At 41.5% G+C, this 61,704-nt stretch overlaps 1 protein-coding gene across 1 annotated transcript; it reads left to right on the forward strand.

Moving 5' to 3' along the window:
• The first annotated feature begins 18,383 nt into the window (after positions 1-18,383).
• Positions 18,384-53,283, forward strand: Sbspon (somatomedin B and thrombospondin type 1 domain containing). Its single transcript, XM_026397317.2, has 5 exons — positions 18,384-18,597; positions 32,798-32,992; positions 46,515-46,605; positions 49,326-49,502; positions 51,632-53,283. Exons 1-5 carry the CDS (start codon positions 18,384-18,386, stop codon positions 51,747-51,749), a joined length of 795 nt encoding a protein of 264 aa, XP_026253102.1. The 3' UTR covers positions 51,750-53,283.
• Positions 53,284-61,704: the final 8,421 nt, after the last annotated feature.

The following is a 61,704-nucleotide window of genomic DNA, read 5'->3' on the forward strand; positions in this document are numbered from 1 at the left end:
CTTCACAGATAGCTTTAAGAGAAACAAGTTCTATCATCAACATCCCTGTATATACAGATGCTCTGGAGTGACTCATCCTACCTCAAAAACATCAAAGTTGAAAAGACCTTTAATACACCTAATACCAAATATAACAGCTTAGTTTAGCCTACCTTAAATTTGCTCAGAACGCTGACATTAGCCTACAGTTGGGGAAATCACCTAACACAAGGCCTACTTTATAATAAAGTGTTTGAACATCTCATGTCAATTATTAAATACCTGAATCCAAAAAACACTGGTAACGCAGTTCCTGTAGAGTACCAGTGGTTTCTCCTGATGATCACGTGGCTGACTGGGAACTGTGGCCAGAATTTTGAGAGAGGAAGGTGTAGAATTCCCACCAGCCTGGAAAAATCTCAAAATTCAAAATTCAGAGCATGGTTTCCATCAGACGCATATCATTTTTGCACCACCAGGAAAGTTGAAAAATTCTAAGTTGAGCTATCGAAAGTCAGGGTCTGTTTCTATTTCTTAAAATATCACACTCAGCAACGTACCTGTAGGCCCAAAGACCCTCATTCCCACTGCTCCTTTAAAAACTGTCCCTCTTCCATTTTACAAAAGAAAAATAAAACCCATCTCACATCTCTCTACATTGCATGGCCCTGGGTCTGACAAGTACCTGGGTGCCTAAGGAAAGGTCAATTTGACAGATTGTATCAGAGTCAGTGTTGAGAAAGTGATTCTGGTGATCAGGTACATATTTTTGTATTTGTTTTCAATAAAATTGAAGGGTGACCTTTTTGAGTTCTAGGCCAAACATTAAAAATAATTTTTTTAACTTATTTTTTAGTTTTTCATTAAAAATAATTTTGATCACAGAATACTCTAATGAAGGTTAAGAGGCTGAAGGATTTTGCTGTTAAAAAAAAAAAAAAAAAAAAAACATGTTGGGGATATAGCTCAGTCAGAAGGGTGTTTGCCTTGAATGCACCAGGCCCTGGGTTCAATCCTCAGCACCACAAAAACAAACAAACAAAAAACCCAAAATACCCTCCATTCTTATGTAGTTATTTATGGGAACAGAAGTTCTCAGTTCTTACATTTTAAAAGGAATAAAATTCATACTAACCTGCAGGATGTGGTTGGCATATACCTACAATCCCAGCTACTTGGAAGGCTCAGGCAGGAGGATCACAAGTCCAGTCTATCCTGGTTAACTTAAAATCAAAATAAAATTAAAAGAGTTGTTGATGTAGCTCAGTGGTCGAGCACTTGTCTAGCACGTGCAAGGACCTAAGTTCAATCAATAAAAATTATACTAACTCTATTTCATTAGAGCAATAAATATATGTATTCATGGATACACGAATGATTTTTTTGTAAAATTCCAGCTAGCATCAAGAAAGATTTTTTCAGGACACCTTGCACACATACAAACACATAGAATTCCCTCTGGCCTCTCACTACTGGGATCCCTTCTTGAAGTTTCTACAAATTAGGAAAAGCCCTTCCTGCCTCACCTCCTTTCCTGGGAGTGTGCAGGCTGACAGTGCACTGCCTTAATTAAGGAGAGAACCTATTATGGCTCTCCTTAGGCTATTTGCACTGTTCAGCTGAATTAATTAAAGGAAGAAGACTATGGTTTTGGCAGAAAGATATATAAGTGGTTTGTTGAACAGTCAGAAGGGTGTTTGCCTTGATTGATTACAAAACAGATCAATTTAGTATCCCATTATTGCCTTTTTAAAAGTACTCTGTCAAATCCCCCATCCCACAGCTCTTATTAGAAGCTTTTAAAATGCCAAGTGCAATCTAATGCAAAATGAAGTCTTGTTTCCAATTTGGTAATAGGCCTGTATTAGTCCATTGGAAGTTCCTCTCTCCCACTAAATAACTAAATAGGTTTTTAAGAAAAGCACCTTTCACTGTTGCTTCCATCCTCAGATGAGGCAGCAGTTTCTCTAATGCATCAAAATATCTGTTTCAAAGAATTTTTATTAAAAAAAACAAAACTTTGCTCCCCTCACACTTAAATAGTTTTGACATCTAATTTCTATCACTAAGGTAATTTGATAGAAAGGATGCAATTTCTATTGTATTATAAATATCAACAGTTAAAAACAATACCATTATCTCTCTCTTTTGAACACATCCACTGAACTACAAATAGTGTATTTAATTTATAACCATGATCACCAACGAGTGGGTTGACAAACTACCAATAGGAATGAATTCGCAGAACTTAGAAAAGCTCTTCTCCATGGTGGAGCAGTTTGGAATGTTCCTTTCCTTCCCAGACTGGTGTTTCCATTTCACTTCTCCCATAAAAATGTTTTCTAGTTATCTTGTTATGCTTGAAAGTTTTTACTGACTACCTTATCATAATTTTGAACAATAAAAATATACATGTAAATGATTTGATTTCCTAGGTGTCTAAAATGGTGTTTAAAAAATTTATTCTGGAATGAGTTAAATATTATTAGGGTTGGGTTAATGAAAACAGCACATATATTTTAAATTTTTTCGATAAACAATTATTAGACATAAAATATTTTAAGATATTCTGACAATGCATTTATTTTAGGGATCCTCCAACTTCTCCCCCAGACCCTCAGTGGTGCTGAGGGCAGTATGGGTAAGGCCAGGGGAGGAACTGTTTCCTTTTGGGAAGGAGCTGAGCAGGAGAGAGCCCTAGACATGGGCCAAACAGTGGCACCTCAGCTTTTTCCCAGCTGGCTACTCTCTTCGGAAGGTCACTAGTTCTTTTAGTCTTACCCATTGTTGTAAACTAGAGTGAAGGCCACAGTTGCCCTGTTTCCTTTGCAGGGTTGTAGAAAGGTTCACCTGAGACAGTGTGAAAATGAGGGACTGAGGTTATAGCTCAGTGGTCGTGTGCTTGCCTAGCATGTTCAGTCAGATAAATAAAAATGCTTTGTATGCATGAAAAACAAAAGACAACTGCTGATTGCTATTATTGGTAAAATAAGGAAATACTTTTTTTCTGAAATGTGACCTCTGAGGCTCAGAATTTCAATTGTAGTTTTGCTATAATGCTAGTTTAATCTGACCTGTTTGGTATCATCTTTAGGCTTATCTGTACTAGAAGAATTAAAATGAATGTATTTTTATAGAAAAAAACACATAAATATTCTTAGGGATCTTTGAAGCAATCTTAAAAATAAAATTAAAAAGAGCTGGGTGCTGTGGTACAGCACCTTGGGAGGCTGAGGCAGGAGGATCCTGAGTTCAAAGCCAGCCTCAGCAAAAGGAGGAGCTAAGCAACTCAGTGTGACACTGTCTCTAAATAAAATGCAAAATAGGGCTGGGGATGTGGCTCAGTGGTCAAGTGCCCCTGAGTTCAATCCCTGGCACACATCCCCCACCCCCAGCAAAATTAAAAAGATTCTAAATTATATCCAGGTCAGTTCCCAGCTTGGGACTGAGCCCTGGCACATAATGCAGCCAGTCAATTCCAAAGGAGCTTGTGAATCACAGTCACAGCCCCCTGCACACACAACCACCAACCACCACGCAGCTCCTGGTTTGGGGAGATTTTCATTCTAGGCTTTTGACAAAAACAGAGAGAAGGTGGGGTGGGGGTGAATTTTACCTCTAAAGAGTAAACAAATATAAAGACATAGCAAGGAAGGGAAGAGAGAAAAAGAAAACAGAAAAATGCAGCATGCTTGAAGCCTCCTCATCTTGATTCCATCAGTTAAATCCCCTGAGAACCAACAAAGCGAGCTGGGCTTGTTTAGTCGGGGAGGAGGTGGATGGAGGTGTGGCGCTCTCCCCTGACAGAGCCAGCGTCTCAGCCCCGCTTTGAAGTTGACCTGAACGATCCTTTCATCAAGTTTTCAATATCGCGGTGGCTATAATTTAAACTTGAAACAGGAACAAAGTGTTTTTACTATTGAGTAAATCCTCTGTTGGAGGAACTTCTCCGCGTGCAGATGGTGGCCCTCTGTTTTTCCCTTCTTGGTGGCAAGATTAGCCCCCACATTTCACACACAGGGCTTGGAGACCCATCTCTGCAGAACAGGTCAACAAAACACACCAGGGCAGACTGCCGGGTCTAGACAATGAGAGCACGAATCCAAGAGATTGCTCCCTGACTCCCTCCCTCTTCTAATTTTATTTCTTTTCTTCTTTTTTTTTTTTTTCTTTTTTCTGTCTATATTTCTTTTCTTTTTTTTTCTTACAAAAATGAGTTTTTAATGCTTTATTTTCTTCCAATACTAACGCAATAGTGTTTGCAAATATCATATTCATTATAAATTATTTTTTTAAAACAGATAAGCAGGAGGCTGGGGATGTGGCTCAAGCGGTAGCACGCTTGCCTGCGTGCGGCCCGGGTTCGAGCCTCAGCACCACATAAAAAAAAAAAAAACAGATAAGCAAAGACTAAAAAAGTGAAAATAAAAACACATGAGTCACTTCGTCCAAAGTTAATCTCAATTAACATTCTGGGAATCCAACATTTCTATCTATAGACCTTTCTCTCTCTCTCTCTCTCTCTCTCTCTGTGTGTGTGTGTGTGTGTGTGTGTGTGCCTAGCATGTGTGAGGCACTGGGTTCGATTCTCAGCACCACATATAAATAAATAAAGGTCCATCAACAACTAAAAAAATATTTTAAAACAACAAAACAAAACAAAAACCCCCTTAAGTTGGCCCCCATCTCTTTATATAAGAATCCTTAACACAGCTCACATGTAGAAAAAGGTGAGGGTGGGAACAGAATAAAAAATAGAATGGAAAACATTAAAAGCAAAACTGAGGAGCCTGGGGTGGTGGCATGTGCCTGTAACCCCAGCAGCTTGAGAGAGTGAGGCAGGAGGATCACAGGTTCAAGGCCAGCCTGGGTGATTTAGTGAGACCCTGTCTCAACATAAAATAAAAAAGGTCTGGGAATGTAGATCAGTGGTAGAGCGCACCTGGGTTCAATCCCCAGTGTTAAAAAACAAGAACTAAATGTTGGGGGAGGGAGGTTGGATTCTTTTGGATTGTGCTAGACAGGTCATGTCTCTGGTCTCAGCTTCTTCACCATAAAAGTACATGGTGGAAGGCTGAGGACGTGGCTCAGTGATAGAATACCTGCTGGCATGAGTGAGGCTTTAGGTTCAATCCAAGCACCACAAGGAGGGCGGGGGGGGGGAATGGATATAGTGGATAAAATGAGTTCTAACTCTCTCAACTTTAAAATTCTGAAATGTCTTGGTTCTGTAAAATTTTGGGGACAGAAATCCATTTCAAGGCAGAGCCTAAGATTTAGTTGGAGCAATGTGAGTATCGTGGTTTAGATACAAAGTATCCCTAAAAGCTCCTGTTACTGCAGGTATTCAGAAGTGGAATTATTAAATGATGATAGCCATAGTTTAAATGGACTGAGTGGTAACTGTACACAGGTTGGGTATGGCTTGAGGAGATGGGTCACTGGGACCTGCCTTAGAAGGGATGCTAATAATACAGCCCATTCCCCTTCCTCTCTCCCCCTCTGATTCCTGACCCTGCCATGAGCTAAGAAGTTTTCTTCTGCTGGGTCCTTTCCCCGTGATGTGCTGTCTCACATTGAGCCCAGGGCAATGGAGTTAATCATCTATGGACTAAGACCTCTGAAACTGTGAGCCTAAAAAACATTTTTCCTTCCCCAAGTTGTTCTTGTCAGGATTTTGACCACAGTGACAAAAAAAAAAAAAAAAAAAAAAAAAAAGCTGAATAAAATAATGGGTCATGAATATTGTATTCAATGTTTTGTAACTATGACAAAATATCTGAGATATTTAACTTATAAAGAGAAAAGGATTGTTTGGGCTCATGGTTTCAGAGGTTCCAGTTCATAATCAGGTGGATGCACTACTTTTAGGACTCCAGTGCCAAATGGCAATGGCAGGAAGTGTGGTGGCTTAAACTGCTCATTTCATGGCTAAGAAGCCAGAGAGGAAGAGGTCAGGGTTCCCTTCAAGGATACACCCCATGACTCTAGCACCTCCATAAGGATCTACCTCCTGAAGATCCCAGCACCTTCCAGTGGCACCACCCTGGGGACCAATCCTTTAACACATGGGCCTCTGGGGGGACATTCAAAATCCAAACTAGAGCCAATAAACTTACCTCCTATTAACTGATAAGAAGTTAAAAGTGAGAAATCAGTGGTTATAGAAGACTCTGTGCAAAATCCTAACCAAATCTTGGCATTTTAGACATCAATAAAATGAAACAAAACAAAAATAAAAAGGTGAAAAAAAAGAAAGAAAACCCCTGACATTGTCCTTCTGATTTTGATAACACAATCCAATAAATGGCTTAAGTAACAATTGAGACTCTGATGCCTTTTTTTTAACCAAAGAATAATTCTAAAGCCTCCTTACGGGTGCGTCCAGGTTTTGCTCCGTGAGTATGTGGCAAATGCTGAAATATTTCAGCCTCAAAGAAACTTGGAGAATCGGTGCAAGTGGAAATGATGTGAAACTAACTACCAAGAGAAAATTAAAAGTTTCTCTGGATGACTGGCCCCATGGCAGCTCATAATAGTCATCTGTAGGGTAGATGAAATAGTGTGTCAACAATTCACTGGTTGGATGATTATAATGACTCTTGTAAGTTGATGAAGGGGCTTGAATTGCAGTTTTTTTAAAAGCAAGTTCAGAAATACTTCATTCATTTCCACTGAGCAATGTGCATGTCCCAGAGGTCAAAGGCAGCATCCATCACTTTAACATTCCGGGGTCTTTAACAAATTCAAACTCATCTACAGCAATAGACCGAACCCAATGGTTGGGCACAAGACTGCTCAAAGATCCTTTCATCTGATATCATATGCCCCCACCTATCTCCTGGTTCACCCACAATGTGCTAAAAAGCCCCTCGCTTCTGCAGGGTGGCCTTTCTCTTATAATTGAACCTATTAAGAAATTGAACCTTCTCCAAGAAGGATATCACTGATTACATGGACAGGGGCTGGTGATTTTTGATTTCTGATACTTAATTAATCCCTCCATCTTCTCTGTTGCTGTATCATATTATTAAAATGACCATTATAAGACCTACAGAAATGCTTGTATCTGTCTATCTGGATAGCAGACAGCAAAACTCACTTAAGTTTGGATCTCCAACATCTACCACGATGCCCAGCACATAATTGGTACTCGATAAATACCTAGAGAAAAAATTGTAGTGATCATTGTGGGGTAGGGATAACATAGGGCAGAGGGTGTGGAGGAATAGTTACCATCTCATTAGGATTTTTTTCCCAGATTTATTTTAAAACAGATAAAATATACACACTGATGAACATACAGAAGAACAAAATACTATTTGAATATTAGTGATTGGAATGGGGAAAATGCTGTGTAGGAAATAGTTATCTTTCATGACGGTGTTTGAGAAAAAGAAAATCAGATGGTTGGAATAGAGGGGGACTAGGAAGGACCTTCTGATGGAGAATCATATCTTCTGAGTGGTCTCAGAGGTTCTCACATCCCTCTGCAGGTCCAGTTGAATTTCAAAGCACATGGCTTTCTTTTTCCTAAACATGCCTATTATGCATTCCCATCATCTATGGGATAATCTACTAGCTGAAAGGGAGGTGGAGGGGAGGATACAAGGGGAGGATACAAGAATTAGAATATAAGATTGCCTTGGGGTGTCTCAGCAAGTTGGAAGAAGGAAGAAAGGTGTTGTTAGGTATTGAATTGTGTTTTCCCCCAAATTCATGTGTTAAAGTGGTAACCCTCAGTATCTCATAATGTGACCATATTTGGAAATAATGCCATCACAGATGTAAGTAGTTAAAAAAAAAGTTTAAAATGAGGTCATTTGGGAGTGCCATAATCCAATATGACTGTTGTCCTCATAAAAAGGGAAATTTTGGATGCAGAGATGGGCACCCAAGAAAAATACCATGTGAACATGAGGGTGGCCATCTACAAGCCAAGGAGAGAGGCTTGGAACAGAGTCTTCCTTCCTTCCCAGAAAGAACCAGCCCAACAAGATCTTGATCTCAGACTCCCAACCTTCAGAACCATGAGACAATAAATTTCTGTTTAAACCACCCACAGCAACTCTAGCAAACTAATATGGAAATGAAGGAGGATGTGTGTAAAAGAATGATTTCCTTGCCCAACGTGGTGGATCAGGCCTATAATTCCCAGCAGGAAGGAGGCTGAGGCAGGAGGATTGCCAGTTGGAGGACAGACTCAGCAAATGAGTAAGACCCTGTCTCAAAATAAAACAAATAAAAAGTATTAAGGATGTGGATCAGTGGTGGAGCACCCTAAGATCAATTTCAAGTACTGAAAAGAAAATTTTCCTGAGGTCGAATTAATTGTACACTGTGAAATAATAGAAATAATCAAAGAGGTCTGAGGAAAAATGTGGACAATTGACTTCGTTCCTTGAGCCAGCCAGCAGATGGCGATGTTGATCGGAATAGCTTGCCCTTTTCAATTTGCAGGTATTCGCAGATGAGTAGCTGAGCCGCCCCGGTGTGGTGATTGCTGAGCAGGGAGACTACTAATAAGCTGTGGCCCAGCGTGTCCTGAGATTTGGAAGGCTACAAAAGCAGGAAATATTTGTGGGGGCTAAAATCTAGGCACGTGTGCATGTGTACAGCCTGGTATGTAGATATGGAATCTTTTGCCACCTCTGTCTAAAACCCTGTAGGAGTTTGTCGCAAAGCCATTCTATTTCCATACCATCTTACAGAAAGTTATTTCTTTGTGGCAACAATTTTCCCTTTAAAAGACTTACTACAAGGGGCATACATTTTTTTTTAAGTACATTTTTAAGCCAATAGTATGTATGAAGTCTGCATTATAGCTATTTAAATCTTTGAAGTATGTTCCTGTTAACTTGGGATAGTAACATCTTAATACAAAAAAATTCAAACTGCAGGGCAAGGTGGCCCATGCCTGCAATCCCAGCAACTTGTGAGGCTCTGACAGGAGGATCACAAGTTTGAGGCCAGCCGCAGCAGTTTAGTGAGGTCCTAAGCAACTAAGTGAGAACTTGTCTCAAAATAAAAAATAAACAAGGGGATATAACTCAGTGTAAAGTGCCCCTAAGTTCAATCCTCACTATCACTCCCCCCAAAAAAAATTCAACATAAAAAAGAATCTAAACAGTGACCAAGAACTAATAAATGTTTATTTTTTATTTGTTCTACATGACAGTAAAATGTATTTTAACATTACACATACATGGAATATAACTTCCCATTCTTGTGGTTGTACATGATGTGGAGTTACACTGGTCAAGATTCATATGAATAAGTGTTTATAAAGCACTTTCACATATATTATTTGATCCTCACAAAGTCCCTGAGATGTTTGCAAGGTAGACTTTGCTGCCCCTGTTTTACAGATAAGGAAAACTGAGGCTTGTAGAGTTTAAGTAAATGCCCAACTCCCACAGTTAGGAAGTAGCAAAATCAAAATTGGAACCCAATTCTTCCAACCTCCAATTCAATATTTTCTAGCATTAATTAAATATTTGAGAATTCAAGAAACCATTAATATCTGGGCGTGATGGTGCACACCTATAATTCCAGCAGCTTGGGAGGCTGAAGCAGAAGGACTGCAAGTTCAAAGCCAGCCTTACCAATTTAGTGAAGCCCTAAGCAACTCAGTGAGACCCTGTCTCTCTATAAAATATAAAAAGGGCTGGGGATGTGTCTCAGTGGTTAAGTGCCCCTGGGTTTAGTCCCTGGTACCAAAAAAAAAAAAAGAATAGAAATAATACCCATGGTTAAAGACTTTGGTCTTTTTATAATTTATGATCTATTTGTCAAGACATTTATAATTTTTAAAATTTTATGAAATTTTAGTAGCTGAGAGTGATGATGCACTTCTATAATCCTAGCAACTCAGGAGGCTGAGGCAGGAGAACTGCAAGTTTGAGGTCAGCCTCAACAATTTAGCAAGACTCTGTCTCAAAACAAAAAATAAATAAATAAATAAAAATGTTGGGGATATAGTGCAAGTGGTAAGGAGCCCCTGGGTTTAATCCTGAGTAGCTCAAAAAATTATTTTAAAACAATCTATGAAATTTTAATATAAAATCAGTTGTTAATTATATTATTAGTTTTCTGAGTAGGAAAAATTGTAGGAGTCTTGAAATTGTACAAAACTGGTTTGAGTGTCTCTAGTTTGGAAGTTATTTATTATTGTCATTCTTCTATTTCCTCAACCATGAAAAACAAATAACAACACCTATTTTTATAAGCCTCAACAAAATAAAATACATTAAAGTTATTTAATATTGTTCCTGGTACCAAATACGCCTTAATAAAGAGTAGCTCCATTATTCCCAATAAATAAGAGTACTTGAAGGCTTAGCGTGCAAAAAGCATATTTTCTTTCAAGCAAATGTCTAGGAGCAAGGTCAAAGTCATATGCAGCCATGGCCAGCATTCACACCCACACAGGGCTGCCGGCTGGTCAGGGAGTGCGCTCAGTTCCCACTTACCAAATGGAGTAGGAACATTCCTCTGCCTTGAAGGAGCATATTTCTCTCTGGCTTGTCCTGCGGCACCCTCTTGGGGCTTTGTGCCCTTCGATGACACACCGAGAGAGTTTGCATGTAGGAAGAAAGAACAATTTGCTATAAAGACCCCTGCTGTGAATCAGAGGCTATTTTACCGTAAAAGGAGCAAAATTACATGACTTCTTTAATGTCATCCAGATGATTTTCTCCTTTTTTTTTTTTTTTTCAGCTTTGCTTTTAATTCCAAAGAATTTCCTAGCTGCACAGGATTAATCTTGGCACTATCCAGAGCCTCTCCATCATAAACAATGTTTGTTGGGCATGAGTCTTCTGGCTGTGCCTTCTAAATGTCAGAATTCCATTTTATGCAAACCCCTTACATATCAATGAATGTAAACGAGTTTACAAAGTGTTTCGTGGGTATTAGTTCACAGAATTTTAGAGCTAGATGGACTGGTTTTCTGTAAAGGCCCAGGTTAAGATGTTTTAGACATTGTGGGTCCTTTAGTTTCTCTCTGCTATAACTAATCAGCTCTGTTCTTGTAGCATAAAAGCAGGCGTAGACGATTCAGGCATGTGGTCTGGTTTGAATGTGCCTTCTCAAGGTTTATTTTGTTGGAAACTTAACACAGGACAACAGTGTTGAGAGGTGGAACCTTCGGGAGGTGACGGGGTCCTGGGGGCTGAGGTTATCCTGGGAATGGCTTTGTTGTGAAGTGAGCTCTCTGTGGCTGTCTTGCTCTGGCTGCACTACAATGCCATTAAGACCCTCGCCAGAAGCCCAGCAGAAGCTGACATGCTCTAGGACTTCCCAGAACTGTGAGCAAAGGAAGCATCTATTCTTTATAAATTACCCAATCTGGCCAGGCACGGTGGTGCCTGCTTGTAATCTCAGCAGATGGGGAGGCTGAAGCAGGAGAATCTCGAGTTCAAAGCCAGCCTCAGAGACTTAGAGAGTCCCTAAGCAACTCAGCAAGACCCTGTCTCTAAATAAAATATTTTAAAAAAAAAAGGGCTGGGGATATGGTTCAGTGGTTAAGCACTCCTGGATTTAATCCTCAGTACCAAAAAAAGAAAAAAAAATTACCCAGTCTATATTTCAACCATAGCAACAGAAAACTAAGACCACATGAATGTGTTCAATAAAACTTTATTGATGTACTGTTTCACATGATACCAAAACAAAAAAATAATTCTTCTTTTTGATCTTTCCCCACCATGTAAAAACAAATAAATAAATAAAGCAGTCAAAAAGTGTTCTTAAATCACAGTTCTTACAAAAAATGTATTTACAAAATCAGTTCTGGATTTGCCTTATAGAGCTGAGATTCTAAGCACACAGAAATTCAATGCTTTGTTCAAGTCAAACAGGTATTGGGTTATGGAGAATAAATGAATGTTAATATGCTGTCCTGCTCAGGGACTGTGTGGGAAGAGAGTAGGTACCCATCACAGGCGGGCCAGCTAGACATAAAAGCTAGGCAAGTAATATTAAGAAATAAACACAAAAGAAGATATATATATTCAAAAGCAGAGGCTTGACCGGTGGAAAAGATCTGATAGGTCTTATCCTAACCAAAACAAAAAGCCCATAAATGCTTTATTTATAGTGGGACACACTGAAGAGATTAGTAAGGAATTCTTCAGGAAAACAGAATAAGAGTGGGGAAAACAAGTTGTCCATCTCCAGGTGGCTGCATTTGAAACTAGGGCTGTGAGCTACGGCAGGGTACTAGCATGATCTGGGCTTTCTTGAACCAGGAATCTCACCTGGGAGTTCCCAGAAAAGAAGCCTCCTGCCTTATAATGGCTCAAACAAATCCATAGTTCATATATAGCTTCTAGAACTCCTGGTCCCTAAATCAGATTTTTTTTCCATTTTACCATGCCATTGCTTCAATAATTGTGTGGTTTATACATACCCTTTATGATTTGTATGAGTGCAATGCAACAGTCCATATGTTAAAAGACTTGGTCCCCAGGATGGTGCTGTAGGGGGAGTGGAGCACTGGGAGCATGCCCTTGAAGAGGATTGTGTGAACCTCCCCCAATTTCTTCCTCTCCTTTGTTTCTCTGTTTCTTGGCTCAGGAGGTTGGTGATTTGCTCCACCACCTGCTCCTGCCAATACATGCTGACCTTGCCAGAGACCCAATGCAGAGGATCACTTGATCTTAGACTGGAACCTCCAGAACCTTGAGTCAAAACAAACTCTTTCTCTTTGTAAGTTGATGGCTTAGCTATTTTTATGGTAATGTGAAGCTGACTAATACAACATCCATGCAGGGGTCTATGCTGAATTTGTAGTTGATCTGTGAACATAAATATGTCTCCAAATTAACTCTGATCTCAACATGGAGAGACTTGGACTTCTTCCCTGTTACTTGCCACCTTCTGTTACAGTCAAAGAAAGAATGTGAGACTATTTATGGCTTATACTGTTGTTACTTAAATGTCATAATTTTTGAGCTAGAAGGGTTCCTGGAAATTTTCTTGATTCATATCAAATCAAATTTTATGGTTGAAATCGGGGCCCAGAAAACCTAAATGGACTGCCTAAGATCACTCATTGGCAGGATCAAAGCCAGGTCTTTGGATTCCCAGTACAGAGCTCTTCCAATTACATCATATAGCCTGACACAATAGTTTATGAAAAAATTACTACTCACAATTAAAGCATGCCTTTTGTGTTAAAGTCAGGGCACCAATAGAGTCATTACCATTAATTACCAGCTCATTCTTGTGTATTGGGAATTATACGAGACATTGCATTAATTATATACCTCAGCCTTTTCCTTATTTCATTTTGCAGATCGGAAAACTGAGGCCTAAAGGATTTACAATACTTTATTTTGGTTTACATAGCTAGTAAGTGACAGCGCCATAGTTTAAATTTACTGTTCTTGTTAAAACCCCACTCTTTTCCGTTTCCTTCTTACCTCTATCAAGTCCTTTGTTTTAAGCCACAGAAATGGCAACTGAAACTTACAGTTTATTGGGGTAGAGGATTGAGAAGGGGTAAGTGTGACTTCAAGTATCATTTCCATCAAAGTCCTATGATTCCCTGATCTATCTTCCCTGGTTTGGTGCTATGATCTCAGGCGGGTTTCACCTGGGCCATATCATCATTTGCCTCTGGTAAGAGCAAAGGTGAAACCAAATCACCTACTGGACAAACATTCCAATGCCTGGAGTTTCTGATTGGATTGGTCTCTGAACGGTCCATAGACTGAGGATAAAATTAACTCAAAGCCTATTAGTGGAGCGTGGGGTGCTGTCTAATAAGGAAGGGTAAATATTGTTCCTTCAGAAAGGAAAATCTGAGGGCCATTAGACAAAGAAGAAGGGAAGCATGCCTATAATCCCAGCTACCTGGGGGGAACTAAGGCAATAGGATCACAAATTGTAGATCAGCCCAGCAATGTAGCAAGACTCTGTTTCAGAATGAAATTGAAAAGGGCTGGAGACATATAGCTCAGTGGTACAGTTCCCCTAAATTCAATGCCAAGTACAAAATAAAAAAGGAACTAATGGACCTTTTATAGGCAAACAAGGAGTTTACTTTACCACTTCTGTATCCACTCTGCATTTATTTAATTGATAGAATCAAAGATGTAGAACTGGCAGCATAAACCTTGGCAGCAATGTCCCTGGTTGCTTGTTATAAGGTGGTACAGGAAGAACTGTGTATGCCAACTTTAAGCAAGCATCTTTGGATCCTTGTCTGCACATTTGGGCATTACTAAATGACTAGATGCCAGTCTATCAAAGCAGGACCCTCACAAAAGTTACTGGAAATTGTCCCAGTAACTGACTCTACATTTTCCAAGGAGACCGTAAGAGGACTAACAGGGCTCATGGGTACCTCAATACCGACTTTTATAACCCCAATTAAAAAAAATCTTCCTTGTTTGCCTGGCTCCAGACATCCTTCCCTTTTCCTTTAATAAGAACACTCCTTACAATATGTCGCAGTGTCTGTTGACAGTCTAGTTCCTCCATTAGATGTTAGTCTCCTGAGGGGCGGACCAGCTTTAGCCATCTTTGACCCTCAGCCTAGAGCAATATCTCGACCTCAGGAGAGAATGACTGCAACCAAGTGACCAGTGCCAGCTCTGACATGAGGGCTGTGCTTGAGCCCCAATTGTCCCATTTGTCAACCTCAAGAGATTCCCTACAGCCTTCACCGTATCGAGGAAGACTTGAATAGTGCCCTATCCATCTTAAATGGACAAGAAGGTAAAACTTACATCTTAAATGTATCCAAACTTTTCGTGAAATTATTTGCCTCTTGATTTCCACATCTACTTATTTACAGTATTAAGCACAGTGCCTAATTTTACTTTTCACTGCCATCTTCCTCCACTACCCCCTCCTACAAGCTTTCATTTATGGGAAGAACCTCTTTGTGTTTGGAAAGAATAATTTCAGTTCTAGACCCATTTTGTCACTAATTAGCAACATGTCTAATCTGTCTGTCATCTACAAAACAGGGGTGCTAATATTTTCCTCACAGTTATGCAGGAAGGAGTGAGATCATGTAGGTGGAGGTCCTTTAAAATTACTGTGTTCTGGAATGTGATGCCCAGGTAGGTCTCCATTTCCCTCTATAGTTCTACCGGTTTTGGACAGCTTCCAAATACAACACTTCAGAAGAAAGGATTTCTTTTAAGGTGCATCTGATTACTTCCTATGTTCATCCACATGATTGATGGGATGATTTCTGTTCTCCAAACATCTACACAGCATGGAAAACAAAGCAACTCATTGTTACATTTGACTACATCCAGTTTCAAAGTAAGGATATGAACCCCTTCACTTTAAATGCCAGTGTCCTTTGACTCTGCCCGGTCCTGCAGGAACTTCGGTGTTTGCTAGGGCCTGCCAGTGGAGGCTTATCTTGATGTTTTCAAGACAGCACAAGATTTAGCTTGAGAGTTTGAGTTTGTTTCAATGTTACTTCCCTTTTATGTTTGTTTTAAAGTAATAACCATCCATTTGTCTCCTTCTCCTTCTCCTTTTCCTTCTCCTTCTTTAGCTTTGTGCTTTCCCTGGTGTTACACACCATTAAAATTGCATCTAGCTGGGCACAGTGGCACACACCTGTAATCCCAGTGGCTCAGGAGGCTGAGGCAGGAGGATCGAGAGTTCAAAGCCTGTCTCAGCAACTGATTGAGGCCCTAAGCAACTCAGTGAGACCCTGTCTCTAAATAAAATACAAAATAGGGCTCGGGATATGTTCAATCCCTGGCACCGCCCCCCCCCCCAAAAAAAACTACATCTGTCTTTTACAAGACATCAGGCTCAAATTATGGAGTTGGGTGAATATTAGAACACTAATTGATATTTAGCAACCACTCTGTGCTTAATTTACACTTGTCACCCAATTTCTATAGGCATCTCACAGCAATCAATTAAAATCTATGTTTGAGGGCTGGGGATGTGGCTCAAGCGGTAGTGCGCTCGCCTGGCATGCGTGCGGTCCGGGTTCGATCCTCAGCACCACATACCAACAAAGATGTTGTGTCCGCCGAGAACTAAAAAATAAATATTAAAAATTCTCTCTCTCTCTCCTCTCTCACTCTCTCTTAAAAAAAAAAAAAAAATCTATGTTTGAGATGAGGACACTGCGGCAGTTGTCCGAGATCATAACACCAGAACTGGTCCCAAGTCCTGTCTAACTTCAAACCCAAACTTTAAAAATATATATATATTTGGGGGGGGGGGGGCTGGGATTGTGGCTCAGTGGTAGAGCACTTGCCTAGTGCAGGCGAGACCCGGGTTTGATCCTCAGCACCGCATAAAAATAAAAATAAAGGCATTGTGTTGTGTCCATCTACACCTAAAAAATAAATATTTTTTAAAAATTTATTTTTTTTTAGTTGTAGTTGGACACAATACCTTTATTTCACTTATTTATTTTTATGTGGTGCTGAGGATCCAACCCAGGGTCTTGAACGTGCGAGGAGAGTGCTCGCTCTACTACTGAACCACAACCCCAGCCCCTCAAAGCCCAAAATTTTATTTTCAATTTTTGGTTTTGGTTTTGTCGGAGGATGAAAGGAACAGAGGTAAAAAAAAAAAAGATGGTACTTGATCAGGCATTTGGTATTATATGTTTAATTCTCTTAACCTAGACCTCATCATTCTTTCCTGTTATCTCTTCAGTGCAGATTTTAATTCCTGAAAATGAACTTGTCAGCAGATCATTTTCCTTTACATCTTTCTGGAACAATTCCAGATTCTTAAGATATTACAGATTAAGTATCTGCCTAAAGGCATTCCAGAAAGCAGACAGCCCAGAGAAGGCGTGGGGGATAAATTACATGAGTGAGTTCGTACAACACTGCTAATAAAACCTACTGCATGGGTAAAAGGCAAAGGGTATAATTTGCTGACAAGGTAGTTTAGTTCTGGCTACCAAGAATTAAAAACACAAAAAAGAAGAGGAGGAGGAGGAAGAGGAGGAGGAGGAGGAAGAAGAAATTATTTCTTTAAACTGCAAAAGGGAAAGAAGCCTACTCAAAGCGGAAATAAAAAAGTTTCCAATGCTGAGAATTTATTTGTATAAACTCACAAAGAAAGAATCTCTTTTTGACTTTAAAGTATGTTTTCCTTGGACAATAAAATAAGATTACATTCTACATTGGTCAAACTTTAAATGTGATTAGAGTTTATAAAATACAAATCCTTGTAATCCCAGGAGGCTGAGGAAGGAGGATCAAAAAAAAGTTCCATGCCAGGCTGGCATTGTGGACAAAAAATAAATACAAATAATAAAAAACTATACAAGTCTTACAATGTAGTAAACTTTTCCATTTCACACACACACACACACACACACACACACACATACATATGTATACACACACACATGTATGTTTTTCATTTTTCCTTTCGTTACTTTTCTCTCTGATGAGTAAATTCCCTATGAGAGGTCCCTGTATGGAAAAGGAATAAAACTAGTCTCTGGATTCTTCTGAATTTGATTTCCTAGGTTGACAGATGCAGAAAACGTCTTTCAAAAAAGCCCGTATTAAGTCAAATGATTTAAGAACATAAAAGAAAATGTGACTTCTAGGATAAATTTTGGTGAACAAAAAGAGTAAAGTGCAGAATTCATGATATACTTGCATATTTAAAAATTAGGCAAGCATTTTATTCAAGTGCAAGTTATTTCTAAAATATACAACAGGGTTTCTTTGGGGGGAAATCTGCTTTCACAGAAAGCAGAGCACTGTTTACATTTTATCTATCCTTTCCTTCACACTCATTAACTGCCTCTTAAGTGAAGCAAAGTGGTGTGGGGGCTCAGAGGGTCGGCGAACTGATACTTGGAAAAAAATACCACTACAGGCTTTTCTGGGCGAGGTCAGGGCTAGAACGCAGGGTGCTGATGATGCCTGGTTTAATGCACATCAAGAGCTATTTGTCTCCTTGCTTTAGAGGGAAAATACCCTAATGCTAAAGTGTCCCTAGACGTAAGCAAGCAGAGTTTGGAGGCAGGAAAAGTGGCCTCCTGGCCGGGCTCCGGGATGGCCCTCCTCCCTGCTCCTGGCCCCCGGGGCACCTGTCCCCCCGCCCCACCCCTGCTCCCCACTGCGGGCGGTCCCCGGACGGGGTGGCAGTATGAAGCGAGTGTTGTCCCTTACTGCGGGGCGCATCCGGGGAAGGCAGCGACGCCCTCCCCACCTGCGCAGGGGCGGCCGCAGTCACCCGCCCAGAGCCCGATGGGCGCGCCGCCAGGACTGGGGAGGGGCCGCGCGGAAGGGTGGAGGGCGGAGGCCGGGCGCGGGGCAGGGCCCGGCTGTGCCTCACGGGCCGCTGGGGCAGCTCGGGGGCCGCAGCTCTCCCTGGAGCAGAGAGCATTTGCCCTGAGGGTCCGACACATCGCAGGCGCCACCGGATCGCTGGCCATGAGGACCCTGTGGATGGCGCTGTGCGCGCTGGCGCATCTGTGGCCCGGGGCCCTGGCTGGCTGCGCCGAGGCGGGGCGCTGTTGCCCTGGTCGGGACCCCGCCTGCTTCGCCCGCGGCTGGAGGCTGGACAGGGTCTATGGGACCTGCTTCTGCGACCAAGCTTGCCGCCTCACGGGGGACTGCTGCTTCGACTACGCCAGGGCGTGCCCAGGTGGGTGGCTGGGCTCAGGGTGGGGGCGCCACCCCTTTGCCCGCAGCCAACCCGCATTGGGCCGGGCGAGGCGCCAAGGACCGAAACCCAGGAGCTGGTGTTCCCCAGCCTCTTCCATTCTGGCCAGTCCACTCCATCTGTCCAAGTCCCCTCCCAGCCACCTCCATTCATACCAGCTCAATACTCTCCACCTAGACAGCTCAAAGCACCCCTCCCCATCAGAGCCTGGATGAAAGGAGTTGGAGCCCTCTGCTCTTCTCCATGAAGGTTGCAGGGGGCCACCTCTGCTCTGGAATTGTGAGACTCAGGATCTCCATCTGGGTAGGGCCACATGGTGTCTGGAAAGATGGCGTTGACAGGCTCCAGCATCATGCCCTGGAGCAAGGCCAGACTCCACCTGTTATTCTTTTAACCCTCAGGGATTTTTTGAGCTGGTGAGTGGTAATAAGGACAGGAAGGTGAGACTGCCCCACTTTGTGTCAAACTTACTCAGGGAGAGTGTTTTGCTCTGGAGAACAAGTTCTTGGAGGACTGAGGTTGTACTCACCTCTGGACCCTACCACATGGCATGGCCCTTTCCTCTTCGGAAATGTTCATTTTTCCTTTGGGTCAGCCCTTTTCATTTTTAAATTTCGACAGGATCTCACAGTTTCTTGCCTCTGCAGGAATCAATAAATGCTGGTTCAATTGAATTAAAAGGTAAAGGAAGAAACGGTATAGTATACTGTTGCAGAACATGGTGTGCCTGAGAAAATCCAGCTCTTGAAGTAAAAGTAGTCCTGCTCCCTGCTAATCACATCACCCCAAAAGCCACACATAGGTTGGGGTTTGCATTCAAGATTCCCAGTGTGTGGAATCCTCCGTGTCTTCTAGGGAGAAGAACCCACAGGGCTGTGCCATCTTCCAAGAATTGGATGCCCAGTAGGAATGAGCACCCCTCCTCTCTCTTTGCTGCATGAGAAGGCTGTCAGCCCCAGGCGGTGCCTGTCACCTCAGCCTGGTACTGCAAGAATACAATTGAAAAACATTAAGATTTGTTGACACTGGTTGAGAGCTAATGATGTACCCATGATAGTTACAGTTAATCTGTCCCCATGAAGAGTAATCTTTTTGATAAGCTTCTCTGCCTTTCTTGCTCCAAGGCCAGGGTATTTTACTATTAAAGGCGGGGAAGTCAGCTATTTAGGAAATGCAGTGCCCTCCTCGGGCCTGTCTCTGGCTCATCCTTGGAGCATCCTAAACTCCTGTTTGCCTCCCTTACCTGGATAACTCCAGCAAGGCTTCTCTCACGACAGGATCGCAGTCTCATGAAGGGCTTGCCTACATTTCAAAGTAATTACAGAATTTATGTAGCCCAGATGATGTGTCCAGGTCTGTGATAAGCACAGGGACGCAAAGATGCAATCTCTGCTCCCTGGGAGTTCATAATCTAGCCAGGAACACCTATAACACTGCATGCAACATGCTCCGGTACAGTAGTCCCCCCTTATCTGCAGGGGGATACATTCCAAGACTTCAGTGGATGCCTAAAACTATAGATAGTAATGATGGCTACATATACTGGTTTTTTTCTTATATGCCCTGCAGCACTGTCACACAGTAGGAGGGTTAATCTGTCCTTCCACTGTTTTATGCTCCAGGGCCTCCTTTGGGCTTCCTGAGTTACTCAGGGCCTCACTAAGTTTCTAAGGCTGGCTTTGGGCTTTGAACTTGCAATCCTCCTGCCTCAGTCTCTCAAGCTGCTGTGATTACAGGCATGTGCCACCACGCCCTGCTATATGGCTTTGATATACTGGACAAAGACATGATTCACATCCCTGGAGGGACAGTGTGAGATTAAATGCTATTTACAGTAGCTTGCAATTTCAAATTTATGAATTGCTTATTTCTGGAATTTTCCATTTGGTACTTTCAGATAGCAGTTGACCATGGGTGATTGAAACAACAGGAAGTGAAACTGGGAATAAGGGGGGAGGGGAAACCGCTGCCAAAAGGGGTGATCTATGAGGAAAAACTTAGAAGACCTGAAGAATGCAAAGAAGACTTCCCAGAGGAAGTCCTGGATGACCTAGTCAGGATAATAAATAAGAGGTCTCCAGGGAAAGGTTGGGGATGCTGCTCTGGGAGGGAAGCTTAACATTTTTGTCCAGCAGGTAAGGGTGCAGGGCAATCTGTGCCAGGTCTTGTCCTAGACCCTGAAACTAAAACAGTGAACAGGACAGAGGGTGGATGCAGCCAGATCTGGAGAATTTCAGCACCTGAGAGGGATGGGTTAAAATGAAGTAAGTGTGGAGAGAGGGACTTACTTTCTAAGGAGACCTAACAGTGCTAACAGGATTCACAGAGCCCTCAAAGTCTTTATTACACACACACACACACACACACACACACAAATGCAATCACACCCCTACCTTATTTTCAGTCTAGGAGGTAGAAATAGTAGGACCAAGTGTGAGTTATTTTGGAGTAGGGATTTATAGGGTAAGTACAGAAGAGATAAGCAATCTTGCCATCTCCTGAAGAACTCAAAACAAATCACTGCAAGCTGCCAGCCTGGGAGAAGGGCTGTGAGTGGTAGATGAAAGAACCAAAGCCAGAAAAGGAAATGGTATCTTTAAAGGAGCAGGGATCCATACCTGTGTTCTCCCAGGGTGTCAACAGAGGACCTTGCAGACCTAGATAAGAGAGAAGCAGACTCAGCACTGAAAAGGCTCCTGCTGTAAACTCTCTGCAGTTGAAGTTCCTTGTAAAGGGGAGAAGAAAACAGAGAGGGTCAGAAGCTGGCCGCTTGCTGAGAATAGGGCCCAGATTCCTCTGCCCTGAATCAGCACAACTGGGCTCTCAGCTGGGTCACCACCGGCCTGCCTCCCAGATCCAGAGCTGACTGACAGTTGGGAGCCCACTCAGAAGCAAGATGTAGAATGAAGGCTTCCATTCTTACAGAACAGTTCCCTCTGAATATTTACTGTATACTTGTGATTATTTTTTCCTCCCAGAAATAATCCAAATGCAGCATTTTCCCCTCTAAAGTCAGAGAATATTGGGTTCAATCTTTTACCCTGCCACCTACTGTCTCTATGACTTTGGAGAATGTATGTCTGCCTCTTGGGGGCACAAAGTGTCTCTCTCTCTCTCTCTTTTTTTTTTTTTTTTTTGTACTGGAGATTGAAGCCAGCGGTGCTTAACCATATCCCCAGCCATATATATATATATATATATATATATATATATATATATATAATTTTTTTGGGGGGGGGGACAGGGTCTTGCTGAGTTACTTAGGGCTGAGACTGGCTTTGAACTCAAAATCCTCCTGCCTCAACCTCTAGAGCCACTGGGATTACAGGCATGCACCACTGTACCCAGCTAAAGTACCTCATTTATAAAAGGGGAACGATAAGACCACCATGTGGGACTATCAAGTGGACAGAAGGAGATAATATCAAAAGTGCCAGGGACCTGGCATATGGTAGGCACTTGGGTAACAAATGTATCATTGGTCAGCTCTTATCATCAGTGGGCATGGATTAAAACATTTTATTTCATTAAATATGTATTCAATAAATTTATAACAATATAGTGCAGTCATTTGTATTAGTTTAAATAATAAGTATCTTTTATTGAACTCCCACCAAGTGCTAGGTACTGACATACTTATGCAATCTTCCCAAAATTTCTGAAAGAAAGACAAGTCTGGTCCACAATCCCAAAATCCAAAAAAAAAAAAAAAAAAAAAAAAAAAGATAATAAAAGTCTAAAAAGTGCTAAAACTTGAAAGTTTTTTTTTTTTTTTCATCAGTCATTTGGTACCAAAACTCTCACCTTCCCTGAACTGATGAGGAGAAGACTATTGATAGTCTTTTTTCTATCCCATTATAGTATAAATATATTTTGCCTCAAAAATATTAACATATTCCCCTAACTCTACTGGGGAGAAGGGTTATGCAGATTCTACATCTAAGAAATCCTGAATTCTGAAACTCATCTGCTTCTAGGATTTGGGAAAAGAAATGGGCCTGTATTAGCATTTAAAAAAAAGCAGTAGCTGAGACTTTCCAAGGGTTCCCATTACTCAAGTTCAAATGAATGAGCAGTAGAACTAGGAACTTGAACTCACGACTGTTTGATTTAAAGTCGCCACTGGCCACATCTGTTAGTGAAAATTCATGATTATTATATTTTACTAGATAAAGCAAAGGTTACCTAGGAGTCCCCATTCACTCTCCATACACAGAAACTTTCAGTGTCTTAGAATCTGTCTTCCTTCTTACCCAAGGTTATATAACTCATTACTGATGCCCAAAGCCTTTTTGTTTTTTAACCTGAATTTATTAAAGCCTTTAAACCTAACAATTGATTGTTCTAGGTAGGAACTGGTTGGAAACAATGTCAGTGTCATAAAAACAGTTATGTAGATTTTAAGTATACCTTTTTAAAGTTTTTAAAATTTATTTATTTAAGTATATATGACAGCAGAACTCATTTTGATTCATTGTACACAACTGCAGCACAACTTTTCATTTTTCTGTTATAGGATGTAGCATCGCACCATATGTGCAGTCATAAATATACTTAGGGTAATGATGCCCATCTCATTCCACCATCTTTCCTACCCCCACACATCCTCCGCACCTCTCCCTCCCTTTTGTCCAAAGTTCCTCTATTTTTTTCCATGCCCCACCCCACCCTCCACCATTATGGATCAACATCCACTTATCAGAGAACATTTGGCCTTTGTTTTTTTGGGATTGGTTTACTTCACTTAGCATGATATTCTCCAACCCCATCCATTTACCTACAAATGCCATGATTTTATTCTCTTTTATTGCTGAGTAATATTCCATTGTGTATATATGCCACAGTTTCTTTATCCATTCATCTACTGAAAGGCATTTAGGTTGCTTGCACAATTTAGCTATTGTGAATTGAGCTGCTATAAACATTGATGTGGCTGCATTACTATAGTATGCTGATTTTAAGTCCTTTGGATATAGACCAAGGAGTGGGATAGCTGGGTCAAATGGTGGTTCCATTCCAAGTTTTCTAAGGAATCTCCTGAGATTACATTCAATGTGAATGGAAAATGTATCTGGGTCAGTATTAACTAAACCTGTTTTACTTCTGTCCTTTCTGATTTTTCTTCATCTTGATAAACAGATTTGGGAGGTGGTGGCTGAGATGGAATACACTTCTTTTTCTAATTTGAAAGGTTTATTTTTGTTCTTCTCATGTAAAAATAAAAAATGTTATTGGATCCACAGAATAACTAAACTGTCAAAGAAATCTATTTTGAATTGAATTATCTCAGAAAACCTCATTATGATGATAACATGGGTTTAACACCAATAATGTACTGCAAGTCCCTTTCCTCTACCAAAAAACTAACAAGATTAAAAATTCTGCACTGAGAGCTGAGCATGGTTGCACAGCCTGTAATTCCAGCAGTTTGGGAGGCTGAGGCAAGGAGGATCACAAGTTCAGGAGCTTAGTGAGACCCTAGGCAACTTAGCAAGACCCTGTCTCAAAATAAAAAATAATAATAATAATAATAAAATAAAAGAGTCAAAGGGTGTAGCTCAGTGGTTAAGCACCCCTAGGTTCAATCCTGGGTACTTAAAAAAAAAATCTGCATTGACTGTGCTTGACCAGGGATAGGTAGAAAAGGGAACAGATCCAAGTTTCTCTGTCATGGAAGAACTTCTTGGAAGACTTGCTTACTATATGCATAATAACACCAATCTCTAATTCACCAGCTGGGCATCTTAGATTTTCATGCTAAGATGGTCAAAACAATAGGTTGGTTTGGATCATTTACAGCAATTGAAAGAGCAATAATTAACTCAAATAGGGCAGGACAAAAAATAAGTCCTATGGAACAGTGTCTTCTCTTAGATTCATGAGGAGTGCAGAAAACACACTGGTCGAAATATGAGGACATTATTTCTGGAGGGAACAGGGCCATGGTGCTCTAAAGCTCACCCAAAGGAAGGGCCTGCAGTCTGGGATGATTTAGAAAGCTGAGGCTTTACAAGAGCTGGAATAGCCTGAGTGGCCTTGTTGGTTTCCTCTGCCTTTGAGGAAAAAAAAAAATGAGCAGGGTCTAGAGCCAGTATTCAAAGCACCTTGGCATAACAACACTTAGGTGCAGCCCCTGGCCATGCAGCCAAGTGGGAGAAGTTGGATGCCCACCAGCACTGATACCATCCCAAGCACTTGCCCAAGCACTTCACAGCAATTAAATTGCTCCCAACTTGCTCAAGTTGATCTCTATTTTAGTCTCATTTTTATGGGCAAGGTAACCAAGGCACAGAGAGGTTAGGTGACTTGTCAAAAGTCACATCACTACTGGGCACGGAGGCACATGTTTGCAGTCTTAAGCTATCTGGGAGGCTGAAGCAAGAAGATCACAAGTTCAAGGCCAGTCCCAGCAACTTAGCAAGACTCTAAGCAACTTAGGGAGATCCTGTCTCAAAATAATAAAAAGGGCAGGGGATGTGGCTCAATGATCAAGTGCCCCTGGGTTCAATTCCCAGAAGCAACAACATCAACAATAACAAAAAAGAAAGAAAAAGAAAGAAAGGCGCCATCATTAACAGATGATGGAGTGAGACTTGAAGCCAGGAAATCCCTATCTTGGGCCCACACCTTTTAAACACCATGTTTTTCTGCCTCAAAGAAATGAGCTTTATGAGATGCTGTGTACTTGGCAGGGTAGGCTCCAATTTAATACCAGTGGAGAGGGTGAGCCATCTCTCCATTGACTCTGTGCTCCTTGAAGGTAGTGTCCTGTTCTTCTTTGTAACCCCCTCACCCTTGTTTTTGGTGCTGGTGATTGAACTCTAGACCTCATGCATGCTAAGCCATGCTCTACTGCTGAGCTGTACCCCAGCCTTGTTTGTAACTCCTGATGGTCTCATCAGGCCTCTTAATGTTTGTCAAAAGAACATGCCACTCATTCCACCTACGGGATGTTGTCTGTGGCTTCAGAGAGCACAGCTATCTGGGATGGAACCACAGTTCCTTTTAAAAATAACATTTTCCTTCCCTTGACCACAAAATCCATATTTATTGCAGATAATTTGAAAAACATAGGAACACACAGAAGAAGATAACAACTCACTTGGAAACCTGCTATGGAGCAGGGGGAATGAATCATCATCATCATTATTATTTTTATTGGTATCTCCTTTTCCTTTTTCTTTTCGGGGTTCATATGGTATGTGAGATTCTATTGGTTTAGCTAGGCCAGGTGGTGCCTGCTTGTAATTCCAGCAACTTGGACAGCTGAGGCAGGAGGCTCACAAGCTGGAGGCCAGCTTAAGCAATTCAGCAAGACCTTGTCTACTAATATCTCAACTAATATCTCAAAAGAAAAATAAAAACCTATTGGGGGTCAACAACATGATTTCTGCCAGAGGGGAAAAAAAATACTTGATGATTTTATTGGAGGTTTTTAAGGGATAAATAGGCCTTTAGGTGATGTAGTCTCACTCAATTTTCAGAGAAACTTTGACAAGATTGTACTGAAAAGGATAGACATATACATAGAGAAAAAGGCAGATGACAGGTGTTTAAAGTTGGGACACCATGAGAGGTGTGTGTGTGTGTGTGTGTGTGTGTGTGTGAGTGTGTGTGTGCTGGGAGATAAAGATGTTTAGTTTCTCTTCCATAGAATGTCAAGAAGCAATAGCTATGTATAAATGGGTACTGCTCTGAGTGAGGTGTAGAAAGAATATTTCCATAAGAACAATTAGGACTATTTGAACTTAACAAAACTTAACAACTTGAGGAAGAAAGCATTTGATCGTGGGTGGCCTTAAACTTGGTGGCAAAAAGCCAAGCAGGCAGGGCTAGATTACAAAGGAGAGTTCTTGAGTCTCTGTGATTAAACAAGGAGACACTGCTACATGAAAACAAGAACAAGGCCTTACAATGAGGAAGAAATAAGCCAAATGATATTTATAAAATGAAGGGCTCTTCTCTGGCTAGCAGCTTGATTTGTTGCTCTGCGTGTGTGTGTGTGTGTGTGTGTGTGTGTGTGTGTGTGTGTGTTTGGGGGGTATATTTGGCATTATCAGGAAAAAAAACATGAGAAAAACTTTTTATTAAAATTGCCCTTTGGTAGCCAAAGACAGAATAGTGTGTCCAGTCTTACTGGCACAAGTCACTGAGCTGCGATGGACTTGGAGAAAGCCCAGTGTTAACTGTGAGGCAGGAAGTGTCCACAGAAAGATGGGGTCAGAACTGGAGCCATGCACCTGATCTGCCCTGCTAGGAGGGAAGAGGACATAGGGAAACAGTCAGACCAGAACTGGAACCAATAAGATAAACAATTTTGTTTTTTCACCTTTTCTGAAACTCTTTTAAAATTTTTTATTTTTATAATTAGATGAACACAATATCTTTATTTGAGTTTTATGTGGTGCCAAGGATCAAACCCAGTGCCTCAAATGTGCTAGGCAAATGCTTTACCAACTGAGCTATAACCCCAGCCCTCTGAAACACTTGAGTGAGGAAAATTCAGATAAAAATAAAGCAAACACTACTTCATGTCACAGATAATATAATGAAAGGAGTTTGACTTTCAAGATATACTGGCAGGTAATATAAATTGATTAGAAAGGATTTGAAAGGGGCTGGGGTTGTGGCTCAGTGGTAGAGTACTTGCCTCACATGTGAGAGGCACTGAGTTCCATTCTCAGCACCACATATAACTAAGTAAATAAAATAAAGGTCCAATCACAACTAAAAAAAAAAAAATTAAAAAAATAAGAAAAGAAAGGATTGGAAATACCTGGACTCCTGGGGGTCAGGAGAGGTTGAAATCTCCCTGACCTTAAGGCACAGAAAACAGTGCTCCTTCCAGTGGGCACCCCGGGGGGCCCAAGGTTGCCAGGAGAGCCTAGATTGATCAGGCCTGTGATTTTGGCTGTGGGGGTTTCTGATTTATGCCTGTACTTCCACTTCCTGTCCTTCCCTCTCTGGAGCCTCTGTTAGTGTTTGGCTTCCAATCAATGGGATAAGACGACCAGAGTCTGTTTAATGTAGAACACTATTTATGGAGGAGGACTTGCCCAGTGCCATTTCATTCATCTATTTAACAAATATTTATTGAGGACCTACCATGTGCTAGACACCAGGCATGAAATGAAAAATGATCTCAGTTCTCAGGGGGGCAACAACCATAAATAAAACAAATATTTAATTATAAACTTTGGAGCTGCTACAAGGCAACATTGAGCTCTAAAGTGAAATAATTGTGTGTATTTGTGTGTGTGTGTGTGTGTGTGTGTGTGTGTGTGTGTTTTGAGGAGGCTGGGAGACTAGTTAGCCAAGTTGGCCAGAGAAAAACTCTGTAAAGGAAGCAGTTCACCTGAGATCTAAAGGGTGAACTGTACTCAGCCGTGCCCAACACGGGAAGAATATTCTCTGAAGAATGAAAACATGGACAAAGATTCCAGGATATAAATAAACTTGTTTTGTTCAAGGGATGGAGGAGCCAATGTGGCTGGAGCAGAGGTGGGGCACAGGGGTGGTAGATGTGCGGAACCTCAAGTGGGACCTCAAGGATCAGGAAGAGGCCAGGTCACACGGAGTCTGTAGGCCACAGCAGGGAATTTGGATTTCATTTTAAGTGAAATTCAAGGGCTGGGGACATAGCTCAGTGGTATAGTGTTTGCCTAGCATTCTCAAAGGCCTAGCTTTGATCCCCACCCGTTCAAAACCAAAGAAACCCTAATGAAATAAATGAGGGAGTTTATGAAGTAAATACTCCACCCCCAGAAGAGAAATCAGTGGTACAGATTTTAATGTAATTGAACTTGGATATGACTCACTATTCCTATTATTAGATCATGTGAAAATATATCTTATTCTTGCCAAGCATGATGGCGCATGCCTGTAACCCCAGCTGTTTGGGAGGTTGAGGCAGGAGGATTGCAAGTTGAAGGCTAGCCTCAGCAACTTAGTAAGCCCCTGTTTCAAAATAAAAAAAAATAAGAAAGATTGGGGAAATAGCTCAATGGCAAAATTTCCCCCTCCCCCACAATCTCCAAAGGAGAAAAGAATGAAGAAAGGAAATAAATATATCCTACCTTGATGTTTAGGTTCATTGCTAGAATGTACAACTCACTTTTCTCTTCTTGGCCATTTTCCTGTGGCTGTGGTAGGGATATCTGATCACCAGAAAGCTCTTGAGGAAAGGAAACTAGTTGGCAAATCCAGAAGAATCTGATTCCCAGGCATAGATTACACTCCTGTAATCTGTTACTTGAGAGGCTGAGGCAGAAGGATTGCAAATTTGAGACCAGCCTAGGCAACTTAGATCCTGTCTTAAAATAAAAAGGGCCAGGGACCCAGAGATGTAACTCAGTGGCAGAGCATTTGCCTAGCATGCACAAGGTGCTGGGTTCAATCCCCTATACCAAAATGAAAAAGTCGAGAGAGAAGGACTCTATCATTCCTTACACCCTGGATCTGTCTATCATCTCACTGTCCAAAGAGCTAGGAGCCAGAGATGCCCACTAAGATTAGTAACAAGTAAGATGTGTTCTTTGTCTCTGTTCTCCACTCCCTTATAGCAAGCTTTCTGTGGGGTCACGGCCCCCAGATAAATTACTTGCATTCAAATCCATATATTCTGGGCTGCTTCTGGGGAAACCTGAACATTAGCTTAACTTTAAACAAAGAAGAAAAGAAAGTCACTGAGTTTTCTGGCACCCATTAACATCAGGTTTCCTTCCTGAGTCAAAGGCCTGAGTCATAACACTAGGTTACACAGCCTGACAGATTCCATTGATAGCAGGTGAAACTAAATGTGAAGATTGAGAAAGTCAGATTTTAAGAAAAAAACATTCTGATATGCTCTAAATAGATGTGATTTAGATAAGCTTTAGTGGGAAAGGGACAAAAATACTAATGGGACAGTTCAAAAGGAAATGTGTGTCATAAAGCCGTAATCTATGACTTGTGGTAATAAATCAGTCAGAAGTTCCTTCCTAGCCCCTAACCTCTGTGACTAAAGACCTCTTGTGACCTACCACAGCTTGCAGTCCAAATAATCAAAAGTTCACAAGAGAATCACGGATAGAAGATTTGGTGTAGAAGAGAAATAAGTACCTGAGATAACCTTACAACGCAAAAATATTTTGTGCAATACGTTTTTATTTCTATGATTTTGTGTGAATTTTTCCCCATTTTGTTTTACAATGAAACCATTTTGATGTTGTTGTCTTGGACCCTAGAACTTTCTGATTGTCTTTATGGGCTTTTATTTTAATTTTTTGAGATTGGGTATCCCTATGTTGCCCAGATTCGTCTCAAACTCCTGAGCTCAAGTGGTCCTCCTGCCTCAGCCTCTCAGGTAGCTGGGACTTGAACCACAGTTCCCTGCTCTTTACGGGGCTTTTAAAGAGATAAATTGGGAAAATAGGAAATAGCATTATGCCAAGGAAGAACCTTAATCAACAGGAATTGTTATAATGATGCAATGATTCCGTGTTTTTTGAGGGCTTCAATTCTGGGACCAAACCAAATAAAATAAATAAATATTGGACATGAGACACAAATGTTGAAATCCTAAGAGGCTAAATTCAGTCAGAATACTCACCCCACTATCATCTTTTGCCAAACGGCTAGAGACTAAGTCAAGGCCATATTACTAAATTCTGAGTTAAGGCTGTGGCAAAACTTTATTTTATAGTGATGCCAAATATTAATATTTGAAATAAATGCATTTTAAAAATACAAATATAATACCAGGTGTGATGGCATTATACACCTATAATCCCAGTGACTCCAGAAGTTGAGACAGGAGGATTACACGTTAGAAGCCAGCCTCAGAAATTTAGGGAGGTCCTAAGCAATTTAGAAAGACCCTGTCTCAAAAGGGCTGACGATGTAGTTTGGTGGCAAAACACCCATGAGTTCAACCTCCAGATCCCTACTATTTAATTTATATATATATATATATATATATATATATATATATATATATATATATATATTATATATATATAGTGTTGTTGTGTTGTTTATCCTCGTGTCCAACATTTCAGGACATCAGGACATCAGGGCAGGACTACCTAGACTTAGGGAGGAAGTGGGAGCACAGCAGTGGTGAGGTAAGGACAAAAAATGTCCTTCTCAATTAGTACCCAGCCTAGGGTCTCTTTAAATGTCTTCTTGTCCAATGGTTCAATGAAATGGTGTCATGAAAATTAAAAGGGTGGGGTCAACAAAAGATGACCACAGCAGGGAAGTGACTTGTTAGTGATTTTCCTAAGGATGTAGATACATGGTGGATATTGGGGATGAATACTAATATGGCTCATTCTTGCTTCTGTAGATAGTTGTCTTGATACCAATGGGCATGTATTTATGTATTTAGTTACTGGGGTTTGAACCCAGTAACTAAATACATAAATCTATGCCCAGCCCTTTTTTTTTTTTTTTTTTTGAAACAAAGTCTAAGTTTCTTAGTCTGGACTGGAACTTTCCATCCTCCTGCTTCAGCTTCCCAAGTGGCTGGGATTATAGGTGTGTGCCACCATGCCCAGCTACCTATGAGTTTTTAGATGATAATGAAATTATGTTTTAACATAGCATTAAAACACTTGAATTACTAACAGATGTTTATGTTGGGAGAACTTCTTTCACATCAGGGGTAAATATGTGTTGACAAATATGTCCTCCCCAACTATGAACCTTAAACTAATCTGTTGAAAGGCAAAATAAGTTTTCACATATGAACTGCTAGAAGTCCAAATTAAGGTTTCAAAGAAGTCAGAGTGTATGAACTTGAAATATAACAGTGGTAGGGAAAATGGGTTTCACTTTGTGGAGAGATTTGGCATCTACTTCAGGGCACATCTGTCTTTTTTTTTTTTTTCCTTATATTTCATTTCAAGTCCTGAAATAACTCAATTTAAAAACTCATTGCCGTCTTTTAAAAAGACTCATTAGAATTTTCAATGGGAAAGTTAAATGTGAAACCAATTGATTTTAAAGTCATGGAGAGGAAATTGGAATTTTAAATTCTGTCTTCAGATTTGGTTAGTGAACTTGAGAACAAAATAAAAGAGACTGGTTTGATTTGTCTATTTAGGTGAATTCTAAAACATGTCATTGGACTCCAGGGAACAGCCTAGCACATGGCTGGCTGCTATAGGCCAGCAGGGCCCTGAATTCTACCAAATGCTTGAGAAACACAACTAATGGAAAGAACTAGCCTTTAGGGCTAAGTCAAGACTGACTGTACCTCTCTGTGAACGACTGTGAATACTCTACTTCTCTGGGTCTTGGTTACTCATCTCCAAACTCCAGCTCTCACATAAGAGTCTGTGAGCTATTGGGGGAGGCCGGGTTCCATCTGAGAAAGTGAGAGAAGTCTTAAATTATAGAGGTCCCTGTGTGTGGCCTTAAGCCTTGTATTTTATGGAGACACATTTGCAGAGAAGAATTGACATGGCTAAGTATTCAGATTATTGGAAAGTAAAGTACCTCTTATTTTTTACTCCTCCCCATGTTTTCTACAAAGAATATGTTTTATTATTATACTAAAATGTCCAGGTGGAGGAATGTGGGGGTGGAGAAAGATGACTACCGGTACAGGGGAACAGTTAGGAGAAATAATTTTTAATGTTCTGTAGCACACAGCAGGGCAACTAAGGTTGGCAACAATTAATCACATATTTCAATGGAGGTAGTCGAGAGGATTTTGAATGTTCCCAACACAAAGAAATGACAAATGTGTCAGGTGATGTATCTGCCAATTACCCAGATGTGATCATTACACCTTATCTAATACATCACTGCGATATCACACTGTACCTTATAAATATGTACAAGTGAAATGATCTGAAAAGGGGAAAATGTTACAGGCAGGAGCATATAAAGTTAATATTAAAAACAAAACAAAAGCAAAGATCTTATCTAACCCTAGCAGTATGAGGAAGTTCCCTGAAGGAATTTACCTGGCTCAGACACACCTTCAGGATCGGGGCCCTCCCCCACCCGCCTCTCCATTATCAGTTCCCCATCAGCGCGGGGCGGAGGCGATGCTCTGCGTCTTCCTCCTGATACCCAGGCCCGGGTCAAGGTGAAGTTGACGTGGGCTAAGCTCGACTGTTGGTGTTGGCAGGAGCAGCCCTGCAGGGGGCTGGGCTTACTCAGGGGCGCGTCCCGTTGTGCTGTCTTCCAGCTCGCCCGTGCTTCGTGGGGGAGTGGAGCCCCTGGAGTGGCTGCGCGGACCAGTGCAAGCCGACCATCCGCGTGCGCAGGCGCTCGGTGCGCCAGGAGCCCCAGAACGGAGGGGCGCCCTGCCCGCCCCTGGAGGAGAGAGCCGGCTGCCTGGAGTATGCCACGCGGCAGGGCCAGGACTGCGCGCACGCCTTCGGTAGGGATGATGGCATGGTTGCGGCCGTAGTGACCTTCGATGACTTCTTGGCCCCTTCCTTCCATGAAAGGCCATGGCTGTGCAGGGAGAGTTGCACACACTGCGGGGAGCGAGTGGGTTGGGCCGGTCTGCCCAAATTGGATAGGAAGTTCAGGAAATGCTTGAGAAGGAATGAATGGCCAGCTGTACAAATGACTTTCTTTCCCTCCCTGTCCTCTGTGTGTTTTTAATTCCATGGTCCATTCTCATTGTACACAGACTCAGCAATAAAATAAAACACTCACGTGGCCGTGCATGTATGTGTGTGTGGCATGTTGGCCCGTGCATACCTGCGCCCCAGGATCAAGCACCAGGCCTCACATTTGCTAGGCAGGTGCTCTACCTGTGAGCCACACGCCAGCCTTTTGCATTCTCATGGTTTTTAGTGAATCAAACAGGTGATGGAAAACTTTTTGATTAATTGATTATTTTGCGGTACTAGGGATTGAACCAAGGGCACTCTAGTACTAACCTACAACCTCAGTCCACCCCGCCCCTTTTTATTTTTATTTTTAAAACAAGGTCTGTGAACTTGTCCAGGTTGGCCTGGAAAGTGAGATCCTCCTGCCTCAGCCTCCTGAGTGGCATCACAAACTACAGGTGTGTGGCACTGTGCACCACCGTGATAGAGAACTTTAGATAGGATGATATTTCACATCCAGTGAAATGATAGGATGATGATATTTCATGTCCAAGTGTCCAGCTAGGATTACTATTTCACCTCCACCCCGAGTCCTTATTCAACAGGAAGTAAATTAAAAGTTTATTTGCACATTCACAAATGTGACAACAATAGAAAAATGATGTTTCTAAACAGTGATACAAGGATTTTCTTAAAACACCTGCTTCTGCTCTTAAGCTGACTTGCCTAGGTTTGGTGACTTAAAAAGATAACTATAGTTGTGGAGTAGCAATGAAGGGTCTGGGAGCTGGCTCACTAATAAGCTAGGATCCCCATGAATCTCACAAAGAATTCAATGAAAATGCCTGTGTGTTGATATGGATTGAACCCAATATGACAAAACACTGACTTCTCAGGGTAGTAAAGACTGTATCTGTTTCATAGAAATTTGGAAAATTTTGTGTCAATATAACTTCTCAAGCTGTTTTGTGGATTTCTTTCTTTCTTTCTTTCTTTCTTTCTTTCTTTCTTTCTTTCTTTCTTTCTTTCTTTCTTTCTTTCTTTCTTTCTTTCTTTCTTTCTTTCTTTCTTTCTTTCTTTCTTTCTTTCTTTCTTTCTTTCTTTCTTTCTTTCTTTCTTTCTTTCTTTCTTTCTTTCTTTCTTTCTTTCTTTCTTTCTTTCTTCTTTCTTTCTTTCTTTGGTACCAGGATTTAACCCAGGGGAACTTAACCACTGAAACACACCCCAACCCTTTTTATTTTATGTTTTGAGACAGGGTCTCATAAGGTACTTAGGGCCTCACTAAATTGCTGAGTCTGGTCTCAAACTTGCATTCCTCCTGCCTCAACCTCTGAGTTGCTGGGATTACAGGCATGTGCCATGACACCTGGCTCTTATAGCTTATCTACCAAGCTATGTCCCCAGTGTTTTTATTTTTTTATTTTGAGACAGGGTCTCTCTAGTTGCTTGCAGCCTTGCTACATTGCTGAGGCTGTCTTTGAATCTGCAATCCCATTGCCTCAGCCTCCCTAGCTGCTGGGATTACAGGCATGCGCCACCATTCCCAGCTCCTGTATTTCTTTCTTAGGGGTCTGCTTGATGCCAGGTATAGGCTGGGTACCAGGGTCAGGGTTGTGAGGAAGATTAATGTGGAGGTTGCTGTCCTTCAGATCACTGTCTAGTGGGAGGGAGCACATTATCAAATTGCCCAGAAAATTAATCTCAGAAATACACAGCTGTGGTAATAGGTGTAACTGACAGCAAACAAGTGAGTTGAGTGGTATTTAAAGCTGAGTTAAGTGTAATAAGGTGATCTCCCTTGGTCTTGGTGGGCCGGCAGCTCCCTGGAGATGGAGCTGAGAACATTGAGCTACGTGGGCAACAGACTGATGGTTGGATGGAAGGGGTTTGAGGGATCTGGGAGCTAATCAAGGGCAAAGATATGACCATGACAGGCAGTAACATGCTTGGACAGGGTGGCATGAGAAAGGAAGTCCCACAGCCTGAGTCTGTTAAGGCTTATGGTGGGTGGGGGGAGGGGAGGGGTACCATCCAGAGGAGAAGGGCACAGGAACTCCCAAGGTGGGGTGGCGACTGGAGAGACGTTTGCGTGTCTAGGTGATGTTTCTCAGGACCCCAGCAAGGAGTCTCTGGATAAAACTCCAAAGGGCCATGTCAGCTTGGGCTGCGTCTTATCAATGGCCAGTAAATGCTGGGTATAATGACACAGGTATGCAAAGCAGGCAGGTCCTAAATGGCTAAAAATCTGCTTGTTTGGCTATTTTTTTAAACAACAGGATGTGTAAAAATTTGAGTTTGTGCCAGGCTTCTCAGCTACAGGGTCTCAGCCCGTGGTGAGGAAATAACCAACACAGGGCTGTTGTGGCTCATTTTTATAACACTGGGGAAGCCCGAGGCCCATTTGAGAAGCCAAGAAAGGCCTGCCTAGGGGGAGCTTAGAAAGTGCTGTATTTAAGTCCTGATCTTTTGTTTAAGAGCCCTGGAGAACCACTGTAATCAGAACTGTGGTGGGAAAATTAGAAAAAACAAACAAAAAACAAACCAGAACTGGTTGGGAAGTATCACTGTGTAGTGGTGAGCCTGGGGGTAGGCCTCGCATCCATGGGACAGTCCCATTAAACTCATGGAGAAGTAAGGTAGTGCTTCCAGAGTGTTTGCTCACAGGTAAACTGTAGAACACAGTCACATTCAATCCAGGCTCTGCAAAGACACTAAGGGACAGGTTCAGAGAGGAAGTCTCTGTATGACTCTCATAACCTAGAGTCAGGAAAAGTGACCTTTCTACTCTTTTGTGGTGTTTGGCTGCTGGAAAGTGTTTCTTTAGCACATTAGACCTTGGTGCTACCATAAGCTATTTGCTTCTTCCCAACCTTGAGTCCCTTTACAAAAGGACAATGGGGCAGGAAGTTCAAGAAGAGAATGTTAGTAAGAGCTGAACACCCTGGTGCACGCCCTGTAATCCCAGTGACTCTGGAGGCTGGGGCAAGAGGATGGCAGGTTTGGCCAACCTCAACAATTTAGAGAAGCACGCTCAAAAAAAAAAAAAAAAAAAAAAAGGTGCTAACTAACTAAGGCTGAAGGTATAGCTCTGTGGGTAGAACACTTGCCCAGCATGTGCTCACATGTGCACACACGCACACACATGTACATGTACACACACGTGCACATGCACAAATAAATAAAAAGAATAGGATGCTGTGGAACATGGGTCCAGGGCACCCGGAGCATGTCATCAGCCCAGGGGCTGGTGTTGCTCTGGGCAAATCTGGCCCATGCACAGCCCCTGGGGGTCTCTTCCCTGCCTAGAGATGTCCACTTCTGTGTTCTAAGTTGCTTGCCCTGCTCCAAATGTCCTGTCTTCACAAATTACTCTTGTCACTACTTCTGATCACACTCCACTAAGAGGACTATACAGGACAAACAGTCTCACCCCCAGAAGCTGTCCGTGACTTTGGTTTGACACTAGCAGGAGTTATCTGTACTTAGTCTCCTTTTCTAAACATAAAATAATCATCTCCTGGTTTGGAAGGAGGAATCTGTACATTTTCAGCCCTGACTTCAGTCTTCAGGATTCCCCTGTCCACTGGCAGTGTCTTGGCCATGTTCCCTCTGTTGCTGTGATTCTGGAGCAGCAGCGTTGGCATTACTTGGGAATTACATTGTTAGAAATGCAAGTTCCTGGACACCCCACCACCACTCCCCCAGACCCACAGGATCAGACCCCCGGGGTGAGCCCAGCACTCTGAGTTGTAACTGGGCCTGGGTGGGGGTGGGGTCTGATGCTTATTGGAGTTGGAGAACCACTTCTGCAGCCCAAGCATGGATACTTGGCAAAAGTGCCCAAAGTTCATCTTCTTTCATAGTTAGTATGTAAAAAGGACAATTTGTTTTCTTTTTCTAGGATTTTTTTTCCTCTACCAAAGGACTTTTCAGAATTTATGATATGTGCATGATCTCTTTACAAGAGGGAGATAGGATATGCAGTTTTCCCACTTTATTTGATTAGATGAACCTTCTCCACAAGGGGCAACTCACTGAAATCACTAGTATTCATGGAATATGCTTCAGAAAATGATAGACAATGAGGGGAAAATGAGAGGGAACTGAGAGACAGACAGCAAAGTGATCATCCCATGGGATGGATTATTTGGGAGCTTGTGGCCCTGTTTCACCCCAGCTCCTGAGCATTTATTTATGTGTTTCTACTCATTTAACACTCACTGAGCACCTACTACATGCCAGCGCTGCGCTAGGCTTTGGAGATCCACACTTGATTAACAAATAGAACACAGCTCATTATAATTCAGGGCGATGAGCACTGTGGTAGAGAGATATGCAGGTTGGTGTGGGAGCATGGAGAAGAGTGCCCACCTGGTCTCAGGGCTCTCAGTACTCTTGCACAGTCACCTGTGTACCTGTCACTACCATCCTCCATCCTCCACTAGACCTCCCGTGCACACAGGATGGCATACTAATCCCTCCCATTTGCATGTGTGTTAGCTTTGCATCTCTGTGACCAATATACTCAACGAGAACAATTTAGAGGAGGAAATGTTTATTTTGGCTCTCAGTTTCAGAGATTCAATCCATGGTCAGCCAACTCCATTGCTCTGAGCTCAAGATGAGGCAGAGCATGGTGGTGCAAGGGCGTGGCAGAGGAAAGCATCTCAGGCAATGTGGCAATCAGGAAGCAGAGAGAGCCCTAGTGCAAGGAGCCAGGGATACTATAATTCCCAGGGGCACAACCCCAGTGATCTACTTCTTCCAGACATGCCCTACTTGCCTGCAGTTACCACCCATTAATCCCTTCACATTACTAATCCACCAAATGGATTAATCCATTGATTAGTTTACAGCTCCCATAATTATATCATCTTTGAGCATTCCTGCATTGTCTTACACAGGAGCTTTTGGGGGACACCTCATGTCCAAACCAGAATAGTATGACAGAGAGCTTTGAGACATTATTGAGTCAGTCTTCATTGTAGTCTCACAGGGAGTGTATTGGTTTTCTATGACTGCTGTAACAAAGCACCGCAAACTTAGTGGCTTAAAACAATACAAATCTATTATCTTCCAGTGGCAGTGACCTAAACTGCACACATTTATTATTTTACTGTTCTTTGGGATAGAATTTCAACACAGGTCTACCTGGATTAAAATCAAGGAGTCAGCAAGGCCATATAATTCCTTCCCAAAGGCTCTAGGGGGAATCTAGTTCCTTGACTTTTCATGGATGAAAGGGAATCCTTAATATGCAGGAGATCAAAGCAGACCAGGTTGTACCCTGCAGTTTTGTGGAAAGTAGAACTTGGAAATCATGAACTGGACATAGATATTTAGCTAAGGAAAGTTTCAAGCAAGTGTTGAAGCCTGGTTTCTTGTTGCCACTTCTAGTGAAACAGGAGAGAAAAGAGTTAAATTGATGGGGAAAAAAATAATCCTAATAGAATCAGGATTTGATGAGTTGGGAAATTCCCAGCCTACCCAAATGGCAAAGTATGCTAAAATTAAGAGATTTGAGACAATGGAGTTCTACTCAGCCGTAAAGAAGAATGAAATTATGGCATTTGCTGGTAAATGGCTGGAAATGGAGAATACGTTAGTGAAAGAAGCTAGACTCAGAAACTCAAAGGTAGAATGCTTTCTCTCATCCACAGAAGCTAGAGTGAAATAAAGGAAAGAGGGAGAGAAGGATAAGATAAAGGGAAAATCAGCAGTGTAGAAGGAGATCAAGAGGCAGAGTGGAGGGGTGGTAAGGGGAGGCAATACACAATGAATTCTTAAAAGATCATGTTGTGTGTGTATATAAATAAACCACAGGAATTTCACCTTTATGCATAAATAAAAAGAACCAATCAAATATAAATAAGTAGAGGAGAGAAAGGAAGTCTAGTAGCAGAGGGAGAATGGGGGAGGGAGGGAAGACTGGAGGGAAAAGTGGGGGACCATGAACTAATTCTATGGATGTATGAATTCACCAAAATGAACCCAACTGCTATGTGTAACTATAACGCTCTAAATGAGAGAGAGAGAGAGAGAGAGAGAGAGAGAGAGAGAAAGAGAGAGAGAGAGAGAGAGAGAGAGAGAGAGAGAGAGAGAGAGAGAGAGAGAGATATTTAGGCACAGTGGTGGATGCCTGTAATCTCCATGGCTTGAGAGGCTGAGGCAGAAGGATTGCAAGTTCAAAGCCAGCCTTCAGCAACTGAGGCCCTAAGCAACTCAGGGATACTCTGTCTCAAAATAAAATATAGAAAAGGGCTGGGGATGGAATGGGGTTCAGTGGTTAATGGCCTCTGGGTTCAGTCCCCTGAAACAAAGAGAGAGGGAGAGGGAGGGAGGGAGAAATTTGCTCTTAGGAAAGCAGATTGTAGAGAATATCACTGAGGTCTGTAGTACACAAATTTATTGTCTTGCAGTTCTGAAGGTCGGGAGTCTGACGTGGACCTCACTGGACTCAAGTCAGGGCGTTGGCAGGGCTGCATTCCTTTCTGGAGGCTCCAGGGGAGAATCTGTTGCCTTGCATTTTCTGTTTTCAGGAGGCTGCCCACATTCCTTTTCTCTTCCATCTTCACAGCGAGCAACACTGCATCTCTCTCTGCCTTTCTCTTGTAGTGACATCTCCTCTGGATTTCTCTGTCTTTTTTGCAGTACTGGGGATTGAACCTGGGGACCTTGTACATGCTAAGCAAGTACTCGACCACTGAGATACATCCCCAGCCTTTTTAAAAATTTCATTTTGAGACAGGTCTCACTAAATTAACCAGGCTGCCTCAGCCTTTCTTACTTGCTGGGATGACAGCTGTGTGCCAGCCTACCTGGCTCACGGCGATTACATTGGGCATGCCCACATCATCCTGGAGAACCTTCCCATTTTAGAGTCCAACTAAGTAGCAACTTGAGTTCCATCAGTAACTTTAATTCTTTGCTGTGTAACATAACATGATCATAGGTTCTGGTGATTGGGTCATGGATATCTTTGTGGGGACATTATCATGTCTGGCACAGGGAAGTAGGACAGGGTCATTATCCTTTGTACAGGAGGGCTTTGGAGTTCATGTAGCAAATGCAACAGAACTTAAACCTGGGTCTCATGGATCTAGTCCTGTGGGACACGCCACCCCCCATATTGTTTGTTGTTAACTGTCATTTTTTAAAAAATATTTTTTTTTTAGTTATAGTTGGTACAATATCTTTATTGATTTATTTTTATGTGGTGCTGAGGATCGAACCCAGTACCTCTCACTTGCAAGGCAAGTGCTCTGCCACTGAGCTACAGCCCCAGGCCCCTTAACTGTCATCATTAATGCAAACATTGTGATTACAGCTTCTGGAAACTAAAATCTAAACGCCCCAGGAAGCCAGGGAACAACAACAAAAAACAAACAAACAAACAAACAAACAAAAAAAACCACCATCGCTGAGCCTCTCTTGTTAATGGTCGAGCAGATGTTACATTTTTTTCCTGTTACCTTTAATGAATATGATTATATTTTATCATTAAAAACACATAGAAAAAGCTGAACTATTGAATTGGTTGCCCATTATAGACATTTATTTGCATTTCTCCTCCCAAAAGCTGATCAAGCTGTATTATTCTAAACTGTGCCCTTCCAGGGTGGTAGGGTGGTGCCATTTGTCAAATTCCCATGCTGTCCTCTTGCGCTGTATCTACAGAATGAGTGTTTCTAAGCCAGCTTTTGTGGTACTACTCTATTGTGTCAGAGAGCTTACGAAATTCCCAAGGCAAATTTAATGGACTTTCATGTTCAAAGGAAATATGTGCGGTGCCAGGCTTTCAAAGGTGGAAGTTGTTATAAAAGCCAGCAGATGGTAGGCTCCCAGATTACCAGGAAAGTTGGCAAATGGCCTGGGCACAAAGAATCTATTACATTTGAATGTTGTTGCCAGAAAAGGGAAAGGAAGGACAACTAACATTTATGGAGAAGCTTTGTCCTGGGGCACCTAGCTCCATGCTTCCCCACATCAGCAGAAGTGGGACTGAAGGCAAAAAGAATTTCTATAATGAAAGCGAACTCTGTGGGGCATATTAAAAAGAGGTTCTGGTTTGGAGAGCTCCAGGCCATCAGGCTGCTGGTCTGTTTATGGAAGACTCCTGGGGGGAAGGGTGCCCTTGGTGGAATGTGCCACCATCCAAGCTCTGGGGCGGCTGGGGGTTGGGAGGGAGAGGCAAGGCCCTGGGTCAGTGGCCTGCTTTTCTGATGTGCCAGAACCACAGACCAGGAGCACAGAGCACAGAAAATGACTGTGGATAGTCATTCTTAACAAGCAGAAGACATCTTCTCTGTTGGGCCCTTGCTTGGTCATGTGGTAATTTTCCCTTCAGGTCACCTCTGTGAGCCTGTTTTCTGAGTAATCAGGTTGGTGTATCACCTCTTTGCAACATTTCTGTGAAGAATGAGAACGTATGATGTGAGATTACACCGTTAAGCAGCACGCCACACCAGGGGCCACCGTACTGCAGTGTGAATCTCTGCCCACTGCCGTCCTTCTCCCACACCTCTTGCATGACAGAATATAATGAGCTACAGTTTTCCCCTTTTCTTTCTTAAATCTGACTTGACAATGAGGGTGATGATTAGGGACAGAAGGAGAAAACAGAGCCGAATTTAAACACTTCATAGGAAACATGCCACCTAGAACAGCAGAATTCTATAATCTGCATTATCATAGAGTATGTTTTGGGCCAGGTGCAATGGGGCATTCCTGTAATCCCAGCTACTTGGGAGGCTGAGGCAGGAGGGTTACAAATTGAGGGGTAGCCTTAGCAACTCAGTGAGGTCCTGCCTCAAAATAAATTTTTTTTTAAAAAAAGTATGCTTGGGAGACCTTGCCTGGCTCTGCCATGGTTAGACATGAGCCTTGAACACATTTCTTAACCTCTCTGTATTACGGGTTTCTTGTCTGTGAAATGGGGAAATAATAGGATCTCTCTCTGAGTGTGATTGTAAGAATGAAATGAATCAGTATATGAAAAGTGACTCAGCATTGTGTTGTGACTGGATGTAGAAGTGCAGAATTTTTTTTTTTCAATACTGGGGATTGAACTCGGGGGTTCTTTTACCACAGAGCTATATCCCCAGCCATTTTTTTTTCTTTTAGAGAAGTTTTTGTTAAGTTGCCCAGGCTGACCTCAAATTTATGATCCTCCTACCTCATAATGTACCACTGTGCCCAGCTAGAAGTGCATAATTGTCAACTTTTACTTGTATAATTATAGAACTTTTTCTAAGGATTCTACTTAGAAACTATAGTCATATATTTATTTCCCTTCTACTTCCTAACCTGAGCTATACATTAAGTGCCAAACCTTTGAAGCATTATTTTTTTGAAATTTTTTTTTGAATTTTTTTTTGTACTAGGGATTAAACCTAGGGGTGCGTAACCATTGAGAAACCCCCCCTTTTTTTGGAGACAGGGTCTTACTAACTTGCTTAGGGCCTCACTAAGTTGCTGAGGCTGACCTTGAATTTACAGTCCTCCTGCCTCAACCTCCTGAGCCACTGGGATTACAGGTATGTGCCACCACACTCAGCTCCTTTGAAGTTTTGTAATGATATATGCAGGACAAATTAGATCACATGGTTTGAGCTAAAGAGACATATCCTGAAGGTTTTATATTTTGACTTTTGAGAAGCTACAAGGACTTAGTGGTGAATTTATTCTTCACAATTATGTGTCAAAGAACAGAAATGAAAGTGTATTGGAAAATTAAAATCCTTTAGATGTTTTATTTCTGATTATTGGGTCTGAGAGACACAGGGAAGGATCTGGACACATGCTTTCACTTGCTTCTCTTAATTCTGTGGGTTTTAGAAATGCAAAAGCTACAGCCACATTTAGGAGGCATGATGTGCTCAAATTGAAAAATAAACTTTTTGCATGAAAGAGTCCCACATGCTGGGACTGTAGAAATTACTCTAGGTGTAGACAATTGTCGTACTGGAGAGATTAGGCACTAAACCACAGGAAACAAGTATCTTGCACCTACAATTCTTGGTGCAAGAGTTGGATTGCTTTTGTCTTAGATCCTCTAGTAATATAAAAAGGGAATCCTCAGTAAGAAAAATCTAAGAAAGAATTGAAGTCTGCCATCTGGTGGCAGAAAGGAGTCAGCTAAAATCAGCAAACAAACATTTTTGGCATCCAGGGCCCTCATGCCACTTTGCTCAGGATGATGATGACTTTTGTATCTTATGAGCCAATAGCAGCTTGTGTCTGCCCTTCCTGGGAGTTTCTAAACAGTTTCTAAAACAAAAGATGGGAGGATTGTTGAGCATCCCAGTTGCAAGGCTCAGTATAGTCAGCCTCCATAGTCAAAGACTATGCATCTGCACATTCAACCAACAGGGACTGAAAGTATTTGCCGGGGTGGGGGGGGCGTTGAGGAATTGTCTCTGTTCTGAATATGTACAGACTTATTCTTGCCATTACTCTCTAAACTATTAGAATAGCATACAACTATTTTCATAGCATTGACATTGTATTAGGTATTATAAATAATCAAGATATTATTTAAAGTTCATGACAGGGCAGTAGCTCAGCGTAGAGTATGTGCTTAGCATGCACAAATTCCTGGGTTTAACCCTCAGCACCACACATGCACACACACAAAATTAGTATATGGGAGGATGTACATAGGTTATATGCAAGTACTGTGCCATTTTACTTAAGGGACTCAAGCATCTGCTGCTTTGGGTATACTCTTGGGTCCCTGAAACTAAATATCCATGAATACTGAGGAACAACTGTATAGAAACAGAAGACCCTGGGGAAGTAGGACCCCTCCCTTCCTTCCCTCCCTCCCTCCTTCCCTCCTTCCTTTCTTTCTTTCTTTCTTTCTTTCTTTCTTTCTTTCTTTCTTTCTTTCTCTCTTCTTTCTTTCTTTCTTTCTTCTTTCGCAGTAGGGGTTGAACCCAAAGGGTTTTACCACTGAATGACATCCTCAGCACCAGCACTTTTTTTTTTTTTTTTTTTTTTTAATACAGGGCCTCGCTAAGTTGCTGAGGCTGGCCTTGAACTTGCAATCCTCCTACCTCAGCTTCTTGAGTCCCAGGGATTACAGGTGTGCACCACTGTGCTGGGCTGCACAACTCTTTACTGGGCATGTAAACGTGTGAGGGGTGTGGTAATGGACAAGGCATAACCCTGCCTTTCTTGAGCTGATCGCAGAGTGGAATCAAGAGGCTGCTGTGGTTGCTGTGTATAGCAACAGATGCCCCCCTAGACTGTGTCATGAGACAGGGGGAGACACACCAAGAAATGGGAGAGATCAGAGAGGCAGGAGGGATTCCTGGCTCCTTTTCTTTCTTATTTTTTAAAATTTATTTATTTGTTCTAATCAGTTATACATGACAGCAGTGTGCTCTTCGATTCATTATACACAAATGGAACACAATTTTTTACTTCTATGGTTGTACCCAAAGTAGGGTCACACTGTTATGCAATTATACATGTACCAAGGGTAATGATGTCCATCTCATTTCACCATCTTTCCTATCCCCATGCCCCCTCTCCTTTGCCCCATCCCAAGTTCCTCCACTCATCCCCCCCACCCCCCATTATGGATTAGCATCTACTTATCAGAGAAAACATTCAGAGTTTGGTTTTGGGGGGATTGGCTTTACTTTGCTTAGCATGATATTCTCTAACTCCATCCATTTACCTACAATTGCCATAATTTTATTCTCCTTCATTGCTGAATAATATTCCATTGTGTACATATACCACAGTTTCTTTCTTTTTTTTTTTAAGAGAGAGAGGGCGAGAGAGAGAATTTTTTTAATATTTATTTTTTAGTTTTCGGTGGATACAACATCTTTGTTGGTATGTGGTGCTGAGGATCGAACCCGGGCCGCATGCATGCCAGGCAAGCGCGCTACCGCTTGAGCCACATCCCCAGCCCCGATACCACAGTTTCTTTATTCATTCATCTATTGAAGGGCATCTAGGTTGGCTCCACAGTTTAGCTATTGTAAATTGTGCTGCTATAAACATTGATGTGGCTGTGTCCCTGTAGTATGCTGATTTTAAGTCCTTTGGGTATAGATGGAGGAGAGGGTCAGCTGGGTCAAATGGTGGTTCCATTCCCAGTTTTCCAATCTCCATACAGCTTTCCAGAGTGGTTGCACCAATTTGCAGTCCCACCAGCAGTGTATGAGTGTGTCCTGGCTCCTTTTCTCTGACCCTGAGTGTCAGAGTTGGGGGTGGGGGTGGAGGAAGAAGGAGAAGGGGGTCCCTAGGAACTTCCTTTCCCCAGGGTCATATGGGGACTTGCTGTGCTGGCTGGCATGGGGCAGTCACAGCTGGGCACTGTGTAGGGGGCAAAGCTTCCAAGGTGTCGTTACCAGGAGACTAAGGAGCATCTTCCTCTGCTCTTATTTTTGTCCTTTCTCATTTCCTCTCTTTCTGATTGCTCTCTCTCCTTTCATCTCATTTTCTCTCTCTTTGGTCTTCCTTCCTTCTCTCTCCTGTTTATTCTTTTACTTTATTTCCCCTCTTTTTCTCTTTTCTTCTCTATTTCTGTTCCTTTCTTGTTTTTGGCACAGGGGATTGAACTCTGAGGCACTCGACCACTGAGCCACATCCCCAGCCCTATTTTGTATTTTATTTAGAGACAGGGTCTCACTGAGTTGCTTAGCGCCTCGCTTTTGCTGAGGCTGGCTTTGAACTTGTGATTTTCCTGCCTCAGCCTCCTGAGCCCCTGGGATTACAGGCCTGCTGCCACCACCTAGCTCTTCCTTTCTTTATTGGGGCTGGGGGAGTAACCAGGGATTGAACTCTGAGGCACTCAACCACTGAGCCACATCCCCAGCCCTATTTTGTATTTTATTTAGAGACAGAGTCTTACTGAGTTGCTCATCGCCTTGCCATTGCTGAGGCTGGTTTTGAACTCCTGCTCCTCCTGCCTCAGCCTCCTGAGCTGCTGGGATTACAGGCGTGTGCCACCCGCGCCCAGCTCTCCCTTTCCTTTATTGAAAAGGTCCTTTCTCTTTCTCCTGTAATCTCCATCACCTCTCTTTCCCCCCTTGCCTCCCCTCATCTTTTTACATTTCCTGGTTTTACTTCCTGGCCCCTCAGGTTAGTCGCAGAGGAACAGCCTTGTCAGAGGCCTGCAGGTGCCCTCTCTGCCGTCTGCCCACACACAGGTCTTTAACCAATTTGGTTCTGTGGACTTTGTAATGAGCCTTACTTCACTCCTTGATGGTGTACCAAGCGTGGGTTTTGGAGATGGAGACCTTGAGATGGGCAGGGAACCAATTTTGGGAAACCATGCTCTGAGTACTTTGTGTAGGTTCAACATAATTCTCCCTCTTCCAGTCCCTGCCTTCATAACTACCTCTGCCTTCAACAAGGAGAGAACAAGACAAGCTGCGTCTCCACAGTGGTCTACGCACACAGAGGATGCCGGGTAATGTGGTGCTTTTATGATGTTTTTCCAGTTGTATAGTCAAGTCTATTCAGAAGAGTCAGCTTGTTTCCATTGTTTTCTTCTGTTAGTTGTTCATTGACTTCCAGGAAAATAGGACCCTTCACCAGACTCAGAATGTACTGATCCCCCATTTTTTGTGGGACTGTATTTATCTGTCTCTGATGCCTGATCTCTCAAAAGAAGCAAACTGTATAAAAATGAGATGATATTATTTGATTAATTATGCTAAGGGTGTCCCTCTAGGGAACCATGGATTCTAGCACCATCTCTGGTGAATTTGAAAGTGGCACACACTTCAACCTGAGGATTTTTTTCTTTCTTTTTTTTTCCCCCCACTAAGAACTGGGGCTTGAACCCAGTGGCACACTACCAGTGAGCTACACACCTTTCTATTTTTTATTTTGAAACAGTCTTGCTAAGTTGCCCAGGCTGGCTTTGAACTTGGAATCCTCCTGTCTCAGCCAACTAGTAGCTGGGATAATAGGGGTTGTACTACCATGTCTAGGTTTCTTATTGAAACCACCTGTGTGCTCACCTAGGTCCACTCTTCTGCCATTAGTTAATGGCTGCATATTCAGATCCCCACAGAGCCACTCAGTTGACTTTAAGTTGTTCCCCTTCAGTTTTTTCTCCTTAAAGAATATTAATACCTACCACATGGGTTTGGTATGAACTTTAATGAGAATACAACATTGCAGAGATGTCTGGTTTAAGTTGTCTGGGGTTGACTGAAGCTGCACCTCAGAATTTCCTATCTTAATAACGAAGATACAAGTTACCGTTACTAATAAGTAGTACTTACCCTTGTTAAAGACCTCTCTCTCTCTCACTCTCTCTCTCTCTCTCTTTTGGTTCTAGAGATTTAACCTAGAGGCAATTTACCACTGAGTCACATCCCCAGCCCTTTTTACTTTTTATTGAGACAGGGTCTTGATAAGTTGCTGAGGCTGGCTTTGAACTCGTGATCCTCCTGCCTCAGCCTCCCAACTCGCTGGGATTACAGGCCTGCGCCACCAGGTGCAGCTGTTAAATATCTTTGAAGCAGTGAAAATGAAAATAATAATAATAAAAATCTTTGAAGCATACTCTCCAAACATTTTCCATTTAACCTATTGCAACTCATAATTTGATGGAGAAGAAATTATTCCATTGAGCTGAAAATACAAGTTTCTACTTGTATTTATATTATGCTTTGTTTCCCTGAGAACTGGAAAATTATGTTTCTTTTAACTACAAAAATTTTCAAATATTTACTCATATCTGGATGCTCCCTTGGGACCTTCAGAGTCTAGACATACATGGTAGAGCTTTCCACAGCCCAGTATAAGGTGACACTAACCTGTCATAGAAAACATAACTCAGCTCCCCCTTTTTGTTCTGATCTGTGATGCCTGATGTAACTTCAGTGTTCATCAGTGTGACAACAGATCATGCAGGTGGGCTAAGTGAGGAAGGTGAGGCCTGGGAACATTTGTGAGACTAACAGCACAGGTGCTGGCCTGGGTGTTGAGGATATACCCTCCTGAACTCATATTTAAGGGTTCTCAGACTCATGCAAATGCTTGTTCAATTTATGTAACTTGTTTTTTTAACCCTTGTCATACCAGAGCTCAAACCCAAAGGTGCTTTACCCCTGAGGTACATACATCTCCAGCCCTTTTTATTTTTTGAGACAGGGTCTCACTAATTTGCTCAGGGCCTTGCTAAGCTGCTGAGGCTGGCCTTGAACTTGTGATCCTCTTGCCTCAGTCTCCCAAACTACTGGGCCTGGCCCTTTTTTAAAATTTGGAGATAGGATCTTGCTGAGTTGCTGAGGCTGACCTCCAATTTGGGATCCTCCTGCCACAGCCTCCTAAGTCACCGAGATAACAGTCAGTTACCACCAGCCTACCTCCCTTCCCCCGACCTTTCTTTTGGTACTGGGAATTGAACCAGGGGTGCTTTACCACTGAGCTACATTCCTGCTCCCTCCCCCCTTTTTAAGAGGAAATAATTTTTAAAGTTTTTTTTAACATTTATTTTTTAGTTGTAGTTGGACACAACACCTTTATTCTATTCTATTCTATTTATTTATTTATTTTTATGTGGTTCTGAGGATCGAACACAGGACCTTGCATGTGCTAGGAGAGTGCTCTACCCATGCCCCTTTAAAGTTTTTAACATAATAAATAATAAATGTTTGAGGAGATCCCTGGCCCCTTTTTGAATTTTTAAAGCAAGAATTTCACATAGCTGCCCAGCCTGGCCTTGAACTTGTGAGCCTTCTGCCTCAGCCTTGTGGGTTGCTGGGAATTACAGGCATGTGCTATCATGCCTGGCTCAATTTATATAATTCTTTAGAACACAAGCCAAACTACCGAGGGCTGGTTTGCTAGTAAAACATGCCTTTACATACAATTTGGTGATCTGATTGGAAAGGACAGAGGCTATCTAAATCTGCAAATTTCTATTGATCAGATAATTCAATAATGGATTGAAAAAGAGTTAAAAAGCTTTTCTATGATGGTCAGTCGCATGTTGTCAGCATTTAGTGAAAAAAAAACTTGAAGACCTCTGGGAATCGTGTGTGACTTGTGAAGATTGTGACTCTATGCTCCCGTCTGCCAGAGGCCACTGGAGATGATGACTTCCTAAGACTTTCCCCAGTGTCAGGCCACCTCTGATACTAGCAAGTGACATTATTACTTCTTTTGCTCTAGATACTGTATGGAGTTCAAGACAGAGTCCCTGACTCCTCACTGTGCTCTGGAGAACCGGCCCCTGACGAGGTGGATGCAGTATCTCCGAGAGGGATACACCGTGTGCGTGGACTGTCAGCCCCCGGCCATGAATTCTGTGAGCCTTCGTTGTTCTGGAGATGGCCTGGACTCTGACGGGTAAGGGCGGGAACTGATGGAAGGACTTGTTACTCATGTTGAGGGTCTGTCCTCTCCACATCCAGAGTGGCTGACCAGGGTGTCACAAAAAGGCATGATCTGGGGCAGCGAGGAGGAACATCTGTGCAGCTGCCCCCGAGCCCAGGACTTCAGTTTTCTCTGTGGAACTCGGAGGCTTTCAGCACCACAGCTGCATGGGTCAATTTGATTTGGGTCATTTAGGTTAAAGCTCTCAGATGACCCCCTGGAAATCTGTTTGCTCCAAAGCCACATTCTGAAGACAACTTGTATCTGAATCTCTTAGAATGGAGATTTAAAATATGCAAATTCTTAATCCCTCTTCAGACCAGCTGAAATCAGAATTTGGGGGAATGGATTTTTGTTTTTGTTTTTTCCTGGTACCGGGGATTAAACCCAGAGGTGCTTTACCACTGAGCTACATCCCTAGTCCTTATTATTTGATATTTTGAGACCAGGTCTTAATAAGTTGCTGTGTCTTCCTAAACTGCTGAGGCTGGCTTCAAAAGTTGTGATCCTCCTGTCCCAGCCTCCTAAATCTCTGGGATTATAGGTGTGTGTGTGCCAACAGACCTGGCTGATGTAGATTCTTAATAATCTCTTAGGTCAGAGGTCAGAAAAGTTTTTCTATAAAATGCCAGAGAGTAGATATTTTCAGCTTCGCATCCCATACAGCAGCCACTATCTTAACTACTCAACTCTGACACTGTGGCATAAGCAGCCATACCTACTGTGCAAATCTTGGGCTTTGTTCTAACAAAACTTTATTTATGGATACTAAAATTTGAATGTGTCACAAAAAAATTTCATTCTTTGGATTTTTCCTTTTTGATACCTGAAAACGTACAAATTATTAACTCATAATCTATACAAAAAGAGGCCGTAGGTCAGATTTGGCCTATGAGGGGTCACAGCCTGCTGACCCTGCCCAGGTGATTCAAACCCACAGTGACATTTCAGAACTACTGCCCAAAGGGGCTTTGTCATGAAGTCATAATAGGGATAGATTCATGGGCTCAGTTCTGTAGGGTAATAACTGAACATACATCTATAGATTTTTCTGAAACAACTGATGCCAAAAACATTTGCCATCCTGTAAATCTACCCTAGTCCTGATAACACCATTTATAACTAGGAGAAGGGTCAACTTCACACTGGATCAGCTATGGGACAAGGACCAATTTAGGTCATAGTTGGATTATAGTTTTAAGAATGTTAGATGAAACTGATCAAAATACAGTTTAAGAACCAAAATATTGAACTTTCCTGTCAATCATCATTCCTGTTGTATGCTTTAATACTTAATAATTTGAATTTATGTTCATTAGTCACTTGTGCCCAAAGGAAGGCCTCTATTGCATACACCCTATGAACAATAAAGCTGGTGAGGAATGCATATCAAATGAAACTTAATATTTAGATTTAATATTTTTCTGAATACCTCATCCATATTTTGACTTTAAATGATTTTATAATTCAATTTGTACCTAATAAAGTAAGTATTTAAACCCTGGTTAAGACACTAGTGACTTTAAAAATAATAATTTTAATAATCTGGCTTCAATCTCTTTTCACTACTCTCATTTTTTCATTACAAAATCAAAGAATTGGAAAGGGATGAAAGAGGTAATTGGGTACCTTTAGAATTTAAATATAAATTGAAATAGCCATTCACCTTTATGTGGCACTTGTATTCAGATCAAGTGGGAGAATTGAACACAGTGAATTGACTTTTTTTTGGTGGTGCTGAGGATTGAACCCAGGGCCTTGTGCATGAGAGGCAAGCACTCAATCAACTGAGCTATGTCCTCAGCCCTGTGAGCATAATGATTAAACAAACAACTCTTCCACCATGAGAGTGTCCTCAGAGAGGGATCAAATGGAAACTTACTTTGATGGAATCTAAGGAAAAGAAATTCCCTTTATGGTTATTAAAAAAAAAATCTATTAGTAATGAACTTCAAAATTCTGTGATTGGGGATTAAACCCAGCGGTGCTCTACCATTGAGCTACATGCCCAGTCCTTTTTACTTATTTTGGGACAGGATCTTGCAAAGTTGTCTGGGCTGGCCTTATTATCATGATTAACATTTTCAAAAATATTGTTTCAGAAATCAGACTCTTCACTGGCAAGCAATCGGCAATCCTCGATGTCAAGGAACTTGGAAAAAAGTCCGGCGAGTAGATCACTGTTCTTGTCCAGCAGTTCACAGTTTCATTTTTATATAGATCATCATGTAACTGTTTCAAGATGTGTTTGTAAGCATGCTGAATATTGTTAGGTTGTGTGTAACACTTCATAAATTCTAAAAACTGTTGGACCCAAGTTCCTGAACACATCATTGCCATCCACTGAAGTATAGAAAAAAAAATTAGAGGCTAATTCTCAAGGAACATTCTCAAGGAATGTCTATATTTCTTACTTTTATAAGTTGAGGACTTAGAAAAGCTCCTGAGGTTTTATGTCCTTGACCTTCCATCCAGTCACAAAATATGTGTTGGTTTGCACTAGAATTACTATCCCAAGCTCCACTTTGGGGGAAGTTATTATTTAAGGGTAACTACACTTTGACTTGCATCCTTTTCTCTCTATTCCGTATCTCTTAAAAGTTTCTCACTTTAAAAAAACAATGTTATAGAGCTGGGCACTGTGACACAGGTCTGAAATCTCAGCAATTTAGGGAGCTAAAGGCAGGAGGGCTGCAAGTTTGAAGCCAGCCTCAGCAATTTGGCAAGGCCCTGTCTCCAAATAAAAAGGTCTAGGAATGTAGCTCAGTGGTAGAACACCCCTGAGATCAATTTCCCATACCTATCCCCCCCCCCAAAAAAAAATCACACATATTTCCCATACAATATTCCATAAATCCTGAATCAATAATTTCAAACAAATTATCCCCAATATTTTCCACAGGGCAAGTTGTTTAAAATTTCAGTGAGCATTTTGCAATGAAAAGCCACCCAGCTATCCTAAAAATATTGGGGGCGGGGGTACTGGGGATTAAATTCAGGGACACTTGACCACTGAGCCACATCTCCAGCCCTATTTTGTATTTTATTTAGAGACAGGGTCTCACTGAGTTGCTTGGCAACTCGCTTTTGCTGAGGCTGGCTTTGGACTTGGAATCTTCCTGCCTCAGCCTCCTGAGCCACCAGGATTACAGACGTACACCACCTCACCTGGCTGTAAAAATATTTTGAAGAAGACATTTTCTTCAGTTAATTGGAAAGATTAGTGAAATGCCCATTCTAGGCCAATAGAAATTCTTTTAAATGTTATAATTTTCATGAAGAGAAATTTTGGTGCCAACGAACGAAACAATTTCTTTCATTATGAAAAATTCTACCACTATTTGCATCTAACATTATTTCCAAAGCTTAAAGCCTGAAGTTGAATGGAATACTCTTTCAGAGCCCAATACTCTTTCAGAGCCCAACAAGTTTAGTTGAAGTGTGTGTACTACTCTTTTTCTGCAGCATGTATTTTCTTATGTCTGGGGTAGAAGGCAGAGGAAGAGGCATGGATTTCACTGTGAATGCTGTGATCTCTCCTACTGACATCTCCTGATGTCAGTCTCCTTACTCTAGCAGGAGATCACTGAACTCAAGGCAACTTGGTGAGCTAAAAGGGTCTGGGACGACAAGTCATTCTGCAGATAGCCACGGAGCCTAGACCCGGCTCCTGACTGGTGCTCAGCTTCTGTAATAAGCTGACTATGCCAAATATTTCTGTTTTATATTTAGGCTTTATATTCAGAATATTTCCTTTGAAGGCTTGACTCTTGAGATTTAAATCATATAAAATTCCTCTGATTTCAATGTTATTATATAGTTATTTACTAATAAACAGTTTGCTAAAATAAATATTTCTTTTTTTTTTTTTTTTGGTGGGGCGGGCAGAATACCAAGGTTCAGCACAAGGGCACTTTACCACTGAGCTACATCCCCATCCCTTTTTATTTTTGACAGGGTTTTTCTAAGTTGTCCAGGCTGACCTCAAACTTGCAATCTTCCTGCCTTGGCCTCTCAAGTCACTGGGATCATAGGCATGTGCCACCATGCCCTAAAACACATATTTCTTGGAATTTATCATGTAACAACAGAATGACAACAGCAAGATAGAAAAGGGATGGAAACGTCCCCAATATGTGACACTGAGAGTAGTAATGTTTCTGACTATATCCTGATTTAACTGCCAAAATTATTTTAAGGGAAAATTAATGTTAGAAATTAATGATAAAAAATTTGAATCTCACCCAGGCTACCGACTTCAACTATAATGTCAGTATTAACATTTTAAGCCCATTTTTAATCAATTATAAAGCAAGATTTTTGATGATGTCTCTGGGTATTTTCCAATGTTGCTTAACATGTTTATATCAGTAAATAAACTTTCTTATTACATTTATACAAGTTCTTCACTGGTTTGACTAAAAAAAGAACCCAAAACTTCTGGAATGATCAGAGAATGCATAAAAATTTTACCAAAAGAAAAATAACAACAACAACAAAAAACTTTCATAATTTATAGGTAAAGGTGAAATAATCATTAAGAGCAATAGTGTGGGCTGGGGCTGTGGCTGAGGCAGAGCCCTTGCCTCGCAAGTGCGATGCACTGGGTTCGATCCTAGCACCACATAAAAACAAATAAAGGCATTGAGTCCATACACAACTATAAATAAATAAATAAGTAAAGAAAGTAAGTAAGCTCTGATGCATTTATGGTTCCAATACGTGTTCCAACATTTAACATAATCGTGTTGTATAGATTCATTTTTCACCTTATGCATTTTATTTTGGTGCATAACCACTAATTACTTTCACATTGAAGTTATGTTTTTGCTACTTTTATTCTTGAGAAAATTTCCTAAGCTAGAAGACGTAACTATTAAATAATGGTTTTGAAAAGCTCGTTATTAATTCTACCCAAGCTCGAGGAAACATGTCAGAACTGAAACATGTAGCCCATGTGATTAATGAAGAACCCAAAGTTTTTATTTTCAAAGTTAAAGATCAAAGTATTTAGAGACCTCTTGGCGTTCTTTTTTAATAAGCCCCCGTGTCAGGGTCCTTTCCGCAGGCACTCTGCCATGATTTACAGACTCAAAATCACTTATTAGACTGATTTTCAAAAGTGAATGTGGAAAGTAATTTGAACAAAAATAAATATGCCTACCAGGAAAGAAGGGGAAAGGGATTAGAAATAATGATCATGTAGAAAAGTGGAAAAGAAGGAAAAATGAAGAGTTGGGGGTGGGGGGGGACCAAGATGAACTATAATTGCACCAATCTTTTTTTTTATGAGTCTTGCTTTGTTTTTATTTGAAAAAGTCATAATTAAGCATAAATAGCAATCATTTATATTGTTTGGGTCTCTTCTGGCATAAAAATTTTAATTAAACATTTTTTTCCAGGTAGGCCCAAAACAGACGTAAAAGAAACAGGTTTGTGCCCTCTAAGAATATTTTAGTGAAGTTTCATACCAACAATTGTAAGTTGACTTAGAAGGCAAGCCCTGGGTATTCTGCAGTTTAAGCAATCAGAAGATGAGCATTTTAAAGGGAAGCGAAACCTCTAGGTTTCTGTGATAGATGCACATATTTACTCTCTCTTCAAACCCACTTGAGGTTACAGGACTTACCAAAGAGACCAAATCCATAAATAGATGAGAAGCTCAGTGATTTTAAAGAACCTTTGTGAAGATTGGAAGCAAATGACATTCTACTGATGGATGATGAGCCAGACGTGGATAGAGGGACCCGTTCCTGTAGAGAAGTTGGTGGAGTGAGATGTAAAAGTCATTCTTCTTTAGAGTGGGGAGCATCTTATGCTCCCACTGAGCATAAGATGAATTTTTTAAAAAGTTCTTTCCCCTTGAGACAAATCTGTGAAACTTAAAATCACACCAAGGCACATTATCATGAAATTCCAGATCTTTAGATATATAGAAGAATCTAAAACCTGAGAGGAAAAGCCAGGTCACATGTAAAGGGTCAGTATTAGAATAGTATTGAATTATTTATCTAAAGCAACATTTGAAGCTAGAATAGAGTAATAGAGTAAAATTTGGGTAAGAAGTTACAAAAAATTCTGTGTTCAATAAAATTATTATGAATCAAATGTGAGGCTAGAATGATATTTTTGGACATGTAAGATACAAAAATTTTCCATTCTCTGCACCCTTTCAGGGAGGAGGTGGTCAACTTAAACAGTAGTGTAAACCAGGCAGAGGGTGCAGGAAATGAGGAGTACTCAGGAGAGAGAAGACAGCTTGCGATTGGACTAGGAACAGCCTCCTGGGAGCAGAGGATGGATGGCTTTAAGAAAACTACACCAGGAGCTGAGGTTGTGGCTCAGTGGTAGAGCGCTCGCCTAGCACATGTGAGGCACTGGGTTTGATTCCCTAAAGGTATACATACATGGAATATAACTTATTAAGAAAAGAAAACTATACCAGTGGGATGGGCAACATATTTCAAGGGGTTTGTTGATTTTTGATATGGTTAGAGAATTTAGAGATGAATAAGTGACAGGCTCATAGAAACTACCCAGATCAGGGGTAAATAACAGGTCCAGTTGTTATAATATAAACACTCAGTATTCCTTAAGCCAAAAAACTGACAGTTGTGTCGGAAGCATGGTTGTTGAGAGCCACAGCCGAAGGGGCCCCAGCAAACTTCTAGCTGCCAGCTGAAGATTGGCTCACAGCGGCCCCAGCAACTTCTAGCTGCCAACTGATTGGCTCCTCTGCGGTGATGCTCATTGGGCTGTTTCCCTGCCCTTTCAGACTACGGAGCTGCTCATTGGGCGACTTTTTTGGCTCCGCCCATGCGACCCAGCCAATCGGCCTCAAGAGCAGGAGGAGTGGGGGAGGTTGAGAGGCTTGTGGGAAGCCGGTGGTGGTAGTTGGGCTCTGAAGGTTTTCCTGAGGAGCTGTTTTGTTTGGCTTGTGTGGTTCTAAAAATAAAGTTCGTTTCTTTTGACAAGTGGCTCCTGAATTGTGCCCAGCCAGACTGCGGCACATGGTGGACCCCATGTGTGGGTAGAATGTCTGTTTGCATGGGGGGTGCGGTCAGGGATTATGTAAGAGACCCAACATTTCATCTCACACAGTAAGTGTCAATAATACTTTTTTTTTCTTTCTTTCTTTCTTTCTTTTTTTTTTTTTTGGTACTAAGGATTTAACCTAGGGATACTTTACCACTGAGCTACATCCCCAGCCCTTTTTGTTTTTTATTTTGAGACAGGGTCTCGCTATGTTGCATAGGGTTTTGCTAAGTTGCTGAGGCTAGCTTTGAACTTGCAATCCTCCTGCCTCAGCCTTCCCAGTAGCTGGGATTAAAGGTGTGAGCCACCATGCCTGGTAGGAAATAGTGTTTTCCAATTTGAGTCATGTAGAACAATTTTTTGTTTTAAAATTATGAACTTGTATTCCTTTCATAAAAACGGAAATAAAAATTGGGGTAAGAAATTACAAAACAAGTATGATCAGAACAAAACCATGCTAAGATGTGGCATGGTTCTGAGCCGCTGAGGTGAGGAAGAGAAAGAGACAAGAAGAGAAAATATAATTTACCTTGAAACTTCTTTGAGTTATATGAATTTTATGATACAGGATTTTTAAAAAAAATGAGTTAACTGTATTTATAAGCTCAAATGTAAAGAGCGCACTATATAATCATAATATAGATTTGTTGGTTTATGATTTTTAGAACCAATCCATACCTAAAGCACAAAGTATTTAATTATTAACTAATGGATGGACTGAAAATGGTAAAACTAAAACCAAGCCAGCCAACCAACCAACCCACCCACCCACTGACAATGTGAAAGTACTAGCCAACTAGAGGCAGGAATGGGACGCTGGGCCACAGGAGGAGCAGAGGTACTGATTTCCTCACGCTACAGGGCAGGGCCAAGGAATTCTGTCTAAAGCTGATGATGGTGTAAGAAAGAGAAACCCAACTACATGAATGAATCAAACTCAGGAGAACACAGGGAGGAAAGAGGGGTCCCATAAGGAGCTTAATGCCTGGACTTACATTGATGAGTTGCAGTTAAGTAAGGTTAAGTGACCAAGGAATGAATGGAAACAAACATGTTATTTAGAATGAGAATGGCCAGAACATGTGAAATTAAGAACCAATAGGGTGATAACCTCTAAAAAGAAGAACTAGAGAGGCTGGGGATATAGCTTGGTTGGTAGAGTGCTTGCCTTGCCTTCATAAGGCCCTGGGTTCAATCCCCAGCCCCCCCTCCAAAAAAAAAAAGTAGAACTGTGAAAAGCAAAAGCCCTTCTTTAATTTACTGCCATTCTGTATCCTTTTTAAAAAAATATGGTAGGATACAAAGAATGACCTAGAAAGATAGAAAAGACTTTTAAAGAAAGACTCAATGGAGCTGATAGAGGCACATCTTGCCTTTATTCCTGCTGGGCTTTGCTGATGGTGTAGCTCAGTGGCAGAGTGTGGGCTTAGCATGAGTGAAGCTCTGGGTTCAATCGCTAGCACCAAAACCATAGAGTAACTTCCGGGCACGGTGGTAGCACATCTGTAATACCAGCAACTCAGGAGGCTGAGGCAGGAGGATCACAAGCTTTGAGGCCAGCCTTAGCAACTTAGAGAGATCCTGTTTCAAAATAAAAATAAAAAGGGTTGGGGATATGGTTCAGTGCTTAAGCAACCCTGGGTTCAATCCCCAGTACCAAAAACAAAGAACGAAAACCAGAATAACTGCCAGAAAGAATCCAATAAATTTTAAAGGAAGTAAACAAAATCAAGTTAGCAAACTTCAGCCAGTAGTCTAAAGCTAAGCTATTTATTTTTGTAAATTATGTGTAAATTAAATTACACACACACACACACACACACACACACATACACACACATACAGGAGGGGGACTGTTAAGTGGTATAAGAGTAATAAAATTATTTGTAAAATCATCAGAACACAGCTATACCCACTGATATATCGTCTAGGATTAATTCCAAGCAGAGTATGCACAGACTATGGCCTACAAAGCCTACAATATTTACTATCTGGTCCTTTATAGAAAGGGTTTGCCAACAACTCTTCCCATATCCCAGGGCTTAGATTGTTAATATTTAATGTCATTACTGATGGGATTTGATGTAGGTTGTACCATTTTTTGTCCTCATGGTTTTTGCTTCTCTCCTTTGTTTTTGCATTAAATGATTTTTAGTAAAGCATTTCAATCTCTATTGTTTTTAATTATCATTTAGTGTATTTCTAAATTTTTTGGTACTGAGGATCTCTCCCAGGGGCATTTACCACTGTGGTACATCCCCAGTCTCCCTTTCCCTTCCCCAGTCCTCTGTTTTGTTATTTTCACACTGGGCCTCACTAAATTGCTGAGGCTGGCCTGGAACTTTCGTCTTGGAGTCCAGAGTCCCTGGATTACAGACCTGTGCCACCACACCTGGCTTAATGTATTTTTTAATCTAATGACCGCAATATTTATAACTAACTTTTCTTGGTTTGAGCTACTATTATTCCTAATATTATACTTCATGTGAAATGTTACTAGTCCTAGAAGCCAAACCCAAACCCCACTAAGTGATCCATTCAATGGCCAGGACTTGGCTGCCAACATTCCAATACTTTGCCCTCACCTCTGACTCGGACCAATGAGAAAAAGCCAAATATGTTTCCTGAAACAATCCCATAAAATGTCTGCTGCTGTTTGATTCTATTTGTCCTGTTTCCTCATGTCAAAAACTGTCGGAGTGTCTGAAGTTTGTTAGTTTTGCACTATAGTGAAGCCAGAATTAGACAGGCAGTTCAGTATAGATACAGGTAAATCGAGTCAGGTCGGGTCAAGAGGCCAATCTGAGTGAGTTGGAGACTGTCCCCTGAGGGACTGAAATGTTAATTCCTTCACAGCCCTTCCTCCACCTTATCAAGAACCTGTCCCTGCTCCAACCTATTGCTAAGGTAACCTGTCCCAGGAATTGCCCCTCCCTACAGGGAGCTATAAGGTTGTTAATTAACGTGTCCTGGGCTGCTCCATTCTGCTCTTCTCCCTTCAGCTCACCTGTTTCCCACTTTTTGGCCACCCCACTGAGCATTTCCTAGGCCTAATCACACACACAGGAAGAAGAGAGATAGGGCAAGAGAGCAGAACAAAGGAAGCCTAGGACAAAAAATGGCAGAACATCTCACTTCTTGGGATACCAGCTATGGTCCCTTTCTCCCTCCCGGGAGAAATCTGTTACCCCTTTTAAAATAAACCCTGCTTTATATGCTTACCTCAGCACACTTCTCTAATGTTAGGAAGCAGGACTTTTCCCTGGTTAAAAAGCAGTACCAATAGAATAATGCTGTCCTGCCAGAAACATGTGCCTGCCATATACAAGGGATTATTCAGCAAGTGCTGAATAAATGTTTATTTTCATTATTGGATGGTCTTCATTATTTTCACAACTCAATGTTCATCAATAGCACAATAACTGGTATAACTATATAATGGAAAATGATGTAGAAATGAAAATAAGCCATAGCTACATACAATTTGGATTGAGTCAAAGATGATTGATACTTACATTTCATCTAATTCCTTTAATGTTACAAGAGTAAAACAACAACAAAAAAAATACTCTCCCACATTTTGCAGATTGGATCAGAGTAGAGCAATTCTTCAACCCATGGCCAGACCACCTACAACTCTGATTTGGCATTCTCCTTTTGTAGAACCTAAAGATCAGTCAGAGGTGCAGGTCTCTAGTACTCAGGTTTTTCTCTGAATGTGTCCAGTCCTGGGCATGACCAGACTCCCTGGTATATGTGAGAACTGGAGATTCCCCCACACCTCTCTTCCCCAGCTGTTTCCTCTCAGGTTTTTTAGTCTGTTGCCGCTTACCCCATCCCTTTCCCCAGGTGGCTGCAGATAGCCTATTTAAAAAAGCTTTTGACAACACCACTCAAGAGGTTGGTCCAACTCAGCGGTGAGGAGGTGTGTGTGAAACAAATACAAACTTTTGAGCTGAACCTCAGGAACAAACAGGTCAAAATGCACAACCTGTTTTATAAAGACAAGATCTGCACTGCAATCTTTGGCATTAAGTTGCCACAGCAGTTGCCAACCTGAGGACTAGGGTATGGTAGGAGGGTAAGGAAAAGCACCAAAACTTCAACCAAAATTTAATAGTTTTCAATCAGGAGCAATGGTACATACCCATAATCCCAGCAACTCAGGGGGCTGAGGCAGAAAGATCTTGTTCGAGGCCAGCCCGGGCACCTTAGTTAGCTCAGTAGTAGTACTGGGTTCAATCCCCAGTACCACAAGAAAAAAAAATTGTTTCATGAAGTATTTCCTTGGTTGTTCTAGGTTTGTACTAGATATTGAAGTTCCAAAATTTTGACTCTCTTGTCAACTTCATGGTTATTTCAGTAGAGGACCAGATCTTGGGAGTTCCCTATATTATTTTTGGTGACATCATCTTACATAATATTTAAAAATGATTAGACTTTAGAAATAAAGGTTGCCAGGGGAGGAAAGTATCTTTGATTCTCACGATAATCGAGCTGTTCAGGATCTTTGATTCTGGTAGAGAGATGAATGCAAATGATAAAATTGTTTAGAACTACACTCTAAGTACAAAACTGGGGAAATCTGAATAAAATGAATGGATTCCACTAGTACAATTTCCTGGTGGCGATATACTGCAGTTTTACAAAATATTTATACTGGGAAAAACTGAGCTAAGCATGCAAGGGATCTTTGCATTGTCTCTTAAGACTCCATGTATATCTACAACTATTTTTATTTTTTATGCAGTGCTGAGGATCAAACCCAGTGCCTCACATGTGCGAGGCAAGCACTCTGCCACTGAGCCACAACTCCAGCCCTACAACTATTTTTAAAAAATCAATTTTTAAAAAAAGTAAGTCAGAGGATTCAGATGGGAGGGATGTTTTAGGAATATGCCACCAAAATTACTGAGCTTATAAAATTTTTACATATTCACAAGTTAGATGAAAAGAATGTTATGTTTAAATAAATCTAAAATAGCTTTTAATAAAACAGACTTTTAACAAAGAAAGCACCAAACTATAGTATAATTGATGGTGATTTTTCTTTTTAAGTATATGAAGTAACAAAGCATCATACAATTAATGGCAATTTAGATTTGATGGTTTATGGTACATGTTTGGAATGAGGTGGTTG

Source organism: Urocitellus parryii, chromosome 7, assembly GCF_045843805.1.
Source record: "Urocitellus parryii isolate mUroPar1 chromosome 7, mUroPar1.hap1, whole genome shotgun sequence".
NCBI lineage: Eukaryota > Metazoa > Chordata > Mammalia > Rodentia > Sciuridae > Urocitellus > Urocitellus parryii.

Coding starts and splice junctions, on each gene's coding strand:
- Sbspon (XM_026397317.2), top strand. CDS start 18,384: ATGAGGACCCTGTGGATGGCGCTGTGCGCGCTGGCGCATCTGTGGCCC. Junction 32,993..46,514: donor GGACTGCGCGCACGCCTTCG/GTAGGGATGATG, acceptor TCCCTCTTCCAG/TCCCTGCCTTCATAACTACC. Junction 46,606..49,325: donor ACGCACACAGAGGATGCCGG/GTAATGTGGTGC, acceptor CTTTTGCTCTAG/ATACTGTATGGAGTTCAAGA.